This window comes from Pleurodeles waltl, chromosome 7 (genome assembly GCF_031143425.1).
Source record: "Pleurodeles waltl isolate 20211129_DDA chromosome 7, aPleWal1.hap1.20221129, whole genome shotgun sequence".
Lineage (NCBI taxonomy): Eukaryota > Metazoa > Chordata > Amphibia > Caudata > Salamandridae > Pleurodeles > Pleurodeles waltl.
Genome location: NC_090446.1, coordinates 1,429,601,005 through 1,429,669,192, shown reverse-complemented (window position 1 = coordinate 1,429,669,192; position 68,188 = coordinate 1,429,601,005). Strand labels below are relative to the sequence as shown.

The following is a 68,188-nucleotide window of genomic DNA, read 5'->3' as shown; positions in this document are numbered from 1 at the left end:
AAGTTCCCAAATGAAGTTCAGAAGTCAATCAAAGATTACCACAAAAATGGATGTAGGGAAAAATCCAAGCAAAATCAAAAATCACCAGACAGGCAGAATGTGGTCATGTAGTGGTCTGACTCAAAACAGTAGTGTACGCTTAATCACTGTATCTTAAGTACAAATACAAGTCCAATCTTAACCACTGATTACCAATGTTAGAAATGGGGTCTTTGGTTGCCAGTCAGGCTACCCCCTGTCCAAGAAAGGACCCACAAAGCACAGTCACAGGCAGGGCAGCTCTTCTTCCTCAGCTCTTCTCCAGGCAGAGGTTCCTCTCGGTTTCCAGAAGTGTTCTAAAGTCTGTGGTTTTGGGTGCCCTTTTTATACCCATTTTGCCATTTGAAGTAGGCTTACTTCAAAGGGAAGTCGCTCTTGATAGTGAAATCCTGCCTTGCCCAGGCCAGGCACCAGACACACACCAGGCAGCTGGAGACTGCATTATATGTGGGCAGGCACACCCTCCTCTCAGGCTGCACTTTGATGTGGCTGCCACGATCCCTACTAGACTCCTACCCTCCCTCCTAGGACAGATGGCTCAACTTGATATGCAGGCTACACCCCAGCTCCCTTTGTGTCAACAAAGCCCAACTGTCAAACTGACCCAGACAGGGAATCCACAAGGAGGCAGCGTCACAGAAATGGTTCAAGCAAGAAAATGCTCACTTTCTAAAAGGGGCATTTTCAAACACACAATCTTAAAATCAACTTTACTAAAACATGTATTTTTAAATTGTGAGCTCAGAGACCCCAAACTCCACATGTCTACCCACTCCCCAAAAGGGAATGTACACTTTAATCAGATTTAAAGGTAGCCCCCATGTTAACCTATGAGAGGGACAGAACTTGCAAAAGTGAAAAACAAATTTAGCAGTATTTCACTGTCAGGACATATAAAACACATTACTATATGTCCTACCTTAACCATACATTGCACCCTGCCCTTGGGGCTACCTAGGGCCTACCTTAGGGATGTCTTACAAGTAAGAACTGGGAAGGTTTAGGCCTGGCAAGTGGGTACACTTGCCAAGTCGAATTTACAGTTTAAAACTGCACACACAGACACTGCAGTGGCAGGTCTGAGACATGATTACAGAGTTACTTATGTGGGTGGCACAACCAGAGCAGCAGGCCCACTGGTAGCATTTGATTTACAGGTCCTGGGCACCTCTAGTGCACTATACTAGGGAATTACTAGTAGAACAAATATGGCAATCAAGGCTAAACCAATTACATACACATTTTGTGTAGGAGCACTTGCACTTTAGCACTGGTTAGCAGTGGTAAATTGCCCAGAGTAACAAAAACAGTAAAAACAGAGTCCAGCACACATCAGCAACCAAGGAAACAGAGGCAAAAAGTTAAGGGAGCCCATGCCACAGATTAAAAATCTAACAGACAGAGCATCAGAAGAAGGCCATTTGCAAAACCAAGAAGGGTGGCATTAGCCATTGTTAGCCTTTGGCTTTGTCAGTGCTTGTTTTGTCAGGTTTTTAGTAAAAACAGTGTTGTTGGTAGAGCTGCTGGGCTCTCACTAAGGTAGCGAAAAATATTGGCCAAAAGCAAATGGTTTTTGACACCGTATCCCACATGCCCTGTGCAACACTCTTTTTCAGTGTCACCGCCACCCCCATGACCTCCTTCTCCACGGATTCCCTCACTACCATCATCCAACAGTGCCCCTGATCTACCCATTTGTTTTATAGCACTATTTACATAGACAATGAACCATATATGTGTAAATCAGTCTACAGGAAATGTTTTATGTAAACAATGACGATTACAAGATGTAGGAATCATGTAATCCATAATAGTAGGCAGTATATGTTAAGAGTGCTCTGAAGAAGCACAGACTAGGCTGTTGGCTTTACAAATAAGAATGTATTTCTATCCAAACCAACTCTTTTTTTAAGCAACATTAGGGTAGTGAAAGACTTGGAAAAACATGACATTCTGACCTAAACTGTAAAGTTTGCATGCAGCTATTTGGCAGCTCACAGGTCATTGTGCTCTATTATGTAATTTAGGAACTGAAAGTAACAAAAGGATCTCTGCGACAAAAACAGTAACCCACTGAACTATCTACATAAATATAGTTCTGCAATCTGGATGGTACACCTTCTTTGCAGCAGGCATATTAACCTTCTGCGCTAATATTTGAGGAGTCATAACTGCCACTAGACAAGACTCTGATTTCTCTCCAGCAGGAACGTTGATCACCAGTTTTATGTTGACATGTTTATGGCTGCATGAAACATACTGGAGCACACCTTCTGATAAGCTATTTCTCATCACAGGACCCCACCCCAAACTCAGGCCCCTGAACTCAGTGTCAGGTACAGCTGTACTGGCCACACCGCCCTAAAGCGGGCCCTGGTAGTCCATAGGACTGACAGGAATCACTGTGTGTGCATATGTGCTCCTTATAAAAGAACAGAATACGGTCACTCAAAGTTAAGTAGGCCAGTAGCTGAAGTGGGCTGACCTGTTGTCCAATGCGGTTTACTGTAGTGGGTGGAAAATAAAAATGCATGTCACAACAACAGACTAATGGATCAAGAGAGCTGGAAGAAAGCACCTATAAGTAAATATAAACCAATTTAGCAAAATGTAAGGGCTTACACCAGATCTAAAAACATCACATACCTGAATGTATTAAGTTGTTGAAAGCTAAATAAAAATGCAAGATCTGTCATGGTTAATGCATTGTTATACAGGAGTATCAACGTGTGAAATGGCTTGGGCCTCTGAACAGTTGGCCAATTAGCAGATCACTGGCAGAAAGGCAGGTTGGTTTTAATTATTGGGCATCCACGAATAGTTATCTTGGAATGTGACTGGAGGGGAGTTAACACTAGCTGGGCACCATACAACACTGGCAGGAATTCTCAGAGTACCATGTTTATAGTACGCAGATCTCTGGTGTGAAGATTGCTTTTGAAAGATGCTACCCCTTTGGATGTCTTGGACCCAGAACTAAGCTGAGATGAGTAGCTAAGTAGGATAGAATAGGGAGTTTCCTCATTGTCAAAGGACAGGCTCTAACTTGGAAGACATTGAATTAAACAGTGCCCATGAAGACACCACTACTAGTGCATTAGAATATTTTTTACCCCGCATTATCAAAGGTGGCATAGGGCCTACTGTCAACACTTGTATTTGCATTGGAAATTGACCCTCCACCACCCATTTTTGAGCTAATGCTATTTCCACAGGGTCCCACCAACAACATCTCAGAACACTAGGTTTAAGATGAATAGAAGTAGAAAAACCTGCAGTCAGTGTATGCTTAAAAAATTGGCTAAGATCTTATGTCGCAATTCCCCTGTATCCAGGCTTTCAGGTGCTCCTCAAAGGTCAGCTCAACTTGCCTCTAGTGGCCCCAGGTGCATAAAAGACAGGAACGTTTTCTTTACAGAAGAACCAACGGACCAGTTGAAAACAGGACTTGTGCTACAGTTCTGGCTGTAGTCATTGACTGAATACACCTCCCACTGATATCTGTGGCCTGGTAACCTAAGAGTTGTCCCATTCTAATTAGGGAGATATAGGGTTGATCAAAAGTGACCATGGAGCAAATATTCAGCAACCTGAAAAGGTGGAAGCAGAGTTTATTTGTGAAGAGGGTGGTTAAGTCTGACTATCACTGGCATCTGTGCTTTCATACTCTAGCAGTTGTAACCTGCAGTCTGGGAACTTAAGGAATGACTATTAGGAAGATTAAAAATGTAGTGCCCAGGCTTTTTATTTAGGTCCCTGTAGTGTGTAGAGTCTGTTTCCCACTGGAGTTCGTGGCCTGGAACCCCAGACATATTTTGACAATGGAACCATTTGAAGATCTGAGTGTAACAGCGAACAGGGTAACTGCTCATACCCTTCTCGTCAGCATTGTGCGGGTAACTGTTTTTCATTTTTGGTATGAGAATGGTCGCGTAGACACTTTGGTGATTCACATACACTAACTAAACAACTTCAACAAAGCCACTGTTTGCTATGGATGCTTTGACCCTTTAAGCTGTAACAATTTGCAGCTCATGGTCAGTTTATTCAATTATGATCATTTTGTGTTATTTTTCTTATTACACTTTGACCTTTTTTATTAAATAGGTTTGACAATTTTGCTATTAAGACTCCGGACTATTTTTTTGGTGCAGCATAAATACTTTACATGCTTTCTTGAGGCTTGAACAACAGGCTACCAGATGTGACTCCAGGGCTCTCCTGGGAAGCCTGCTTTTACCTAACAAGACATTTAGGGGCAGATTTACGGAAAGTAGCGCTGCACCAAGTGCAGCGGCACTTTCCCTGCGCCCCTTAGCACCCCCATACCGCCACCATGCGTGCGCCGGATTTGAAATACGGTGCACCATGGCGCAGGGTAGGGGGCAATCGCGTGATTTTTCATGACACTATTGATGGACTCTGCAGGAGTAGCACCAAAATATTGGCAATACTCCAGCAGAATACATAGGGCCCCAATCTAAAGAATGGAAGGCCCCTTTTAACACGCCACCCTGTAAATAAGGTGCAGGGATTTCGGCCTTTCTGGGCCACATTAACGTCAAAAACAATGACATTAATGTGGCCCAAGGTGGCATTAGGGCACTATAAATATGGGTCTTCTCTCTCAAATGAATAATTATGTTCCATATAGATCTTCTCCATAAATAGTACATCGAGTGTTTCGTCTCCGTATATAGCTTTATCCTATTCCAGGATAAAGCCATCTGGTTACATACATAATCTTGTCAATGGGTAATCACTATTGAGGGCAATGTGACAACCCCCTCCCATTTTCCACCTGCAAGAGCCGATTTTTACCCTCTAATATCCTTGTCTTAAAAATGTAACTCTTCCCCCAATTGATTGGATCCTGTAGGAATTTTATGGTACTGTATTTTTATTTCTCTGCTTCCTACCTTCCTTACACCGTGTTTTTTTCCCTCTAGCGTCTAAAACAACTTTCCGGTTTCTGGCCTCTGATTTGTCTCTAGGTCTCACATCAAGAGTATATTTACCAGGAAATGAAATCTAACAAGCTGCACTTTCTGTAACAATCTCTAAGAGTGATGTAGCCACAGACTGCTAGATAGCACCAAGCACATCTAGGACAATTCAGATTGTCGGTGCTCACCCAGACTTAGCATTGCCTCTCTTGCATCACATATTTAATGTAGTCAAAGCAGGGTTTACCATCTCAACACCATTTATATACTGCTTTTTCATGTATTTCATGTATATCCCAAAAAAGCAAATGGTCAATCTCTACTGAAGGGTTGTCCAGTTTGGTGCACAGGAACCAGATTTTCAAGAAATCTATAAGTGATACAGTTCCATACAGTAAATCTAGACAAGAATCCCTTGCATAGCCTGTCATGGATCTGCCTCTCAAAAAACAATCTTTGACACCTAGGATCTGGCACATTCAGGACTAAATTACAGAAACATGCACCATCTGTGACTTTCCATGTACGTACCAAGATGGGGTTAGCATATACATTGTTAACTCTCTTTAATGGCTGACATTTTACAGAAAGATGCAACTTGTATGGTAGGTAAGATGCTCTACTGGACACGTCCAGCTTGCATTGGCTCTCTTGTAACACCTTATGAGCCGGAGCATTGGTTCTGCCATACAGAATTCTTAGCTCTAGAATGTGTTAGCTCCATTTATTTAAAAAAGAAACCCTGCTGTAAAAGCAAACTAAAGGTAATAATGCATACCAACTTTCAAAAACACAGTCCAATGCTGTGGTGGTTGTGTGCACCAGGATCACACTTGACCATAGAGATTCCTTACCTCTAGAACGCCTAAGCTCTATATGTTAAAAAATAAAAAAAAAAATAAAAAAAAAAAGACACCTTACCGTATAAGGAAACTAAAGGTAATAATGCATAACAAACTTTCAAAAACACAGAATCCATAGCCTTGGTCGTTGTGTGCCCAATGAACAAACTATGGCGGTTGTATGTCCTACAAAATCTCCTATCCTCTTGGATGCACACCCAACTGTAAAACCAGACCACAGCAATGGTGGTTGTGTGCCCTTGTTGTGCTATTGGTTGGACACAAGTCACCTGGGGGTGTAAAGCAAGTGTCTCCACCCCCCCCCCACCCAAACTTTCTGGTGGCCTTCCAACTCTTCGGAGAGGGCCCCCAATAAAAGACCTTGAATACATGATAGATATAGGACAGCAGTTCCCAGTCTGTGTGCCGGGGCACCTCAGTGCCCCACAACAACTTGCCAAGGGCGCCACAAACAGATGCACACAACAATTCACTTCAATCACGCTGTATCATAGAGTGAGGCTCCTTGCGTAGATGGTGTGCAGGGACAAGTGTTCTGCTAATCGGAAACGTGCGCTGGAAGTAGCTGTATCGCTCTCACATTTTCGTGTTGGACGGTGTGCTGAGCTCCCACAAATGCTGCAGCTTTGAAGTTGTCAGGTCTGTGCACTAGCTGAAACCTGGGGCCCTGAGGCAGTGCATGGACAGCAGCTGCTGGCAGAGATCTTGACGGTGCGCACATGCCATTCATGGGCGAGGATGATTCCAGGAAACAGATGAGGGACCTTACTGTGCAAAGGAGGCTAAGGCCTATGGCGGACTGGGGTCTGAGTGGCTGGTTCCCGTGCACCATTCTGTATTTTTGGCCACAAGCTGCCCTATCAGCCGGGCGCGATAAGTGTGGGGCGTAGGGCTTGGGAGAGTGAACTGGGAGATCACATAGAGGATGCTGAATGGACAATGGCGTTGTCGTTGGTGCGCAGGGTGTCATGCAACAATAGGTTTAAACTGTTACACTTTAATTTTGTACATAGGACAACCTTCACACCTAGTTGTCTCAATAAGATTAATCCTGGATGAGGGGGCGGGTGTCCCAGATGTGGCGCTTTCAATGCCTCCTTCCTACACTTAGCTTGGTCCTGCAGGACGGTGCACAATTTTTGGCAGGTGGTGGAGAGAGAGTAGAGGAGGTTAAGGGAGTGGGGCTGGTGGCAACACTATTGACATGCCTTCTAGGTGTAGTGCGGAGACCTCCGGGTAGGAGTATCTCATATAAGCTCACACAGCTGGCTTTGGTGTTGGCCAAGCGTTGGGTGGCTATTGACTGGAGGAGTACCCGGAACCCTTCTATCCCTTGCTGGATTTGAGATTTAATGGAATGGGGTGCAGCTGAGGAACAATATATGCAGATAACACGGAGGGAGGAGGGGGTGTTGACACGTGATTGCCTGGGAGCACTATTGAACGGTTCATGGGGTGGAGGACCAAAGTTCTGCAGGAAGTACAGATGATGAGGATTGAACAATTACAACTTGATAGGTGACAACCAACTGTAGTAGGCTAGGTTTCTGTTATTTAAAATATGTGTAATGACTGGTTCCTTGTGGATCCTTGAAGGTGTGGGGTGCAAGAGGGAAAATTTACATTGCAGTGGGTGCTGTCGACCCTTGCCTTGGATTTTGTCAACTTTGTCCTCCAGAAATAAAATGTATTAGGGGTGATACAGTTAAAAGCTCAATCACCTACAGGCATGGTCATATATAAAATAAGGTGAAGGTGGTGGTTAAGGTGGCTGTGTGTGTGTGTCTCACACTGGGGGCCCCTTACATGGGACCCCCTGCCTGGCACTGGGTATGTTGCACTTGTCCTGGGGACACTGGTCCCCTGTGGTGGGCATTGGGGTAGTGGTAATGACTCCTGTCCATGCTTAGACAGGAGTCATTTTTTGACCTCCTGTGCATCAAAAAATGACGCTAGGCTGATTAGCAGCAGATAATTTGCCACTAATCAGACTACTGTCATTTTTTTTATCCACTAGCGCCATTTCCCCAATGCCATCTGTCACCGGCTAGGGTCTTTTTTGGAGGCACTAGCCATTCTTTAGCACCATCGCGTGTCATTTTTTAAATATGGTGCACGGATGGTGTTAGGGAATGGCATTAGCTTGCTTTAAATTAAATAACGCACAACTGCGTTAGAGCAATTGTGCACCATTTTATATAATTATGGACTTAAGTTTTAACACCTTAGAATGTATAACTTCGATTTGGGAATAGCTGGACCCAAGACTTAAGGACTCAAATTAACAGGAATTAAAAATTCAATCTGATGGTGAAGTCAGGTTTTAAGTTACTACTTTGTAAATGCCACTTTTCTAAATATGGCATTTTCCAGTCTAATATGGCATTTTCCAGTCTAAATCTTCTAGCAATTTAGGAATCCTTAAAACCTTTAGAGCTCATCAAAGGATGTTAGAGCGGGACATCGTGGAAAGATAAATACCTATAAAAAAATATATATATATAGCGTGCTCCTGTGGAGGAGCAGGACTAGGAAAATCCTAGCCTAGTCAGACAGCAGTGCGCTGGTATTTACTCATTGCAAATTAAGGTGGGTTCCCCATTTATACGATTGAGCCAATATTATAAATGCCATCACAAACTTCTAAAGTGGGTTATACTTTTCCAAATCCTGCAACAATTCGAACCAAATTCAGCTACATTTGGAAAACACAGCGCTTGCTTGTCTAGGAGACTCACCAATACCTTCAGCAGCCTGTCTCCAGTGAGGAAATTATACCAACTATACAAAGGATGCCACGGCACTAGGCATTGACGGCTTGCCATGCAAGTTCTATAAAACGTTTGGTGATACACTAGTCCATAACTTGCTTGTTTTGTTTGACGAAGCACATGAAAAGTGAATTCTTCGACCTTCTAGAGCAGTGTTGTCCAACCTTTTTATCGCCGCGGACCGGTAAATGTTTGTTAATTTTTCCGTGGCCTGCTTGGGAGGGCGCAATGCTCTGCGCCTCGGCCGCCCGCCACAGTGAAATGAAGTTGAAGTTCCTCGGGCGGCCCAGTGCCGATTGATCTACGGACCGGCACCAGTCCGTGGCCCGGGGGTTGGGGAACACTGTTCTAGAGGCGCTCACTGCCCTGCCCAAATGAATGAAACCCTCGGGCCACTGCACGTTTTACAGAGCGCTTTAACTTATAAACACTGCACACCAAAATATTTGCCGAAATCATTGCTAACAGAACAATCTCTCTTCTCCCGTATATGGTCCATTAGGACGAATCATGCTTATCCCTTGGCAGGTCTGCTTTGCACAACTCAAGTACTCTGTTTCCAGTAATTTACCAGTTAGACCCATACACCGAATCAGCAGCAGTATTCCTGGATGCCACTAAAGCATTCGATTCCCTGGAATGGGAATTTCTGTACGTTGTAGGCTTTTATGCACTGGATCACACTGATCTACTCAACGCTAATCAGTGCGGCTGTGTGACAATGGATTTGTATCTACTCCAAAGGAAATATTCAGAGGCACTAGAAGGGTATCCCCCTTACCAGTTTTATGTGCAGTAGTGCTGGATACATTTGTCCAGTAAACTTGGGCAACTTTACTTGGATAGTGCCCTTTGGTTTACTTCACCTAAACTTGTCATTTCACTCTGTGCAGATGACATGATGGTGTTCGGGAGAGAGCCTCAAAGCAGTCTCCTTTCCAATTATATATGAATATATAAGATTCGCCTTCCTTTCAGGGCTTACTATAAATTGGAGTATTTTCTTAATATTCCTTCTCACTCCAACCACTACGAAACCTATACTCCTGTCCTTTAAAATTATGTGATGAATCAGTAAAATATTTTGGGGTATGGGTCACCCACGATATAGTCAATTTCATAATGGAAAATTATGGTACTACCATCTCCAAGACAAAAGACCAAGTAAAAAGATGGTCAACCCTCTCATTCAAATTAGTAAGTGGCATAGCTTTAATGAAGATAATAGTGCCAAAGCTACTTGATTTTTTCATTAGTATCACCACTTTTTCTCCTGACATTTCATTCAAACCATCACGTCTCTAATCTGCATGGGCAGGCCACCAGCCCTTATTCAAAGGGGAGAGTTTGACTCTTCCATATCAACAAGACAGCTTTGCAGCTCCATATTTCAAAACCTACTGTCTTGCTATTGGTACTTCCCCGCTGACATTTATCCATCATATTTAGATAGAAAGAAATATTTCATCTCCCACATTCCTCCAGTCTATAATGTCAGCGCGTCCCCCACAATACGCAAACTATTAACATCACTAAATACAATACACAGGCATAGGACAGATTGTGTGCTACAGCTAGTGTGCGTAATCTATACTCCCCTGCGCTCCCACTACTCAACCACCTGAAAAGCAAGTTACTCACCTTCGGCAATGCTCACACTATCGAACCATAGATTACTCACCTTTAGAATACTCTCGGACCGGATCAGGAAGATTCACACAGCATTGTTCCTACGAGCCAACATGTGGCGCCGTGCGGGTCTGCGTTGATTTTGTTCCACCTTGGAAGTAACGATTGAGCCGCATATCAGTGTCAGCCTTATGTGTTGATGTCAGTTCCTTTCTTTCCACCGTTTTTTATGGGGATTTGGAACTCATTCTCCGCGGTTACCTGGTCAGCTAAGTTTTTTTTCTGAAAATTCTACTCTTTTCCAGGCTGCAGGTGAACAATGTCCTCTCTGGTGATCCCGACTCTTGGTTATCACTGTATAATGGATGGGCGAAGCAAAAAATTTAAGAAAGAGTAAAAACAAAACAACTAGTAACACATGGTTCTATTGTGCAAGAAATATCTACAACATTATGTTTTTATTTTCCTTTACCAAACATTTGTTTTTCTGCTAAATGACACACCTACCAGCGTATAGGACCAATGATGTCTGGCGGAGGGGTGATTCTAAAGGTGAAGAATCTGTGGCCGGAAGTATCCATCATAAATTACCTTTAACAGTCGAGAAAAAGCATCCACCTAATTGTGGACGCTTGACCTAAACAATCTGGTTAATATATTTCAGGACGGGCACTTCACTGAAACCCAATCATTGAGAAACACTATCATACATTGTTTGACATTTTTTATTATGGACTACATGCAGCACGGAGTAGTGAATTTTTCACAAGACCGGCCGCTGGCCGCAGAGTGTACCAAGCGTAGAAGAACATCATTATGAAATTCAAAGCCAGAAGAAGCCCCAGTGTTTACAAAGGGATAGAGGCCAGCAGTGTGGGCCCACTACAAATGTTCTCTACACATGATGGGTTAACTCGCTAGGGAAGAGTAAATTATGCATTATCCGTGTAAAACATTGGCCAGAAGTTAATTTTGTTACTGCATTACCTTTGGAATGCTAAATCAGTCAGTGAGCCACATTTGTCCGGAATGTGCCAGAGGGCGCTCCAGAATTACAATCAGTTCGTATATACGTTTCCTGTGTACCCCTCTCTCAACTCAGAAAAGGTGTGGGTTAAACACTTCAGGTATGCGTAAGCCTTCCCCTATTCTTTTAGTTTCTGGGAGGCACTGCGCTGTGAGGAAATCTCTCGATTTTACCTGTGTTGCGCTATCGATTTGTACATAACCAGCCGGCCAGAAATTCCAATCCCACTAAATGATTCATTGGATAACGCACCTGCTTCACAAGTTAGTTTGTAAGCAGCAGATACAAATCTAGGCAAGAACGACGAAGCATTTGAATTTTTCAGAGGCTCATAAAATAAGCATTATCGAGTTAAGAAAAATATTTGAATGTCGGAAATAGTTAAAAATTCGATGTCTGACTACGTTCAGGCAGTGAGCAGAAAGAAAGCTACGATCACCCACAGCTGAGCTTTTTTTTATTTTTTTTTTTTAAACCAGGCTATCTGACTCTCCTAAGTTTTTAGTCTAGCTAATCGCTCCTGCTATTGTTTTGAAGCGATTTTAGCCTGAAAGATGTATCAACGCTTTTGAGGGCCTCCATCAGGACGGCCAAATTTTGTATGATATGTATACAATAAATAAAAAGTCTCCTTGTTCCAACAGCATTTTACCCAACGGCATTGCAGTAGAATCAGTTCTCTTGATCAAGGTCGCAAGAGGCCTGACCTGTTAGCCACTTGTCAATTTGGCTTAACATGTATATAAACTGCTTGTTTTTATCTCCATCTCAGACCATAAAGTTATCATTAGGTCTGCACTGTTCTTTTTGTAACATAACTGGTTGCACAGTCAACGTTTTAGGTCTGGTTCACATTATATAAAACTTCTAAGAAGTATCTATCAGGAAAAGTTGTTTGATGGTGCATTATGTGACTGATGTCAGAAGCTAAACTTGTGCAGCACGATGGCAACATTCAGTGTCTGGTTCAGGTTCAAGACTCAAGTAAAAAACAAAAAAACCTCCTCTCTCCACAGCAGAGATTGCCTGTGACCTAATAAAAAATAGTAAACAGAATGGTCCACTTAATTTTATTAAACTCTTCTTCATCGGTCCAAACAAAACAATTACATGAACGTTTCATTCACACATCAACCTAGAAAGGTGGGAGGGTGCGATGGAAGCCGCAGCTTGGCAAGGCTCCTGGTAGGACTGGTGTCAGGGCGAGTAGTGGGAACACAGCAGTCTCTATTTGTAGAACTCGTGCTCCTGCTCGTCTTTCTTGATGACTGTTTTATACGCCTTTTCAAAATCCTTGGACAATACGATGTAGCGGTTCTCGCGGACTGCCAGCATGCCGCCCTAGGGACACAGAAGGACACTTCAGTTTCATGGCTTTGAGAGACGGACATGCTAGGCATGTGCTGAACCACATCTAATCCAAAGAGTTTTACCTTCACAGCAGCAAGGAGTAAAAACATGTGCTAATCATGATAAGAGGATAAGAGAGAGAATGTGCTGCACAGACGTACTGAACCAAACTTGAGAAAGAAAAACTACCTGTAACTGAGATTGAAGAATATTATTATATCACGTTTAAATGCTTCACCACAATCAGTCGGGAAGAACTACAAAACACGTCTAACATGTCACGGTATTTATCTTATTTGTCTGACTATACGACCCAGAATGGACCCAAAAAGGTAGAAAGGGCTCCGAGCTGCACTCAGTAGTTCAGGACTTTAAAATACGTATTGAAAGGTTATGAAGCGCCTCGTGAAAGGGGATGCATGTAAATTAGAACATGCCAACCCTGTAGAATAATTAAGAATAATTGAGGGAAACACGACTTGTTGGTCGGTGGTGCCCTGACAAGCTTGACATCTGAGAGCTGCCTTCCTCTTGAGGCTGCCACTGAAAGCAGCTAGAGTCTGGCAGTGCAGCGATGTTTGCCAGGTACCTATGTTGCACATCTTCACCGCCAGACCACACTGGCAGTGTGGTGCTTGGCCGTTCATGGTTAGGGGTGTCACAAATCATTAGCCACGGGAGAAAGAAGAAATATTTGCACAGGTGACATGTTACGTGGGTCTGTGGGGCACAATTCCCTAAAAAGTATTTTTCTTATTTGGGCTTAAGTCTCAGACAGAGATTAAAGAGGTGCACGACCCAGGACATTGTTCATTTTCCCCTCCCCTACACAATTGATTAGATTATGACAGCAGCAGGAATAATACAACCATGGTAACTAAAAGGATAGCTAGCTATCTAATAATTAAAAAAAATTAAAAAAAACACTTTGTTAATGACATTACGGTTACTTGACGAGAACAGACAAATATAAACGAGGCACAATCAATACACGCAATTACAATAGATCTAAGAAAATAAAATCTCTCAAGTGTTGCCAAGACATTCAGCAAAAGAACTGCCATACATTTAAGGGGTAGCATCAATGTTGTACATTTTGTAAAGAATGACAACAGAGAAGTCAGATCCCACCAATACAAGCGAGCCTGCACTTATTAGTGCACAGTGTGTGTGCTGAGCTCCAAATACCGGAAGGGTTTAAAGACCTTGAAGTAGTCGGGTCATTGGCCACACGATTAACAGGTAGAGAGAGGAACATTACTCAACCCATAAACTTAAAAGTCAACTTCTTTTCAGATGGTAGTCTTTATTTAACACTTACCTCTTGGCAGATCGAGTTGATGTCGGCACCAGAGATCTTATCAGGCCTCGCAACATCTGGAGCAGCGAGTAAAGGAATATTTTAAAGCTGCATGCTGAATGGAAAACACTAGGAACATCCTATTTGGCAGCTGAGCACTGAAATGGAAATCAATCCCATCATCAGCTCTATACCACAGGCATTGAACTTTGAAACTTGAGCCAAGAACAATCTAGACGATTACTGCTGAAGGAAATTCTCAGAAAGTGACAAAATCGTCACAATCACATTCTGCAAAGTTATTGTGCAGCTGGCAGTGCAAGTTCTAATATCTTCAAAATACAACCAGGCCAAATCAGCAAAAGCTCTTTCAAAAGTGATGACTCGAAAAAAATATCTTTGCCTTCCAATATTCAAAAAGTAAATAAAACAGCACTAAACACATAACAGAGAAGAATCGGGACAAGATGAGATTTCCAGAGTACACATTTCAAATATTCACATAACAAACTTGAGTATTTTTTTGTGCTTCCCCCATTGTGATGCCCTAAAACGTTATCAGTTGTCTAACCCAGTACAGTACTGCTTAATTCTTTTGGGAGTACTACGTCCCTTAAATGGAGGACATACCTCCACAGATTTGTTTCAAATTAGTAGTCAGTGAACGAACTGTGCTGCCAACGTTTTTTTATTTTCTCTAATTTTCAACCATCACTCAAGAAGAATCACGTGCCAGAAGATGTAGTATGCAAGGGATTTCAGATTCAGAATGGACAAGAGCGCTCTTCTACCCACAATCCATCCTGAACATCAGACAGAACGAACCCTGTTAGCATCATGTGAACTGTGTAATTTGCATTGTACTGGAAGTTTCATAGGTGCAACATTGGTTTAAAATGCAGATAATTAGGTCCATGAAGCACTTCACTATTCACGGTCTACTTTCTAAGCGTTGCACATAACAGGTGTTACTCAAAAGGTACTTATGATTTCATGCAGCAATTTGGAAAGGACTTAAAAAAAATGACAACTACAACGATCAGTTATAGTTAGAAAATGAATTGGGGTCCATGTTACATATATTAACAAGTAAAGAGGAAGACCTAAGGAAGGAAAAAAATGTACCCACAAAGGCACACTGAAATCACTGCAGTAAGATGTCATCATCATAGTAGGAGACAGGGTCATCAAACTGTTTATGATCTAGGTTTCATTCAGACAGCATTGTCAAACAACATCATATAACTGTTACTATTTTTTATTTTCGAAGCCCCCTCCTCATGCTATCACGGTTTACCTACAGTTTCTCTGATGTTGCAAACATAGATTATAAGGAGAGAATACTATCCTCTTCAGCTTAGTTGAAGATACGTTACCTTCATTTGTAAAATGTACTATCATCTACATGGGTATTTTGGTGCTAAGCAGGTGTGTGCCCAACCCGCCCTATAGTAGGTTGGTTCACTGAAAAGAAAGAAAAAAAAAAAACAAACACAGGAATTCAGCTTCTTTTGGAATTCAAGAGACAAGGAGGCTCTAATGTGGAGTGGGAGGCGTTCCACACTTTAGGAGCGATGTAAGAGACACATCCTCCTGGTCTGGGTCTGCGTATGCATGAGATGTGTGTAAATAGGAGTCCTGTTAAGAGGCGGTGTCTGGATGGTTTGTAAAAAAAGGTGCTTTTGTAGGAGTAGGTGGGGCTTAAGTTGTATTGTGCCTTGAAAGTGTGGAAGAAGTTTGAAATGAGCATGTTTGCGTATTGAAGGCTACTGGAGCTCCTAGAGGTGTGGTGTGATGCGAATTCTGTGTGGGAGACTGAGAACTATTCTCGCTGCTGAGTTCTGGATGATTTGTAGTCTTCTAGTGAGTTGTTTGGTGATCACGATGTAGAGGGTGTTCCCATAATCTAACTTGCTAGTGACTAAATGTCAATGACAGTTTTTCTAGGGTTGCTTGGGATCCATTTGAAAAGCTTCCTCAGCATCATCAGATTCGGGAAGCAGGATGAAGTGACAGTGTTGAATTGTGCAGTGATGTCCATTCTGCTGTTGATTATTCCGACAATTCTGAAATGGGAGATGGGTGTCAGCCTGAGTTCGGATGGACACCAACTGAGAACCATTGTGGGGTCTTCTTGCCAAAGGGCGCTACTTCTGTATTGTTGGTTGTAGGAAGTTGGCTCTGTATGCACTATTTCAAAGTAAGGAATAGTATGCACAGAGTCCAAGGGTTCCCCTTAGAGGTAAGATAGTGGCAAAAAGAGATAATACTAATGCTCTATTTTGTGGTAGTGTGGTCGAGCAGTAGGCTTATCAAAGGAGTAGTGTTAAGCATTTGTTGTACATACACACAGGCAATACATGAGAAACACACACTCAGAGACAATTCCAGGCCAATAGGTTTTTGTATAGAAAAATATATTTTCTTAGTTTATTTTAAGAACCACAGGTTCAAATTCTACATGTAATATCTCATTTGAAAGGTATTGCAGGTAACTACTTTAGGAACTTTGAATAATCACAATAGCATATATACCTTTTACATAAAACACATTTAGCTGTTTTAAAAGTTGACACTGCAATTTTCACAGTTCCTGGGGGAGGTAAAGTAATGTTAGTTCTTGCAGGTAAGTAAACCACCTACGGGGTTCAGATTGGGGTCCAAGGTAGCCCACCGTTGGGGGTTCAGAGCAACCCCAAAGTCACCACACCAGCAGCTCAGGGCCGGTCAGGTGCAGAGGTCAAGGAGGTGCCCAAAACACATAGGCTTCAATGGAGAAGGGGGTGCCCCGGTTCCAGTCTGCCAGCAGGTAAGTACCCGCGTCTTCGGAGGGCAGACCAGGGGGGTTTTGTAGGGCACCGGGGGGGGGGGGAGGGGACACACAAGTCAGCACAAAAAGTACACCCTCAGCAGCGTGGGGGCGGCCGGGTGCAGGCAAGGGGAGGGGGGCTCCTCGGGGTAGCCACCACCTGGGCAAGGGAGAGGGCCTCCTGGGGGTCACTCCTGCACTGGAGTTCCGATCCTTCAGGTCCTGGGGGCAGGGTCTTTGACCAGGCGTCGGGATTTCAGAGCCAGGTAGTCGCGGTCAGGGGGAGCCTCGGGATTCCCTCTGCAGGCGTCGCTGTGGGGGCTGAGGGAGGACAACTTGGGTTACTCACAGTCTTGGAGTCGCCTGGGGGTCCTCCCTGTAGCGTTGATTCTCCACCAGTCGAGCCGGGGTCGCCGGGTGCAGTGTTGCAAGTCTCACGCTTCTTGCGGGGATTGCAGGGGTCTTTAAATCTGCTCCTCTGGAAACAAAGTTGCAGTCTTTGTTGAACAGGGCCGCTGTTCTCGGGAGTTTCATGGTCTCTTGGAAGCAGGGCAGTCCTCTGAAGATTCAGGGGTCGCTGGTCCTGGGGAAAGCGTCGCTGGAGCAGTTTTTCTTCTGAAGGCAGGAGACAGGCCAGTAGGACTGGGGCCAAAGCAGTTGGTGTCTTCTTTCTTCTTCTGCAGGGGTTTTTCAGCTCAGCAGTCCTCTTCTTCTGTAAGTTGCAGGAATCTCAATTCTTAGGTTCAGGGAAGCCCTTAAATACAAAATTTGAGGGCGTGTTTAGGTCTGGGGGGTTAGTAGCCAATGGCTACTAGCCCTGAGGGTGGGTACACCCTCTTTGTGCCTCCTCCCAAGGGGAGGGGGTCACATTCCTATCCCTATTGGGGGAATCCTCCATCTGCAAGATGGAGGATTTCTAAAAGTTAGAGTCACTTCAGCTCAGGACACCTTAGGGGCTGTCCTGACTGGCCAGTGACTCCTCCTTGTTATTCTCATTATTTCCTCCGGCCTTGCCGCCAAAAGTGGGGCCGTGGCCAGAGGGGGCGGGCAACTCCACTAGCTGGAGTGCCCTGTGGTGCTGGAACAAAGGGGGTGAGCCTTTGAGGCTCACCGCCAGGTGTTACAGCTCCTGCCTGGGGGAGGTGTTAGCATCTCCACCCAGTGCAGGCTTTGTTACTGACCTCAGAGTGACAAAGGCACTCTCCCCATGGGGCCAGCAACATGTCTCGAGTGTGGCAGGCTGCTAAAACCAGTCAGCCTACACAGGTAGTTGGTTAAGGTTTCAGGGGGCACCTCTAAGGTGCCCTCTGGGGTGTATTTTACAATAAAATGTACACTGTCATCGGTGTGTATGTATTGTGCTGAGAAGTTTGATACCAAACTTCCCAGTTTTCAGTGTAGCCATTATGGTGCTGTGGAGTTCGTGTTTGACAAACTCCCAGACCATATACTCTTATGGCTACCCTGCACTTACAATGTCTAAGGTTTGGCTTAGACACTGTAGGGGCACAGTGCTCATGCACTGGTGCCCTCACCTATGGTATAGTGCACTCTGCCTTAGGGCTGTAAGGCCTGCTAGAGGGGTGACTTATCTATACTGCATAGGCAGTGTGAGGTTGGCATGGCACCCTGAGGGGAGTGCCATGTCGACTTACTCGTTTTGTCCTCACCAGCACACACAAGCTGGCAAGCAGTGTGTCTGTGCTGAGTGAGGGGTCCCCAGGGTGGCATAAGATACGCTGCAGCCCTTAGAGACCTTCCCTGGCATCAGGGCCCTTGGTACCAGGGGTACCAGTTACAAGGGACTTACCTGGATGCCAGGGTGTGCCAATTGTGGATACAAAAGTACAGGTTAGGGAAAGAACACTGGTGCTGGGGCCTGGTTAGCAGGCCTCAGCACACTTTCAATTCAAAACATAGCATCAGCAAAGGCAAAAAGTCAGGGGGTAACCATGCCAAGGAGGCATTTCCTTACATTGGTGTTGAGTTAAGACAGTTGGCTTTCACCCAGTAAACAACTTCAGTCATGCAGGTGGTAAACTTGTTTCTTGGGTCTGTATCTTGTAGGAAGACGTATGAGCAGTGTGACATCAGTGTAGGACAGGATGTTGAGGTCACATGCACAGATAACGGAGGACAGAGGGATGATGTATGCACTGAAAAGAGAGGGGCTGAGCGATGAACCATAAGATACTGTGTAGATCAATTTGCAAGCTTCTGGAGTATAAGGTGTCAGGCTGTGTTCCATCAGCTGATAAGGAGCAACACCAGTGGAGAGGGTCCTTGAACACAAATCTCATGTATGCGCCTGATGAAGATGTGATGTGAGACTGCCAAAAGGTGCAGAGAGGTCCAGAAGAGTGAGTGGTACTGTGTTTCCCCTGTCAGGATCAAGTGAGACTGTCTGGGGCAGCGATATGTGTTGTTTCAGTACTGTGGGGAGCCTGAATTTGGACTGTGGCGTGGAGAAGCTGGTGGTAGCTGAGATGTTCAGTGACACATTGGTTGATTACCTTCTCTAAGACCTTTGTCAGGTATGGCAGGCGAGAGGTGGGTCTGCAGTTGAAAAGCATGGGTGGGTCAGTGGATTGTTTCCTGAGCAGGGGCATAACAATGGGATGTTTCCACGAGTCCGTGAATGTGACTGAGTCAATGAAGGCATTGAGGATGGGTGTTGGTACTTCGCTGATCAGTAGGTGTCCTTTGGTGAAGGTGTGGTGGGGCAAAGCTCAGATGGGGACGTCTTAATGGTAGCAGTGACTTCGACAGAGGTGACGGCGGGCCACGAGGTCAGGATTCATCCTTTGGTCATGATGGAAATTTGAGTTGAGATAAAGGTCGTAGCTGTTGTATATGGAAGTGATTTTGTTATAGAAGAATTCAGAGATCTTGTTGCAAAAGACTTGTGAAGGGGTGGTGGTACTAGAGGCAACAGGAGTGGAGGTGAAATCTTTGATGATGAAGATTTCCTTGCTTCTGTTAGTGCCGGCATCAATGCAATATGCATAAGCTGTGCGCTTGGTGTTCCACATCTTCTGGTGGTAGTGTTTTAGGGCTGATCTGAAGATTTTTTCTTGACTAATTTTCCATTTATGCTCCATTTGCTTGCAGTGGCGTTTTCTTAAAATGAGTTACTATGAGTACCAGCTGGCTTGTGGTCAGGTTCTTGCCACTGGGTTCGGTTTAAGAGGAGCCAGGGTGACAGCGCATGCAGTAGCTGAGGTTCTTGCTCCAGGGGTGCTCAGACCAGTGCACAGGCGGGGTCAAGCCCACTCTTCCGAGAGGCTTTTCCAGCTGCAGCAGGCATTTCCCATGGTGGTGTAGAATTGGTATACAGAACCTGACGAGGGTATGGTCTGTCCATGTCATGGTTGCTGGCTTGCTGACTGATGCGGATTGAGAAAGTTGGTCCCTGGTGGTCTGTATGCAAGGGTTCCCAGGTATAAGTTGGCTGTGATGCATATCTTGCACTTGAGGTGTTCCACTTAGCTGGTAGGGGTATATATGTAAGCAGCGCAGCTGCTGATATCTTTGAATAGGATGCCGACTCCCCCTATAGGCTTGTGGTGATGGTCTTGCCTTGTGATCTTGTAGCCTGCAGGGATGGTTGTAGCGATGTCCAGTAGAGGTTGAGTTTAGCCATGTTTCTGTTTTGCAGTAAGCCCCTGTTAGAAATCGTGTCTTTAGTTGGCAGAGGTATACACTCTTCTCCAAGTAGAGACCATAATCCCAGTCAGTGTAAATCACAACACAATCCAAATGATCCTGCGCTCAGCCTCTGGTAGCTTGGCACAGAGCAGGCAGGCTTAACTTAAAAGACAATGTGTAAAGTATTTGTGCAATAACTCCTACAGTAACAGTGAAAACACCACAAAAATTACTCCTCACCAGTCTAGAAAAATAGATTAATATTTATCTGAATAAAATAAGACCAAAACAACAAAAATCAAATATGCACAAGTCAAGATATCCCTTTTTAAAAGGTTTAAATGAGTCTCAATCCTTAGGAATCAGTGGTTGTATTCTTTAAGCACATAGAACCTGGGCTGCGTCAAATATAACAATGCACAGGGTCATGAAGGAGAAGTTGCTTCGAAAAATAAGGCGCTGTGTAAGATTATCCGGCGCGCACCGACGATGCACCATTTCTTTCCATGCTGCAAGGTGATGCATCGATTTACAGGAGCGCAGCCTTGGTTCCTAGGAGCTGTGTTGAAAAATAAGCTGCAGTGTCAGACTTTCTGGTGTGGCACAGACAATGTGCAGTTTCTTTCTATGCTGCAAGGGGGATGTGTCGATGTGCAGAGCGCAGTCTTGGCTCCTGGCTGCGATGAGGGGATATTTTGATACCCAGGGACAATGCCTTGAAAATCCTTGATGCGCTGGTAAGAAGGAGCAGGTGCTGCATCTATCTGGTTGGCGGTGAGATGCTTTTTCAGCCGCGAGGCAGGAGCTGCATCGATTTCTGCAGGTGTTGCATTGATTTTCTGACACACTGGGATTTTCTTCTCTTTGGTGAAGTCTTTGTGGCCCTGAGACTTCAGAACAGGAGGCAAGCTCAATCCAAGCCCTTGGAGAGCACTTGTGGGGAAGGCAGAGTTCTTACAGCAGAATCAGGGGCCAGCAAGGCAACAAGCAGGGCAGCAGTCCTCTTCAGCAAAGCAGTCCAGCTGTAGATCCAGAAGTATCTAATTTTGGTGGGCCACAGACAGTATAAATTCCCAAAAATGCCTTTGAATTGGGGGAAACTTCAAAGAGTGATTCTGAAGTGCACAAGTTCCCCTTTTAACCCAGCCCTGTCTGCCAGGTTATCAGTCCTTTTTGTGGGGTAAGGCCACTGGCCTTTAAAGTGTGTAAGCTACTCCACCCGTCCTGCCCAGGGAGACCAATTCAGTATGCAGATGTGACCAAGTGTCCTGTGTTTATGGCTGTCTGGGTGGAATAGGCAAGGGGAGTGGTCAACCAACATAGCCCAGATGTGGATATATAAGGGCAGTTCTAAGGCTGGCCTATGACAGAAGCAGGCCTCACAGTAACGAGAAACAAATCTGTGGGTTTTTCACTACCACAACATGTAAAATACACATGTACATGTCCTGTCTTTTACTTACATATCACCCTGCCCTATGAGTTACTCAGGGCCTACCTTAGGGGTGACCTATGTAGAAAAAGGGGGGTTAGGGCTTGGCAGTGAAACTGCCCACACAGGCCTTGCAATGGCAGGCCTCAGACATGGTTAAGGGACTACTTATGCGGGCGGCACTATCAGCGCTGCAGGCCCACTAGTAGCATTTAATGTACAGGCCCTGTGCACAAGTAGTGCACTTTACTAGGGACTTACAAGTAAATTAAATATGCCAATTGGGTACAAGCCAAGGCTACCATGTCTTAGGGAGATAACTAGTGCTAAAGTGCACGTGCTAACAGTGGTAAAGTGCCCAGAGTCCTAAAGCCAACACAAACGAGGTCAGAAAAAGAGGAGAAAGGCAAAACATTTGAAGTGACCCCCTCAGAGAGGATCATTTTCCAACAGTCCCATATTCCAGTAGAGTGTTTGGTGGGTGAGGCAGGGGGAACGGAGGCAGTGTTGAGAAGCATGCATGCCAGTGTAGTGTGTTGTGCGTGTGGTGTTTGGTCTGTCTGGGTGTGTGTAAGTAGCTGGTTTGTGTGAGTGGGTGCTGTTGGTGTAGGACTGGTGGTTTTATGTGAGGGAGAGTGCATGAGAACTTGCAGGAGGTGTATGTGAACACTCCTTCCATGTTGTGTGGTGCAGTATGGCAGAAGTGTGGCGAGCAGTAGCCAGGGTAGAGAGCACCCTGGGAATACTGTTTGGCTAAAAATGGGAACTAGGAAAATACTTATTTCTTAACAGAGATGGGAGATGAACGGAAATGTATGGAAGGGTAAAGTGAGAGATTAGGAGAGGTTTACTGAGGGACTTGCTAATACAAAGGAGCATCATTATTGCTGTTCACAAACTAAAACTACACTTCCAAAGTTTCTCCAACCCTAAAGGTCCCAAACAGTAGAAAATGTATTCCACAAGACACTTCCATAGACAGTATCAAGACCCAAGAGGAATTAATGTCAAATGTTTTAATTATGTTGACTAAACAAAATAAAAAATAATTAAAAAATATTACCAAAGTAATTTGTGAAATAGACTTAGCTTATTGTATTCAAAATTTATATTACTCGCAACTGAATTAGAACTTAATTACATTTACTAAAATAATTAAAAATAGAAATACTAGTAAGGGTGATTTTGTTTTATTTAAAACTTATTTATGAAGTAGTAGCTAAATTGTTTAAACCTTTCATTGTGAAGGGTTAACATGCTATAACATTTTATTTTCCTAGTTTAGAAGTTACAATAATTTTGGTTTATACTTACATTAAAACATTTTTTAAAAAATAAACGTTATTAATTTTCCCTATAATTTCCCAAACAGAGTTCTCTGCAAGATGCAGAGATATATATCTATGTCTGAAATGTTACTAGTAGTAACTTTACACTCTTAAATTCAGTCTTTGATGTCTCCACCCCTTGAACTGAGGGGTAAGGCTACACATGGGTGTAAATCTACACTTGGAAATGTTCAAAAGCAAAATACCATAGAATTAGATTTAGATTGCAAGATGTACACGAGTAAATCTACACACGCAAGTTTACTTTGTGAAAAGTGCCCCAAGTGTTATTAAGTGCTGATCTCAAATCTTGCACTTACAGGGAGTGGATTCTTAAATTTTACAGGAATGCCGGACATGTTTAGGAGAAGGAAGGTGAGCCAGTTATCACCTGAATTAACCTACTCATGAAAAAAATCTGAATACATACATAGCACTGGAAGAAAGACACTGGCAGAATAAGAGGCTTCCCTTCTCACACATCACCTTATCTAGAAGTTAATTGCTACAAATAAATTGTAGGAATGCAATAAGCAAGTTGCTCATGACTTAATTTAGAAGCTACTTAGTATAAAAGTACTGGGAAATGTGAGGCCAAGTGAAGGGATACTTGTAATCTACGTTGGTTAAGGGAGCTTTTTGTACTATATGTCAAGTAAAAGAATCCTACAGAGCTACACATACATTTCAGACATTAGAAAACTGCATATTAGCCAGTGCTACCACAAATTGACTGAATAAATTAATTGTGCTATACCACAGCAGTAATAATCTAAAGTAAAAATTGGGATAAGTTGGTATTTTCTTTTAAATTGCTTCTAAAAATTAAAGACAATATCAGTTACACAAAATAAATGGAAATCACATACCATACCTGCACTAATATAACATTACTCCATTTGGATGTTCAACAAGATACTAATTTATGTGAGGGTTTGAAAAGCAAACAGTAATGTGTAAATAATTCACCATGATTTGACAGAATTCTACACACCCTTATCGTCATTATAATAATTACAGTATACAAAGGATACAGTCCTCTAGGTCCACCTCCTCAGACAAGTTCATTTTGCTTGTGATGGTGGAGAAAATGAGACGCTTCTGTCGTCTGTCTGGGACTGGAAATTCTATCTTACGGTCAAGTCGGCCTGGCCTCAGCAGTGCGGGATCCAGAGTGTCAGCTCGGTTGGTTGCCATTATGACCTGGAAGGAATATGCAAGCATGGTTAAGAAACTAGTTGTCCAAGAACACAGGATCAATGGTAACTTCACCAAAGGTTAAGCATCAAACTAAATATTCCAGCATTTTTCCAAAACATATTTAAAAACGGCCATTTAAAACGCTAACTTACATAAGAGATACCAATATAAATGTCAGGTTTCATTAAGTGCTCATTATTAGAGGTTATTCTGTTCTATGTGATATTAACTGTGGTGAGTGTAAGTATATAAGCTTTTTCAGAGACAAGCTACTTTAGCTTGGGGCAAGGGGAGCATGGACCTCAACTCTGATCTTAAATGCATTTTAAAAGATATCTCATGATACATTTTGAAGTCTATAGGAGTCTTGTGGGAAATTTCTTCAGTATGGCTCAATCTGGCACCTACATTCTTAACACAACCTTTTTCACAAGAAACGTCCATTATGACATTCAAAGACATTAAGCTAAAGGTTTTAGCAAACTACTTCAGTACATACACATTAGACAATTCCTTCAACACTATAAAGGAAAAGCGTCCAAATGCCGATATTTAGAAAAATAGCAAGTCTGAAATATTTTAGTTCAGAACAAAAGAAGAAGAAAAACAGAGAAAGAAAAAAGAAAAGAAATTGGGAGATGTAATGAACTACCTTCTTAATATTTGACAAGCCCTTACCTTCACATTAACATTTTGATCAAAGCCATCCATCTGATTTAACAACTCTAGGAGGATCCGCTGAACCTCCCGGTCCGCTGGAGATGAGAAAACAGGCACGGTCACCATAAGTAAACCTGGCTTAATAGCAACAAAAGCATGTACCACAATGGAATCTAAAACCACTGTTAACCTAAGAACACGAAATACAATGACGTATTTTAAACTATGCTTAGACGAGATGCCTAAATCATTATTTATATGAACTGGTAATGCAGAAGAGGTGGGAATCGGGATTAAAATATGTTACATTCCTAAATTAAATTAAAAAAAAAAAAAAATGCATTTATAGAAGGAAACATACTTTATAATTTAAGATGAATAATAGGTATGTGCAAGCCACGAATAATGTTAATGTTAAAATTATAATGGAAAGTTTCTTCTACTGTGCTAATTCACAGAAATACGAAAGGATCGAACTCAAAACTAAAATCAACATCACAAGACATAAAAGACATACTTTTGATTGATGTTATATGCCATTAAGAATAACCATGTTTAAATGTATATGGCAAAAAGATGTTAAAATGCTAAAATACATCAGCCAAATCCAGGGGCTCAGAAGTTGGTGTATGACGACTCACTGATTATCATCTCTCCCAACCAGCCACATAATGGTTTATTTTTACAGTTGATGACTTTCGGCAGCTCTAATGAAAAGTGAAGTATCCTGGCTAACATTCTTAAACAAGCCAATTAGAGAGTTCACAGTGATTTCTGGGAACTGGTAGCATGCTTACCTCAGCTTTAGACCTTCATTTTTTATTTCTCTTCCTATCCCTTCTTTTAACATAGTTATCTCATGGGTTTTATAACATATACTTTTTCATAATTTTGGTCTCAACTAACCACAGTTCCATTAACACTGTTGTAGATTATCCTGGATATTCTGGAGAAAACTCTGGGACTAACTAATAACAACCATCTTCCCTTCAATTCTCAGTTTAGCTCCTCAAACATTTCCTATTGACTCAAATGTTTAGCCAAAATTCTACCATTTTTGCCCCAGGGGTATCACGTTCAAGTGGTCTCCGCATGTATTCTAGCGGAGGATACAGAACAATGCATTGAGGAAAGTGGCCTATTTTAGCAGGTCACATATGTCTTAAACCAAAATTAATCTTCACTGGCTTCTAATCAGACAAAGACTGAAGTTTGAGATACTCTGTACACAAGTTATACCACAACATAGAAAAATCATGCCAATTTAGCCGTTACTCATCAACAGAATCTTACACTATCTTCTCAGCGTTCTCTTAGTTACTTGTGTCTCCATCTGTGGAACAATATAGCCCTGCCCATCAGGGATATGCAGTACCACTGGCGATCATGAAAGCCATGAAAATTTTGTTTTAATTATTGTAGTAGTCTGCCCTTGATACAAGGTACAGTCTCATCTTTCCTTTCCCTTTCTACAGCTAACAATGTCCACGGATTCTAGCACCAAGTTGTCCTTGTGTCAACAAGCACTGAATAAATATTAAACTACTGAAGTTAACATGCCACTGACACAGTAGAGTTTAGGTAACACCATGCCAATCACAATTGATCTTTTAACGTGCATTTCCACAAAATTTGTGATATTGTGGAGGTGATTTGAAGCAAAACAAATATGAATCCCTGTTTTAAAATGATAGTGGTTGATAAAGGAGTTCTGTACTAATCATAGTGTAATTTATATAGGAATAGAGGGAGCTATATATTTTTTTTCATGCATTTACTAGATTCTATTTTCTACTTATGTCTCTTTAAATTGTTCAAGCAGACCGTTTGCGGAAGATAAATAATCACAGACTAGTGTGCATTAGTCAGAAACTTTTCAGCAATTTTATGAGGGATCTGCAGACCAGGGGATTACAATAAACAGCTGTATCGCTACCTGAAGGTCCTCTTGGGAGATAAAATTGCACATCCGCCTTAAAATGACTAAGGGTTGGATAAAATCAACAACAAAGTTATTAGTGGAGAGAAGCTTGCGCCCATCTTTGGGTCAAGATCCTTTAAGATCCAAACACAAACCAGTGTAAACTTCATGGCGGCATAAAGTGCAATCCAAATTCCTACATCTACACAGGTTAAAGCAAGCACAGATCAAAAGCACTGAAGAGACACGTGAAGACGTTGGACCAACAAAATGACTTGCACCCTTTGCACTATCAAACTGGCATCGAATATGCAGAATGATAGTTCTGGCGAGAGATTAGCGATCAGTAAAAACGATAAGCAATTGTTTGTTATTGTACCTTTAGATACTGAAAACATCTTAGAATACAGGCTCCTCTATAAACATCTACGGATGAATTAATAAAAATAGGGAACAAAATCAACTGGTATTTTTCATTAGAATGGTCACAATGGTCACAAACCTAGGAGTGACATAAGGAATGGGGTAGGGTATGCAACTGCCGTCATGCAAGCTCTTTTGATAGTTATCAAAGTGAATTGGGACTGGTTTTCTCCAGAAGCACACCAATAGGTGATCTTTGACAAAACAAGAAAACACTTGCAACATGATCCTACGTTATGACAAATTCACAAATGTTTTTAGTGCACCTATGGAGCAATGCGTAATGTTTAAAAACATACAAGTATAAGATGTGTGCAAGCTTCCAATGGTTTTGTACACCTACATACAACTATCATTTGGTGAAAGGCAAGTGTTGCTTTTGATTCTTGGAACTCTGCTCATACCAGGGTTTCACTCTAAAATTGTAATTTAGTTGTGCGTATGCCAGCCCTCTACTTTAAATTAGCATTTTTTAGATTGCATAAAATTGTCAGACACCAAATGGCCTAATGCTTTGGTACAACATGGGATGCGTTAATTTTCTAACGTAACATTTATTTTAAGAATACATCCGAAGGTGAAACTGGAAACATATATGGCTATATTTGGAAAACACTGCGTTCCTGCACGACCCATCCACTCACTTCTATTCCAAAACCCATTTCGAGCATTTATTTGTAACAGCTGCACCACACAATAGTCTTGTTGCTACAAAAATAGTACTGCAGCAACAAACAGTTCATTATTCCAACAATACCTCCAGTCTGTGCATCAAAGCGTTTTGTTGCAATGGCATCAATTTCATCAATGAAGATGATAGCAGGGGCATTCTCCTTAGCCAGTCGGAAAACGTCTCGCACCATGCGGGGTCCTTCGCCCAGGTACTTCTGTACAAACTCTGAGCCTACCACTCGGATGAAGGCAGCTAGAAGGAGGTATAGAATCATTAAAAGAACTGTGATGCATGTTGAGCTTGAACAAGAATGGAGAGGCTATGAATTGGAAATGGATAGAATGTGTCACAGTAAATTCTCTCACACTGGTTCTTTTAAATATTTCCTTGCAAGGCACAAAAATACGCTTTGCAGTTCCCCAACTAGTCTCAGTATGACTCTTTGGTGAAAATTAACTGTTTCAGTCTTGAATCGCTTATCCAATGACAGAGCCTAACAAATCACCATTCACAACTTAATTTGAAGCTGTGTGTGGCACAAACACCAACATTTAAATGCCTTGGCAAGAATCTGTCTCACCTGCGTGTCTTCCTTCCAAAGACACTATACTCACCTGTGGTATGATGAGCTACTGCTTTGGCTAGCATAGTTTTCCCACATCCAGGAGGACCATACATAAGAACCCCACGGGGAGGATCAATGCCAATCTGAATGAAATGGGAGGGAGGTGGTAAAAGGACATCAATTAGTTATTTAGCTACCAAGATTCTACTATGAAATGCCTCTAATTATCAAGGATTCAGCTAACTGTGTACAATTAATGAAATGCTGATCAACTTCAGGTCTGCAGCTACCTGGACTGATTGTACAATGACTTGGAGCTCTACCCTTGCACTTCAAGCAAGAGGTTACCAATAAGTGGTAAAAATACAGAGAAAACTGAGGCCCAGAAAATACATTAAAGCTAACAAGTGGAGGCAAACAGTGCGCAGATAAGTAGACAAAAAAACTGCCCGTTTTGTAGCAAGAGTAACTCAAGAATGCTGCTACGGCACAAATTATCTGGCAGACCTTAAGAATCTAGGAAAATAATTAACCTGCTGCAATAAATATATCTGAAGATTGGTAACCCAAGGAACATACCAAAACACATTTTAATCAATGTCTGTGCCTCATAATTGCTAGATATGAAAAATATACCACAGGCTCTTTTGGACCTATATTTATGTACGCTAAAGGCAAAGATGAAGCCCATAACACAATTTCCCTGAGGTAAAACCTTTGGAAGGGGTGAGTTATGCCATCACAGGAGATAAGTGGTGTGCCACAAGATTGAACTAGATTAATTGGATCCTTAGTTTCAGTTTGACACCAATGAGGATGTCTGCTTCTGCAGATGCAGGGCGAGTGTTCCATGGTCGAGTTCCTACATACAAAAAGGGAAACACTGCAAGGTTCACTGTTGTAATCCACCCCAGGGACCTAGTCTTTGGATTAACCCTAACTTCATTCTCAGGTTGTTATGGAGGATTGTCCATTAAGGCACAAAGTCTAAATTTAAGACTGAAGGTAAACAATAACAGTGTGGCATGAATCACCCTTCTGCCTCACTTGAATGTCAGTCGAGTTCCTATCTTTTGACCTCTGATAATGGATGTGCTACTTAAATCTATTGTCCGTTCGCAATGACTTTTTGGGGGGGCAGGGAAGAGACAACAAGACAGCCCACTTGTAATTTCTGGAGTATCCAGAAATATCAATGACTTCGGTTTCTATTGTAATAATTATATTTACAATTATATTTCAAGATACACGCACAATGGGTTCATCTACACAGAATACTCAAGCATGACAATATCTAAGCAACGAAATAACAAAAATGAATGTCAGTCATCAGAATGCATCTAATTACATTACGCTAACTATATGGCGGTTACTTTTACATCGCAATGTTTTACTTTGTGGTACCTTCACATTGCAACACAAATGCTATTATTTCTAAATAGGTGTGTGAAGTGCGTTATAAACGCTCCTTACTATCTACACTTTGAAGAAAAGGTGTCTAATATTTATTTTACAATTTTGCGCTGATGAGCCTACCATATATATGTATTATGGGTTAACTCCTATTCATACGGGTGTGTGTGTAGCTACATATATAAAATCTACACCCAAACCCACATATATATATATATATATATGTATATTCACTCTAAAAACCAAAGGTTACAGGGGTGTTATAGTTAGGCTCAGGTAACTAACTCGTGCCATAAAGTCCTGCCATGCACAGTTTTTTCGTATTTTTTTATACTCAAATATTAAATTGATATTATCAATGCTGTTATTAAAGATGTCATGAGTGCCGTAATTTTTGGGATAATTAGCAGTAATTACACCACGTCATTGATGAGATCTTGTATGCGATCTTTGATATCACTGTAACGTTTGTAATAACATTATTGATAAGAAAACTGTGCATGGGAAGGGTGCGAGATATAGTACCTGAAAGAACCCCAACAATAACTGTTGAATTTCTTTGCTCTGGTATGAGTAAATTCAGACCCAAACTATACCGTCCCTGTAACCTTTGTTTTTTTTTCCCCTCTGATATATAGATAGATGCATATCTTTTTTACTGAAAAAGCCAAAATTTACAAGGACATTATAGTTAGGAAATAGAATTGAAAAAACCCTTAGAAATCCACTAATAAAAAAACAAAGGATACAGAGATGCTATAGTTAGCTTCAGGTTTTACACACATAAAACCATAGAAATTCAGAAGTTATAGTTAGCTCAAAAAACTGTAACTCGTACCCTAAGGTAACTGGAACTCGCGCCCCTGACATGCACAGTTTTGTCATAAATAATTTGATGGCAAATGATGCAGTGATATTGTCAAAGATTTCATAACTCATCTAATATGTAGGGTAGAGGGTAATTAGCAGTTCATGGCGAGGAAGCGTATTAGAGTTACCTTAGTGCCCTGATGGATCCGCGGATTCTCACGCACCCAAAAAAAAAAACAAAAAAAAAACCTTTTCTTGCTCATGAGGTGTCCCTCCACGGACTCCCTCTTTCAGTCTACTCTAAGTCAAACACAGCTATTACTACTCTTGAGGAGCACCATACAATTGTTCTTGCCCTCAAAAAGTTAGAGATGTTAATGTGCTAGGCCGATGTTCACACTGTGTAGTTTTAAAGTTTTCAAACCCTTTTTTGTTCTATTACTTTGTACTTAAAGTTGTAGAACCTCAAATGTTAATGCAGGAGAAGCATACATGGAATCTCTGCTCAGTGGGGTAAAGACAGATTTTCAAATCTCTGCAGAATAATCAAGTTATGTTGGCCAAAGAACAAAATGTCACTAACTCATTTGCCCAGCACTTGCTGCTCTGTGACTCTTAACATGAAGGCCATCTATCATGTGTAAGAATATGGACAACATTAAAGAAACACAGGTTAAAAATAAGTACTCCCATAGCCAAAGAGTTTACGAAACGCAGCACATGCTCACCTGTTTATACAACTCAAAGTGCGTCAGTGGAAGCTCCACTGCCTCCCTAACTTCCTGCTTCTGAATGTCCATTCCTCCAATATCTGAATACAGAACGTCTGGCTTTTGATCTGTAAGCAGAAACAACACACACACAGGCCACATTAGCATAAGTCCCCCGCATGGTTAAAATATGTTCATGAAAATCAAGGAACAGTGAAATTACAAACTGGAAAGACTGACAAACTTCAAAATGGGTGGTCTCTATTAACTGGTAGATGTAATCAAAAATAGTTCAAATTAAGTTTGATGGCGTGCTTCGGTCTCAGAGCTCTCAGGCAGAGCAACTCATTTGCATGTAATTTTATCTTCTGAATTTTTCAGGCGGGATTCCCTTCAGGAATACTACTGAAGCTATGTCCCTATGCCTATATGGCAAGCTGAACATTAGAGTGGATAGTCTGAGCTCAACACTTAGTATTTCTGAAAACATTTTAGTATCCTTGTGCATTAAATACTTCACCATCAATGTAGGGTGTAAAGAAATGGCTCCCTGTTGCAGTTACCCCCCACTTTTTGCCTGATACTGATGCTGACTTGACTGAGAAGTGTGCTGGGACCCTGCTAACCAGGCCCCAGCACCAGTGTTCTTTCACCTAAAATGTACCATTGTTTCCACAATTGGCACAACCCTGGCACCTAGGTAAGTCCCTTGTAACTGGTACCCCTGGTACCAAGGACCCTGATGCCAGGGAAGGTCTCTAAGGGCTGCAGCATGTCTTATGCTACCCTAGGGACCCCTCACTCAACACAGACACACTGCTTGCCAGCTTGTGTGTGCTGGTGGGGAGAAAATGACTAAGTCGACATGGCACTCCCCTCAGGGTGCCATGCCAACCTCACACTGCCTGTGGCATAGGTGAGTCACCCCTCTAGCAGGCCTTACAGCCTTAAGGCAGGGTGCACTATACCACAGGTGAGGGCATAGGTGCATGAGCACTATGCCCCTACAGTGTCTAAGCAAAACCTTAGACATTGTAAGTGCAGGGTAGCCATAAGAATATATGGTCTGGGAGTCTGTCAAAAACGAACTCCACAGCTCCATAATGGCTACACTGAATACTGGGAAGTTTAGTATCAAACTTCTCAGAATAATAAACCCACACTGATGCCAGTGTTGGATTTATTAAAAAATGCACACAGAGGGCATCTTAGAGATGCCCCCTGTATTTTACCCAATTGTTCAGTGCAGGACTGACTGGTCCGTGCCAGCCTGCTGCTGAGAGACGAGTTTCTGACCCCATGCGGTGAGAGCCTTTGTGCTCTCTGAGGAAAGAAACAAAGCCTGCTCTGGGTGGAGGTGCTTCACACCTCCCCCCTGCAAGAACTGTAACACCTAGCAGTGAGCTTCAAAGGCTCAAGCTTCGTGTTACAATGCCCCAGGGCACTCCAGCTAGTGGAGATGCCCGCCCCCCTGGACACAGCCCCCACTTTTGGCGGCAAGTCCAGGAGAGATAATGAGAAAAACCAAGGAGGAGTCACTGGCCAGTCAGGACAGCCCCTAAGGTGTCCTGAGCTGAGGTGACTCTGACTTTTAGAAATCCTCCATCTTGCAGATGGAGGATTCCCCCAATAGGGATAGGAATGTGACCCCCTTCCCTTGGGAGGAGGCACAAAGAGGGTGTACCCACCCTCAGGGCTAGTAGCCATTGGCTACTAACCCCCCAGACCAAAACACGCCCTTTAATTTAGTATTTAAGGGCTCCCCTGAACCTAAGAATTTAGATTCCTGCAACTACAAGAAGAAGAGGACTGCTGAGCTGAAAGACCCCTGCAGAAGAAGAAAGAAGACACCAACTGCTTTGGCCCCAGTCCTACCGGCCTGTCTCCTGCCTTCTAAAGAAACCTGCTCCAGCAACGCTTTCCCCAGGACCAGCGACCTCTGAATCCTCAGAGGACTGCCCTGCTTCAAGAGGAACAAGAAGCTCCGAGGACAGCGGCCCTGTTCCAAAAAGACTGCAACTTTGTTACAGAGGAGCAGATTTAAAGACCCCTGCAAATCCCCGCAAGAGGCGTGAGACTATCAACACTGCACCCAGCGACCCCGACTCGACTGGTGGTGAACCAACACCTCAGGGAGGACCCTCCGGCGACTCCGAGACCGTGAGTAACCAAAGTTGTCCCCCCTGAGCCCCCACAGCGACGCCTGCAGAGGGAATCCCGAGGCTCCCCCTGACCGCGACTGCCTGACTCTAAAATCCAGACGGCTGGAAAAGACCCTGCACCCGCAGCCCCCAGCACCTGAAGGAACGGAACTTCAGTGCAGGAGTGACCCCCAGGAGGCCCTCTCCCTTGCCCAGGTGGTGGCTACCCCGAGGAGCCCCCCCCCTTGCCTGCCTGCACCGCTGAAGAGACCCCTTGGTCTCCCATTGACTCCCATTGGAAACCCGACGCTTGTTTGCACACTGAACCCGGCCGCCCCCGCGCTGCTGAGGGTGTACTTTTTGTGTGGACTTGTGTCCCCCCCGGTGCCCTACAAAACCCCCCTGGTCTGCCCTCCGAAGACGCGGGTACTTACCTGCTGGCAGACTGGAATCGGGGCACCCCCTTCTCTCCATTGAAGCCTATGTGTTTTGGGCACCTCTTTGACCTCTGCACCTGACCGGCCCTGAGCTGCTGGTGTAGTAACTTTAGGGTTGCTCTGAACCCCCAACGGTGGGCTACCTTGGACCCAAAACTGAACCCTGTAGGTGGGTCACTTACCTGCAAAAACTAACAATACTTTACCTCCCCCAGGAACTGTGAAAATTGCACTGTGTCCACTTTTAAAACAGCTATTTGTGTTTTATGTGAAAAGTGTATATGCTACTGTAATTATTCAAAGTTCCTAAAGTACTTACCTGCAATACCTTTCAAATGAGATATTACATGTTCAATTTGAACCTGTGGTTCTTAAAATAAACTAAGAAAATATATTTTTCTATACAAAAACCTATTGGCTGGAATTGTCTGAGTGTGCGTTCCTCATTTATTGCCTGTGTGTATGTACAACAAATGCTTAACACTACTCCTTTGATAAGCCTACTGCTCGACCACACTACCACAAAATAGAGCATTAGTATGATCTCTTTTTGCCACTATCTTTCCTCTAAGGGGAACCCTTGGACTCTGTGCATGCTATTCCTTACTTTGAAATAGCACATACAGAGCCAACTTCCTACATAGGGTATTCAGACCTTCAAAGGACCTGAAAGAATTTGTTAAAAGGTCGCCATTTAATCAACTGTGGCTTTCCTTGTGGGAACCATACTGCTTCTTTTTAACATAATTGGCTTACATGAGCTATACTGCTCTAAGGATTTGCGCCACTTCATTATACACCACTTTAAACACGCTACTTTGAAACATGCCCTTTTCTGTCACCCGAATATCTGATTCCTATGATTAGATGCTCTAAAATAGAAACTCAGTTTTTTTGTTGTAATATGATGTTCTCTTTAGGCTCTAAGTTGCGTAAAAGATTTTTTAATCAACAGCAAACTTTTCATCATCAATGCAACTTCCACAACCTTGGTCACAACTTAAGATCTGGGTGAACACATCTGTTGTCAAGTGAAGACAAAGAGCACAAAAGGTTCTACTTCATAGCAACCGTTAAACATAATTTCTCAAGAATGCCTAATATAGCCTTAGAACCCGCCGTAGCGGGCTCTACTGGCTATTAAAGGCCCGCTCCCGCGTTAAAGGCCCGAGCTGAAGGCGCGGGCCTTTAACAAGGGAGAGGGCCTTTAATAGCCAGTAGAGCCCGCTACGGCGGGTTCTAAGGCTATTATAACATTCTGCCACTCAGAGCAGAATGTTCTATTAAATAGAACAAATTCCTCACGGAGCCTGAGGGGATTAAGATCTCCTCGGGCTTCGTGAGGCTTTGTTCACAGCTGTTACTGTGAACAAAGCGAACATTGGAATGTTGGCGCGGTGGGCTTTTACCTGCCAGTAAAAGCCCACTGCACTCCATTGTTTTCAATGGAGTTGTCAACGTTCCAATGTTCTAATATACATTAGCCACAATGCCATTTCATCTTTCCCTTTATACTCAACAAAAAGTAATCAAATACGTTACATTCTTCTTTCATCTATCATCTATCATATTCTAGTTCATATTACAACTAAAATGCATTAACTGGACAATTCTCTGTTCACCACCTCAATAGGCCCAAACATTGTCACTCTTGTATGCTGTGTTCATGATCTCTTTATCTGTATCTGGAATCTGCTGTCCTGGACTCATCTATCATAGGAAAAGTAGTTTTAAAAGCTTGAGTGACATTTCTAAAAATCCACCGCTTCAATCTTACCTTTTAGCCTCCAAGACACTGCTTACCCAAGATAATTTTTACGTTTTGTACTCCTGGCAAAAATAGAAGCAGCTCCTCCAAAATTATATTACATAGGTGCAAAACCCCACCAAATAGGTAAGGTTAAAGCAAAAAGAAATCAAACGAAAATAGCCATATCTGTGCCCAGATCGTAGTTGGAAGGGTAAACAAATAAGAAGAGTTCAATCCATATCAAACACTCCTCTCCAAGTAAAGGATCCAATAAACTCTGCATGGGATAACAGTATACAACAGGTCAGCCACAGCCGTGCTGCGAGTGAGGTTTGAAAAAGTACTATTAAGGCACTTAACTCAAAGCAAGAAAAATCGCAATAAGGTGTGTCAAAAAACACACAGTAGACCCTTACCTGAACTAAGCATCATAATGCTGCTGTCAGCCTCAGGAGGCAGCACGTCCACAAGGGCATTGCTGTGTTTGTGAAGAGCAACTGAGGCATTGGGCTTCAGTAGCTCCCGGTCGATGGTGCTAAGGATCCTCACGTAGTAGTTGGAACCTGAAAGAAGAGATCAGGATGTAAGTTAGATCTGACAAACACATTAGGTATTAAGCCAACGCAGAATTAGTTGATCACCTGTAGTAGACCCAACAATAGCAGTGTTCTGATCCACAGCCTCAAGGAATTGGCCAATGACCAGTGGAATACTCTGGATCCGCTTCACCTCTTCCTGAGCATGGAGGAATTCCTTCTTCAGGTTTTTCTGCTCATCCTTGATGTATTCCTCCTGCACCTCCAGAAACTCTAGCTCCTGCTGTAATTTCTGTAACAGACAGACAGATCTAAAGGACTAGTGCCTCTCTGTAAACAGTATTAACATTGACATAAAGATTTATATTCATGATCTTTGATCTTAATATAAGCATGATAATATAAGCACAACTAAGATGTAATTTCTCTATAAAATCCAAGATACATTTTTTCAGACCTTAAGTAACTGAAAAATGCACTTTCAACTGCACATATACACCATCAGAGTATTAGAGTCTCAGAGTAACAATTATCTTCCATTACACTTGAATCAAAATGTACAACACAGGCCTATAAACCATCACTTTGTTGTGTCTCATGTAAAGAACAATATCCTAATCCTCTCGCTACTATACGTGTAATCGAAATAATCAAAAAATACATATCGCTGAACAGAAGAAGCACGTAAGTGCTGTACCCATCCAATCCCTTCATAGTTGTCACATAACCAATGCTGCCAAGCATACCTCAGTTTGTTTTCAACAAGAGTGACCAACTACCTTTGATATGTAACCTTCTCAATCGGGCAACAAAGCAGACTGACGTCAAGTTCAATTACGGAAAATGCAAAACAAATAACCAAAGACTATCGTAAAAATACATGTAATCCCGCATCTGCGTTCAGACCCCATGGTACCTCTGTACCCATGAGGATGATCCATCTTGATTCTGATTTACTCAGTGCAAGTTCTCGGTCTCCACCCCTTGGTGCTCCAATAATACGATGAATCCTGTAATAGCATGAACCTAATTTATCTCCTCCATGATCCTCCCATTTGTGTTTTGCCATTGCATAGGTTAGTTCACGATGCTGAACTGCCCGAAGATGTTGCAGGATCTGCAGCTTTAAGTTATTGACAGTTCTCCCAATACAAGTTCTTCTTCTACTCCACGATCAAAATGAGCATGCATGTCATGCAAATAGAAAGGCCTTACACTTTTGACAGAGCCAGAATCCTTTCTAGCAATTTAACCAGCTACATTTGTCATTTGGTATATCTCACATGAAGCTGCCTGTTAAATAGTCTACTAGTGACATTGTTTTAATATAGGTCATCACAGGACGATCCAGGAGTATTTGTTTCAATGTCACATCCAGCTTCAGCAGTTGCCAATTCCTCTGTGATAACTTTTTAACCTGATTCATCGTATTTCATTATGTATCAAATTATTAGTTCCTCCTTTGCTCTTCTTGAGAAAGGCTGTCTGGAAAAAGTGTGCTTCCTTCTTCTGTGTCCATGCCTTTTTTAGTGCATAATCCAATACACTCTTTCGGGATCCTCTTGCTGAAAACCTTTGACATTTCTTCAGCGTCCTAAGCAAATTCTCTATCCTCTGATTAGTTCCTTAGTTTGCTGAGGGGTTCTACGAATGGGATGCTCTATCTTCGAGCTTTTGGGTGTCCATTGTTGGCATGGAGCAGGTTATTACAACTTGTGGATTTTCTGTGAATGCAGGCACTGATCTTCTCCTCCTCAATATAGACTGTGATATCCAGATATGTTATCCTAGTGCCATTGATTTCATAGATGAATTTAGGTTTTTGGGAATTATAATTCCTCGATTTGATGAAGTTTATCAGTTCTTGTTCACTTCCATCCCAGATAAGAAATTAATCATCTATGAATCGTACCCACAGTACGACCTGTTCTAAGATTTACTTATTTTCATAAATCCAGATTGTCTCAGCCTCTCAGTAGCCCATCGCAAGGTTGGCATATGTGGGTGCAAATTATGTTCCCATTGCCGCCCCACAAGTCTGTAGTCTGTGATCCTAGATTGCAGGCATTCATTCCATCTACATGTTCTGTAGATGTATACAGTGAAAAAACATCAAGTGTTGCCATGACATACACTTTCGTCTAAGGAGTAGCATTTATCCAGTTAAGAAAGTCTATAGAATCCCTGATATGAGGAGGTAATGTGGGCATATATGGGAAGAGGAAAATATCTATAAATCTGGAGGTGTTTTCTAGCAGCGATCCTATAGCACTCACTGTAGGCCTGCCAGGAGAATTACTGATATCTTTGTGTACTTTAGGCAGGAAGAATAGGATGGGTCTCACTGGATGGTCATTTCTCATTCATATTCTTTATCGTCCAAATGAAAATCATGCCATTCTCTTACCTTAGATGATAAATGTAGGCATGCTCTTCCATAGATTCAAATCCAACAATCTATAATTCCTGATCACCAATTTGCCTCATTGCCTCTTTTATGTATTTTTTTCTCGGTCCATCGCCACAACATTTCTCCCTTTGTCTGAAGACTTTATTATAATCAGATAAACCCTGCAGTTCTCCGAGGGCAACCCAATCATTCATGGTCATTTTGGATTAATTTATCTGATTCCGATGCCCATGTTATTTGCTCACATAAATTCTATATAATTCCTCCATCATTATTATCTCTTGGAATATGTCAACTTTGTTACCAGCTGGAAATTTAGACTTTGATTTACACCCACTCGTCAAAGCAGCATCAGTAGATATTCCCACGGATTTACAGAACTCCTTATCCGGCAGATCATCCTTCTCTGGTGTTCCTAATACCCCAGCTGACTCATCTTCCAAACTTGACAGTGTCCTTAGATCACTTATATGAACTGTCATGATGGGTGAAATACTAGATTTTATGGTGGATGTATGTCTTTCATTTCTAGTTGCAAAATGTTTCTACAGTTTGAGCTTGCGACTAAATTTATATATGTTTATCCTTGCATTTGGAAGATCCATGTGAGACACGGGGACAAACGCTAAGCCCTTATTCAATAAATCCAGGCGACGCTTTTCTAATTTCATAGAGAATAAATTTATGACAAGACTTTTGTCCATCATTGCTACTTCTTGTTGTTTCTTCTCCTGCCTCTTCATTTTGGACCTTCTTGTTAATTTTAATTTGTGGCAGCTTTGTTGTGTTCTCCTCTGCCCAGTCTCCTTATTTGCATCTGGAACAGTCAAATTTCACCTGAAAAGTCTACCTTTGACGCTCCCAAAGTTGGGTTCTCGTCCCCGGACTCGCAACTGAACTTTCCAGGCTGGACAGCGTTGAATCTTTTTCTAAGACTTTATCCATTTCATGTTTCTTATGTAAGGCATCAAATCTCTTTGTGAAGGTATAAACTCTTCCAGTCTCAAAATCAACTTTATCCCGAGTAAATCTATGTGCTGGTCTGTACTTCTTTTTCATATTTTTTCTACATCCAGCTCCATTTTACTCAGTGCTTTAATGACTTCCTCCTTAGGATTTAACAGATTCTCTGGCTTCCTCAATCTCTAATTCGTTGCGCAAGCTTTTCCAGCTTCCGTTCTGCATAAATGATTAAGGTATTCATAAGCTTCAAGGAGCCCTCCACAGTGTTCATGTTGCTACTGTTTATGTAAATCAGGATCCATGTCACTCAAGATGGGTACCACAAAAATTCTGAGTCCTCCGATCCGTGCTAACATAATATATTTTTCAGAGTGGCCATTTCCCACCACTTTTTACTTCTTTGATCCGTGTTCATTCTAGAACTTTAATAATTTTGCTTGGTGTGTGGTATTCCACTGGGTAGGGGCAGTTCTAGTTAGTTTGTTTTGCTAATAGTTTTAGCACTGTTTGATGCATCTCCACAAAACTTTCCAAAAAATACTACTTTTTGACCAGTTTGTACATGAAAAGTTTGGGGGTGATCCAGGAAGTGGAGGCCAAGGAAAAAAAAAAAAAAAATAGGGAGGTCCTGAATCACATTTTCCCCATTCATTTCTTCATAGAAACTTTAGACACAGCTACAACCAGAACTGCAGAACGGATTTATACCAAATTTGGCAATAAGCTATATCCTAGTCCAAAAAGAGTGCTTTTTGTGGTTTGGTCAGTTCAATATTTTTTGAGCAATTAATGCTTATGTTTTTATCTAGGGATGCAGAGCCTCCGTGGATCCGACAGATCTCCTGTTGAGATCTTATTGGCTGTTACCACCTCAACCAGAATGTGGTGTCAGTCATCTAAGGACTCTGGACTCAGTCCTGAGTCCTCAAACAAAGTAATACAAAAAGACATAACAGGACAGGATAGGGTATCCTGATTCCTAGGCCTGGTGGTGGGAAGGGTCCAAAAAGTTTTTATTTTACCATAAATCCTGAGGCAAATCCGCAGCAAACTTAATTAAAAAAAAAAAAAAAATACAACAACATTTGACTCCAATGCTGGTTTGTAATACCTCTTCCTCCACAGAGGGCCAGGGCCCATGGGGACGCGGTGTTTATAGGAAGGGCTTAGCAGCCAGGTTTGGCTAAGTACATTGGCAGTGTTGAGAAGTATAAAACTATTTTAAAACGCTATAGTAAAAAACAATCAGGAAAGGGACTGTTTAATGTTCAACCCACCTTATACCGACTGTACAGGTCCTCCAAATCTTCTGGCTCTGGGCCCAGGAATGAAAGTCCTGTCTGGGGTCTTGATACAGATAAAATAGGAGTCTCATCCTGACAAAAAGAGTAAAAAACAAATCCATGCAAACATGTCTTAGTAAAGTATCTGCAGACTACAGAACATCCAACAACATGTGGCCTCTAACTTAGTTTGCAATAATATAAGCAATGCAGCAGATCACGTACACGGCTAGCATGCAGGGGCAAATAGCAAGACAATCTTATTTTTTTGACTAAGGCAAACTGGTTTAAGACAAATTTGAAAATTGGAATGTTGGCAGCTCCATTGAAAACAATGGAGTGCTCCAGGCTTTTACTGGCCGGTAAAAGCCCGCATCGCCAACATTCCAATCTTCTTTGTTCACAGCAGCAGCTGTGAACAAAACCTCACGGAGCCTGAAGGGATTTTAATCCCCTCTGGTTCCGTGAAGCCTTTGTTTTATTTAGGAGAACATTCTGCCCTCTAATGGCAGAATGTTTTAAAAGCCTTAGAACCCGCCGTAGCAGGCTCTACCGGCTATTAAAGGCCCTCCCCTTCGGCTCGGGCCTTTAACGCGGGAGCGGGCCTTTAATAGCCGGTAGAGCCCGCTACGGCAGGTTCTAAGGCTATATAGATTATAATAGAAAGCACATTTTAACGTCTCCCACCCACAATACTTTTTTTCTTTAAAAAGGGCAGACTCCTTCAATTTAATGGATGAAGTAAACAACCTTACTTTCATGCAGGTTTATGATCTACATTTTGCTCCCCTGCGTGCAACCACCTATGTCACCTTACATTTGTTCTTTGGAAAGGCACTGCTGCAATGAGAACGTGCTTCAGAAAATAACCAATAATTCTCACCATAGTAAACATAATCATTTAAACTTCCCAATCCTATTTCATCTACTTGGCCTCTAAGATACCTTATGTTGACTCAATATTCTTACAAAAAGTATTTCAAAAAAGTTTTTAAAAAAATAAAAGCTCTATAATTACATTAACAAATCACAGGCATATTCTTCTCATTACGGGACACTCAAACAACTTTATATAAAACATTTCAATTGAAATATTAAAAATCATGTTCTAAGCTTCTTATTCTCTTATAAATTCATCAGTTATGTTTCTCTCATCATATATTCAGTAGTCTTATTTCTCTGGCAAATTTCACATTCTATTCCCAACAGGTACAATACCTGTATGTATTAACCCTAATAAAAGGGTACATACAAAAACATCTGTTCTGCAAGACTGTTTTAAATAGCAGCAGTGATGCAGTAACCTGGTAAGAGCTCAATACACTTAGATTACAATTCTTTAAAAAACCGTCGGCAGTGGCAAAAATACCACACATGAGGACAGTTGCACTACCACTAGAAAGAAGCACTGATTCAGAGAAGGAGTGGACAGGTGGAGAAAGTTAGGCTTGAAGACTAAAAACACAGGTTTGGCTCATTACAGGTAGCAGGCGATGTAATTAGGTCTCATTCTATGTCTCAATACCACTGGAAAACAATTCAGGTGTATTTTGTTTGAAGCTATGCACAGCATTCTATCTGTCTGGAGAATGGTGAGAACACTGACATTCAGGGACATACATATAAAGACAGAACTCCTTTTAAATGAAAGGCATTAAGACTACCGCTAGGCCGAGAACTTCAGTCATAATGGAAGAGAGTCAACACATTCAGGGCGTGGTTCAAGGTTAGACGGCACCTACCCACTTTTTTCACCGGGTGAACTCTGTTAAAACTTGTCCCGGTGTAATATGTAGACACCGGGACACATTCAGCAGAGCCTGCACATTGTCTGCTTTTGTTTCAAGCCGCGATGTGCAGACAGGGAAGGGGCATGTCATATTCCAGCTGGGCCCAGAGCAAAGGCCAAAGTTAAGGTACCATCAGGCCTCCTTTTGTTGGAGTATCCTCGCTGGGAGCTATTGGTAGTCTCACACCTAAAAGCAATGGAGAGGAACCAAAGGCACACAACTTATCTCTTCACAGGTATTTCAGAGGGATGTGTTTGGCTTTGTTTAGTCCCTGTATATAAGAGACAAGCATGCACTGTAAGAACATCAGATGTGTTGGTCTGTCCCAGTATTTACACAAATAAAGATTTGAAAACACCTATTATATATATATATATATTTTTTTTTTTTTTTTATCCCTTTAGTGCCAGACATCCCAATGCAGGATGTAAAAGCGCTTTACATCACACGCACATATTGCACATTGACAATAAGTCATGTATGCAAATCAATTTACGGGATGTGTCACATAAGACAGTGAGGGTTACAAGGTGAAGGGGTGACATGTCCTTCAAAGCTCACTGTGACTTACAATTTATGAACTGCAATTACCAAAAGGACTTCTGTTAAAAGCAATAACTCACTTATCCAGTTATATAATATAAAAATATGTTATCTGTGTGTTACATAATGTGCTTTGCAGGAGATATATTAACCCACTATACTGCTCTGATTCACAACTTGGACTAGACAAATCACAGATCCATCCAAACACGTTATACTTTATAGTTATATTGTCATTCTTATTATTCCCTGAGATTTAGTTGGCACACAAAGATCTCTGGTGCAGGTACCCCAGCTTCATTAGATATTTTAAAATGCACACTTTGCAACCAATTAAGCAGAACATATTTACTGCCACATCCCCCCTCGTTTCCAATTTCTTTGTGGCAGAGTTTCAAAAAATAAATGTAAAAGTTGAGGCATAGATTTTGCGTTGGGGTCATCTCACTTTTTTCTGGCACAACCCCGGCGCAAAATCTCATTTGTTAAATATTCTAATGTGCTAAAATGTACTCATGGTAGACCTGCTAACCATGTGTGTGAAGTCTTAAGACCTGATATCACTTCTAGTGATCCGAGATCCTGAGATGTCATGGGTTGTAACGCCACTCCCTGTGATTCCATGTGCAATGTCACATGCTATGATGTCATGCGCCCTAGTGCCACTTGTCTTACCACCTAACTCGGTTAGTCCCCACAATTCTTTTTTTTAGGACTTGTGCCATGAACACATCCCTCACACAATAACAACAAGAGCCTGTGACTTCCAACTGGTCCTTTGTGACTGTAGAAAGAGACCAGTCACTCGGGCATGTCTCAATGTGTATTGCTTCCTAAGAAGCCAATGGCCATAATCTGCTTTTTAAGGGGAGGTTCTCCTTGCAGTTAGAGCATAGTAAGTGTAGTGGTTTGTTGTCACCATGTTCCAAATTTGTCATGAGATTCCATGGATTCTTATGACAGGCAGTTGGTCGTCAAGCGCAAGAGGGCACGGGAGACTTACTGTCAAGCTGGTGCTTCATGTCGTTGGTTCATCTACTCCGAGAAATAAAAAACACAGTCTTTTACTTTTTTACTGTCTGCTTTGTATCTCACTTTCATCATTGCTACAGTAAGCACTCTTCAAGAGGATTCTAGTGATATTGATAAAGGGAGCCCAGCAATTCAGCGAGCACTCTTCTCACACCAAGAACAAAGTTCCAGGTCTACAGAAAGAGATAAGAGAAAGGTGAAGAATATGTCAACCAAGGACAGCGGACTAACATTATCCAGCTAGCCAAATATTCTCTGGAAAATTCTAGGTCACAGTCCGATTTTTCACAGGCCTCCTGTCAGTGAGGAAAAAGTTCTGGAACTCGAAGAGGTATTCACACTCGTCACAACATTCCAAGACAGCACTTCTATCCTGTCATTCAAAGCAACTACATTTTCATCCAGAATTTGCCTTAACGGTTTTGCGGTTATTTTATTATGCCAACATATAAACCCCTTCCACAGTCACCATGGTAACTGTAAAGTGGTAATATTGCACTCTTTGGTGTAGTTCTTAATAATAATTACTTGATGCAATATTACAATGAGATTACAAATAATGCCATATGCCCCCATTAGAAATGAGATTAACAAATGGAAATCTGTATTATCACACACTTTTTAGCCCCAAGATATTGTTGTATTACAGGCCCTTTTTTTCAGTAACTAATTCCAAATAGTTTGATTAGGGCAAATTGTCCCAAACGTCACCTAAGGTAACACCGCATGCCTCAGACTACTAAAATTCTTCTATCAAGCCGCCTGGGACTAATTTTACTGCAAGTAGTTTCTATGCACGGTTATGAATCTATTCCTACAATAACACAATTTTATAAAGTGGCTCATCGGTTAAAAGGGCAAAATCCCTCGAAAACGAGTAGTCAATGTTTATAAAGAACACCATCTCAAGCAGGCCAAGTCAAGCGGAGACTTAGTGCAAACAAAATCGTGCTAATGTAATTATGTTTGGTGTTTAGTGACAAGTACCATAAAGGTACAGAATGGAAGACATGAATATGTTACACACTGGGTAGGCAGAGTATGCAGCCAACAAAAGACAGCTGTGACAGAATGCAGCACAAGTATATTTATGACAAATATGTTCAAAGAGACCAGTTTCAAGAGTGCTTTATATGCATAGTGTGGAAGATAACGACCAAACCATTAATACTAGTAACATAAAATTCTAGCAATGAAGCCACTCTCCTTTTAAAGTGCCAAACTAAGTTGAAGGCAACGGGTACAGAGTGCTTATTTGTTGGGAAAAGAGCCACAAAGCACAAGCAGTTAAACCACCAGGCTATATGAATGTGAGAGAACAGAAGCCTTCACCGGTTCCGGAAAACTGAAGTAATGGAAAAGGGAGACGGGGACGATGTTAACAGTTAAACTACGCATTACAATGGAAAACACAAAAGGAATAAGCAACAGGAAGAAAGAAGCAATTAGGGGGACGAGAAAAGTTACTCGTTAACCATTTGAGAAATGAAGCACAAAGGACACAGTCAGCAATAATCTAGTGAGCAGGAACTTAATGGCGTCACAACAAAGATGCGCTGGATTGTGATAAAATGACTTTAAAAAAGTCAGTTTCTAAAAGGATGGGGTGGGGTGCCAAGATGCCACTTGCTTGATTCCCCCACAAACCTTACACCGATCACATGGAGATAATTCCCTTCGGACGGCTGCTATTTGGGTACAGCCGTAGGAAGGACGAGTACAGACAAGACTTGGTGAAAGGCAAGACCACAGGAAGCCATATACTTCAAGTAACCCTTGATAGGGGTAATTTGGTGAGGTAGGGTTGACAGGAGGAGGAATGATATGGCGAGAAAAGGATAAGGAAGTGAGGACGAACAACTATTTAAATTTAGCCACGTATTACAGATAAAAGATTAAGAATTGCTGCAAGAAGTCAGCTTAAAAGAGGAAATGGAATGGTGAAGGTTAAACAGTGGAATGCAATCACAGTCGCATAGTTGTCAGTCTTAAAGTAATTCAAGCTTTAATCCATGATGATAGATATGTTAATATAATTAAGTATGGAAAGTGTAATTATGTTACTTAAGAGATGGAATGAAGATATAACGAAGACTGAAAAAAACACGCTCAAAGTCTGTTTTAAGAGGATGACGCTCAAAGTCTGTTTTAAGAGGATGACGTTGGGAATCTCTAACACTCAAAACGTACTTCTATTGGGGGAGATTATTATTTTTTTCTTCTATGGGATTTTGTTTATGGTACTGCATCCTAACACCGTTTCAAATGGAGTATTATTCTGATTAAAACGATGGTCTTTAATGTCGCTACGGAGCAGTAGTCCGGAAAATCAAGTGACTTTTTTTTTTAGAAAGAATAAGGTGTAAAAAATGTTTCTATACATGGGACGCAGCAGAACCGGTGTTCCTCTATGCAGGCTTATCCCGGTTTGGCCTGTGAGTAGCTCTGAGCATCCTAACGTCAGGGCCAGTAGCCTGCCCTAAATTAACTTCAGTCAACAGACCTGCATTAAACGACGCACACCAGAGCCTGCACGGCTTCCGTCTCAAAACCCCAAATACCTGCACTTTTTCGGCCACAGCAATTCCTAACTCCTCCATGACTCGGGATTTCTTTCTCTCTCTCTGCCGGTCGGCACCGCAGCAGACTGAAGACGTCACTTCCGCACACTAGTGCGCATGGTACGACGGGAACTGTGGTCCTGTATGAACCACCACAGCAACTACTTGGCACGCCTGTCTGCGTGCGCTTGCAGGCGCGTCACTTAAGAGCCTCCGAACCTTGAACTATACATATGTCTCCGCCCTTAAGCGACTTCTGTCAACTGGCTTATGGACAGCTACGGGCTGTTTGCTACGTACCCAGTTGCTTAAACCTTAGCTTCTTATATCCCGAATTGTAAAAGTGTGCAGAGGCGTAATAAACCGACAAATTGTAGTCAAATTACAACACATCGTACTTATTCCGTTTACAAAGTCCTGGTAGCATCCCAGCGGGGTGTCAGTACTAAGATGGCATTCTAGTGTAGAACTAGAATGCGAACTTAGTGACTTCTGCAAGATGAGTTACACTTATACAACCGCCTGAAAGAGTGTTATTAAACAGTGGCTGGTTTGTGCAGCAATTAATTTGATACCTTGGAATAATAACTTTGGTGGTCCCAAATGAAATTTAGCACAGTGTGGTGTCTACTTAAACTCCATGTTTGCCAGGTCAACCACCAACCTTGCTAAAATGAAAAGAGCAATTTGGTGTTTTCACTTTCAGGGCATGTGGAACTCATAAGGAGCATGCCCTTTTTAGGGTCCAGCGCTCAAGGTGCTCTGTCCCTGGTTTAATCTCTCTATGGATTTTTAACCCCTTCGCTGCCAGGCCTTTTACCCTCCTGTGCCGAGCCTTTTTTTGGCTATTTGGGGCAGTTCTCGCTTAGGCCCTGATAACGTTTTGTTCACATGAGCTACCCACGCCAAATTTGCGTCCTTTTTCCCCAAACATCATAGGGATTCTAGAGGTACCCAGACTTTGTGGGTTCCCCTGAAGGAGAAGAAGAAATTAGCCAAAATACAGCGAAAATTTTGTTTAAAAAAAAAAAAAAATGGGAAAAAAGGGTTGCAGAAGGCGGCTCGTGTTTTTTTCCCCTGAAAATGGCATCAACAAAGGGTTTATGGTGGTAAGATCACCATCTTCCCAGCTTTCAGGAACAGGCAGACAAATTAGAAAACCCAATTTTTCAACACAATTTTGACATTTTACTAGGACATACCCCATTTTTTGTGCTTTTAGCCTCCTTCCAGTTAGTGACCGAAATGGGTGACAAACCAATACTGGATCCCAGAAAGCTAAACATTTCTGAAAAGTAGACAAAATTCTGGATTCAGCAAGGGGTCATTTGTGTAGATCCTACAAGTGGTTCCTACAGAAAATAACAGCTGAAATAAAAAAATCTTGAAATTGAGGTGAAAAAAACAGCAATTTTTATCCACGTTTTACTCTGTAACTTTTGCCTGCGATGTCAGATATTTGAAAGCAATATACCGCTGCGTCAGCTGGACTCTTCTGGTTGCGGGGATATATAGGGCTTGTAGGTTCATCAAGAACCCTAGGTACCCAGAGCCAATAAATGAGCTGCACCTTGCAATGGGTTTTCATTCTATACCGGGTATACAGCAATTCATTTGCTGAAATATAAAAAGTGAAAAATAGGTATCAAGAAAACCTTTGTATTTCCAAAATGGCCACAAGATAAGGTGTTGAGAAGCAGTGGTGATTTGCACATCTCTGAATTTCGGGGTGCCCATACTAGCATGTGAATTACAGGGCATTTCTCAAATAGACGTCTTTTTTACACACTGTCTTACATTTGGAAGGAAAAAATGTGGAGAAAGACAAGGGGCAATAACACTTTTTTTGCTATTCTGTGTTCCCCCATGTCTCCTGATAAAAATGGTACCGCACTTGCGTGGATAGGACTAGCGCCCGCGACAGGAACTGCCCCAAAACACAACGTGGACACATCACATTTTCACAAAGAAAACAGAGCTGTTTTTTGCAAAGTGCCTAGCTGTGGATTTTGGTCGGTAGCTCAGCCGGCACCTAGGGAAACCTAGCAAACCTGCGCATTTTTGAAAACTAGACACCTAGGGGAATCAAAGATGGGGTGACTTGTGGGGCTTTGACTAGGTTCTGTTACCCAGAATCCTTTGTAAACCTCAAAATGTGGCCAAAAAAAACACTTTTTCCTCTCATTTCAGTGACAGAAAATTCTGGAATCTGAGAGGAGCCACAAATTTCCTTCCACTCAGCGTTCCCCCAAGTCTCCCGATAAAAATGGTACCTCACTTTTGTAGGAAGGCCTACTGCCCGCGAAAGGAAATGCCCCAAAAACACTATCTGGACACATCAAAATTATCAAAAACAAAACTACCTGTTTTTGCAGGGGGGCATCTGCATTTTTGGTCCTGGGCTCAGCAGCCATCTAGGGAAACCTACCAAACCCAGAAGTTTCTGAAAACTAGACACCCGAGGGAGTCCAGGTAGGTTTGACTTGCGTGGATCCCCCAATGTTTTCTTACCCAGAATCCTCAGCAAACCTCAAATTTAGTGGGATTACCACACTGGGACCAATTTCATACCACTCAACGTTCCCCTCAGTCTCCTGGCAAAAATGATACCTCATTTGTGTAGGTGGGCCAAGTGCTTGTGAAAGGGAAGAGCCAAAAACATGTCGATACTGAGGGGGAACCAAAGAGGGTCCAAACAGGCAGTTTGCAAAAAAACATTTTTAGGCTGACAAGTGCAGCAGAATTTTTATCGGTATAGATGAGACAATGCTGGGTGGTAGGTATTTTGTGAATTCCTGCAGATTCTGGAAGATTCCATCACAAAAACGTGGGAAAAATGTGTGATTTCCAGCCAAGTTGGAGGTTTGCAGGGCATTGTGGGTACGAAAATGGTGCGGGTGCATGTGAAACACACCACCCTGGAATCACCCAGATGTTTGACAGATATGCCCAGATGTTTAGTTTTCAAATGTGTCTAGGTCTTGTGGATTTTTCTACATGGCAGTGTCCCAAAGTCAATAAAGTGCAGCCCTCACCATTCCAAGTGGGACGATTTAGAGAGTTAACCAAGCTCACATGGGCCAAATGTAAAACCAAAACCCAAAATAATCAAATGTCTTCTTGCTTGCTGTGGGATAAGATGTTTTAGAGTGCGGGGACAGCTGAAAGACTGTTACCCGCTTCAGTTGGGGTGGGGGCATTACCAGGCCATACTGGTTGGCAGCCACCACCCCAATATATATATATATATATATATTTTTTTTAATTCCCTGGCACCTAGTAGACTTTCTGCCCCCCGGGGGTGTGGATCAGGGGTAATTGCCCCATCTTCCCACTGGTGGGTAGAACAACTTTGGTCCCATTTATTTGGGGTGGGGGTATGGCCATACCCCCACCCTCTTATTTTGGAAAAAGCTTCCCTGGTCTCTGGTGGGCTTTCTACCCCCCCTTGGGGGCAGATGGGCCTTCCAAAAATAGGTCCACAGTAATGTGCCCCCATGGGGAACGACCCTTACCCAAGGGGCTGCTCCCCTAAAGAAAACACATGCATACACACACACCAATCCCTGGCAGAAATAGCCTAAAATAACTTTGCCCCCCCCATTCCCCTTTCCCCTGGGGAGTGACCCTTGCCTAAAGGGTCGCTCCTCTTGCGTGAAATTGGCACAAAAAAAAGATCCCCGGTACCCAGTGGTTTCTGCCCCCCTTGGGAGCAGATTGGCTTAACAAAAATCGGCCGGTCACTGGGGGGGGTCAGGGGTCGGTCGGGAGGTGAAGGGCTTCCCCTTCCATCCCTGCCTTGGGGGGGTGTGAGGGAAGCCCAAAGAGGGAGCACTAGCGCTCCCTCTGAGCTCAGTGCCGAGGACGTAATGGTTACGTCCTCGGCACATGAGCACTGTGCCGTAGGACGTAACCATTACGTCCGCAGCACAGAAGCGGTTAACCACGGCCATCAGTTTGGTTGTTTTTTTGTGCTTGCTTTTTAAAATTTGCTTGATTTCATTAGTAAAAGGCATGCATTCGGCATGCCATTTCCTGTGTTTAGCCTGCCTCGAGTGCACTGACCAACTATTGAAAACATACGAGGCTCCATGTTTTCTGCATGGTATCTGGACTACTTGTTCTTTTTATTTCGTAGACAGCGCGATCTCGCTGGGCAGTTATTGAGCGCTTTGCATGACATCAACCCTGTTTCACGGATGATTGCACTTTTGCTGGTTAGATGGATAATTGCACTTTTGCTGATATGTTTCACTGTGAGAGAACTTCTGTTTCCTTTTGTGTGTCTCCGTGCTCATGGCGACCATCGACTCGCATATGTAAAACTGTTTTACTTTTCAGTTTATGGGGCAAGAAGAGTCCGGTTAGGACTTTAAACACTATTAGCTCTAACTCGAGCAAACGCGAGACCCATTGCATTGCAAATGCTTGTTATTACATCATGTCTGGTGGGCTACCAAGCCCTTCCCTAGAGGTGACTTATTAATCTTAAAAAGGAAGGATTTGATGTTGCAAAAGGGCCTATTTTGCCCTGTTTACTTGGCAGCTTTAAAGCTGTCTGGTTAGACTATATTTTCACCTTGTCACTTCAGTGGTGGCACATTTAAATGCTACTGGGGATGTACCATATTCTAGGGGCTTATAGGTAAGTTAAATGCACCAATCAGGTATTAGTAAATTGTGCACATACTTTGGGGATCAGAGCACATACACTGGGGCCTAGACAGCAGGGCCGAGTGCAATGTGGAGTAGAAAAACCAGCAACATCATTTCAAAAGTTTGAGGGAGGGGGTAGACAGACCATTCAAAAATCGGCCTTTTCCTGCATGCCCCCCACTCCAGATGACAGGTAATAAGCAACTAACACATATTTTGTTAGTTCTCATCATCTATATGGAATAACCTGGAACAGCCATCTGCACTGGGATGGTCAAGCTTTGGTCTGTGTTCCACTGTAAAGTCCATTCCATATAAGGAAATGATGGACTACCTCAATGGTTTGGGGGTCTCTCCTCTCAACTGCATAAGCCACCGGAGAAGGCTGATGTCAGCTTGAACTTTGAAGTGATTCCCAAAGAGGTAGGGTCTCAACTTCTTCAGGGACCAAAAAAACAGCAAAGGCTTCCCTTTCAATGGCACGGCAACACTGCTTTCTGTGGAGGAGTCAACAACTAATAAAGGCAACTAGTTTTTCCTGTCCCTCATTACTTACCTGTGACAACGATGTCCCAATCCAATGCCCTGAAGCATCTCTCTGGACAATGAATCCTCTTCTGTAATCAGGTGCTTGTAGGACAGGTGCAGTGTAGATTGCCTCCTCCAGGTGTCAAAGGCCTTCTGACATTCTGCTGACCAAATTAATTCCCTTGGAAGTTTCTTAGAGCTAAATTCTTTTGGGGTAACAATAGTGCTGTACCCCTTCACAAATCCCCTGTAATACCCAGTCAGGCTTAAAAAAGGGTCTGATCTGGGTTTGACTCTTTGAAGGCTCACAAGCCAGGACTTTTGTATTTTGGGCTAGCAGGACTGCACATGTCCTCCACCTACAAGGTGGCCTAGGTACCTAATAGATCCTTGTCCTATTTGGCATTTACTTGCCTTTATAGAATGGCCTGCCTCCAGGACCTGAAGCACTTTTTTTCAAGTGGGACAGGTGTGTTTCCCAGGTGGAGTTGAATACAGCAATAACATCTGGATACACTGCGCTGAAAGGTTCCAACCAAGACATTACCCTGTCCCCCAACCTTTGGAAGAAGACAGATGCATTTTGCAGGCCAAGGGCGATCACTTTAAACTGAAAGTGGCCCTCTGGAATTGAAAAAGCAGAACTCTTCTTGAATCCCTTGGTGAAGTCTAACTGCCAGTAATCTGAAGTCATATCAAAGGTGCTTAGGTGTTATAGCAGCCCCTACCTGTCAAGGAGCTCATCAGGCCTTGAAGTGGGGTGGTCACTAGTCTTAATAACTGCATTAAGTCACCTGTATTCTATACAGAATCTCATCTTGAGGACTAGCAGCACTGGACCTGCCCAAGGACTGACGTGGGGCTCGATCACCCCCAACTTTAGCATCTTTGCAACCTCAGCTTTGATGCTAGCCTTTACTTGGTCAAACAACCGGTTGATTTTACTTTGATTAGGTAAATTGTTATTGGTGTCCATATCATGGATATGCCACTGGGCATGAACTGGTGTTAGCAAAAACAGTCTGGCAAACTGTTCCAGCAACTGGTAACAGCCCCTCTGCTGATGTTCAGTCAGGGAGGAGGAGAGCACAACTCCTTTTGCTGAGCCATTTTTGGAATTGCTTGGCAGAATGTTTGACAGAGGTTCACTTTCTTCTTCCTCCCCCCCATCTTTCACACTAAAATACTGCCAAATTAGTCTTTCACTGTGCACGGCCTATCTTTCTAATAGGTTAACACCGGGGCTGCCTTTAAATATTATTAAAGTTTAGATTCCCTTTGGGAGCAGATAGAAATTTGGAGTTTGTGGTCTCGGAATTCACAATTTAAAAATACATCTTTTGGTGAAGGTTGTTTTTGGATTGTGTGTTTAAAAATGGCACTTTTAGAAAGTAGGCATTTTCTTGCTTAAGTCATTCTGTGACTCTGCCTGCTTGTGGATTCCCTGTCTGGGTCAGTTTGACAGTTCTGTTGTTTGCACCTGTCCTCTAGACAGTGACACAAAGGGAGCTGGAGTGTAGCCTGCATTTCCTGATGAGCCATCTGTGCTGGGAGGGGGAAAGTAGTAACTCACACCTGAAAGGGCTGTGCCTGCCCTCACACAGTGCATTCTCCAATCCCAGGTATGTGTCTGGGGCCTGGCCTGGGCAAGGCAGGATCTTACAAACACGAGAGACTTTCCTTTGACGTTGGCCTACTTCAAAGGGGGAATGGGGTATAAGTATTGGACCCAAAACCCGTGAAAATTAGATCACTTCTGGAATCAAGAGGAATCTCTGCCAAGGAGAAGAGCTGAGGAGAAGTGCTGCCCCTGCCTGTGACTGTGCTTTGTTGGGCTATCCTGCCTGTGAAAGGGGACAAAGACCGGACATTGTTGTGCATTCCTTCATGAGAAAAATCTCCAAGAGCTTGAACTGAGCTTTCCTCCTGTTTTGAAGTCTCAGGGCCATCAAAGACTTCCTCTGCTAACATCTGGACTCTCTGCTGGTATTCCTGCCCTGCCAAGTGGTGTTCTACCTAGTCCCTGGGCACTTGAAAGGTGAAGTTGTCAGACTAAAGTTGAAAATCCACACACAGAACGCCAAACAGGGAAAGTTTCGACACACCTTCCGCAACGCAGCTGATAAACGATGCACCACCGGCTTCGTGGCTGAAATAGACTCTCCACCTGCATCGCGGCTAGGAGATCGATGCATCACAGCTGGAGAAATGACGCACAACACCTGCTTACAAAGGCTGATAATAACGCAAACCCCACGCGTTGCGGTTTTCTGATACCTTGTAACCGGATTTTCCATGCATCGTCCGTGGGCATCCAAGTCAACCTGAGTCTGCACAGGTCCGAGGTGCCCCATCTGGAAATCGATGATTCGCTCACTTGCGAAGGTAAAAAACAATACATCTACAACCTGACTGGAGAAGGAAACGATGCACGGCCTCAATTGTGTGTAAGGTATCAATGCACCGCTACCCTTTTCCAATGCACGCTCACCTGTGCGGCTTTACTTTTGGCGTTAACCAAGCACTTTGTGTATGAACAGCATTCTCACTGTTTGCTAAGGACTATTCTTTTGAAAATTCATATCTCGACTTGTGTATGTCAGATTTCTGTCATTTTGGTCTTGTTTGATTTAAATAAATATTTCCTATTTTTCTAAACTGGTGTGGTGTCTATTTTGTAGTGTTTCACTGTATTACTGTGTGTGTTGGTGCAAATACTTTACACATTGCTTCTGAAGTTCAGCCTGCCTGCTCGTGCCAAGCTACCAAGATGGTGAGGGGGGATTAACTGAGTGTGATTCTTCTTCACCCTGACTAGAGGACCCTCACTCTAGTCAGAGTAAAAGAGAATCACCCTCAGCTAACCCCTGTTTACCCTCTTGGTAGCTTGGCACGAGCTGTAGGCTTAACTTCAGAGTGCTAGGTGTAAAGTATTTGTACCAACACACACAGTAACGTAATGAAAACACTAGAAAATGACACAACACAGGTTTAAAAAAATAAAGAATATTTATCTAAATAAAACAAGACCAAAACGAACACTGTTAGCGTGAAAATGTACCTTGGGTGCATCAAAAATAACCCAGCATAGGCGAGTGTGCATCAAAAAGGGCTTGCAATGCATCGATTTCACTCACGAGCAAGACCTTGAATCATTTCTCCTTTTGTTGGGTCAGGGCGCATCGTTTCTTCTCTCCACAGGAGAGCGATGCGTCGATCCAGTCAGCACTCTTGGGTCCAGGCAGGCCTTGTGTTGTTTTTACGCGCTCATCAGTGTTTGCATCGGAAATCCAGCTGCACGATGATCCAAAAACCACGCAGCGCGGATTGCGATCTCACCAGGCTCTGTCAGCATGTGTGGTTTTTCCAGCCCTGGGTGTTGATCTTCGGGTTGCGTTGCAGGCGAGCGTCGATTTTCAGCCTCGAAGCTGGCAGCGCGTCGATTTTTCAGCCGCAGTTTGATGTTGTGTCAATGTTTTCCCCGCACGGTGTTCTGTGCGTGGATTTCTTCCTCTTAGGCTGCCAGCTTCTCCTTTCAGGGTCCCAAGAACTGGATGGGCACCACTTGGCAGAGTAAGAGTCTCTCCAGAGACTCCAGGTGCTGGCAGAGAGAAGCCTTTGCTGTCCTTGAGACTTCAAACAACAGAAGGCAAGCTCTAAATCAAGCCCTTGGAGATCTTCACAAGAGGGAAGGCACACAAAGTCCAGTCTTTGCCCTCTTACTCTGGCAGAAGCAGCAACTGCAGGATAGCTCCACAAAGCACAGTCACAGGCAGGGCAGCTCTTCTTCCTCAGCTCTTCATCTCTTCTCCAGGCAGAGGTTCCTCTTGGTTTCCAAAAGTGTTTTAAAGTCTGTTGTTTTGGGTTCCCTCCTTTTACCCAATTTCTCCTTTGACGTAGGCCTACTTCAAAACAAATTCTCTCTTGAATGTAAAATCCTGCCTTGCCCATGCCAGGCCCCAGACACTCACCAGGGGGTTGGAGACTGCATTGTGTGAGGGCAGGCATAGCCCTTTCAGGTGTAAGTGACCACTCCTCCCCTTCCTTGTAGCACAGATGGCTTATCAGGAAATGCAGAATACACCCTAGCTCCCTTTGTGTCACTGTCTAGTGTGAGGTGCAACCAGCCCAACTGTCAAACTGACCCAGACATGGAATCCACATACAGGCAGAGTCACAGAAATGGTATAAGCAAGAAAATGCTCACTTTCTAAAAGTGGCATTTTCAAACACACAATCTTAAAATCAACTTTACTAAAAGATGTATTTTTAAATTGTGAGCGCCTAACTGATGAAGGATTATACCCTGAAACCGGTGCCAGGATGCTTGTTTCCGGTCCAAGGAGGACCTGGCCTGGCAGTTCAAACTGGACTGCTGTCATGGGGGTACATGGTTGTTAGACATGGGGTCCATGGTTGGTAGTCAAGTTACCCCCTATCCAAGCAAGGACCCTCACTCTAGTCAGGGTAAAAGAGAATCACCCTCAGTTAACCCCTGCTTACCCTCTTGGTAGCTTGGCACGAGCAGTAGGCTTAACTTCGGAGTGCTAGGTGTAAAGTATTTGTACCAACACACACAGTAACTTAATGAAAACACTAGAAAATGACACAACACAGGTTTAGAAAAATAGAGAATATTTATCTAAATAAAACAAGACCAATACGAACCCTGTTAGCGTGAAAATGTATCTTGGGTGCATCAAAATTAACCCAGCACGGGCGAGTGTGCATCAAAAAGGGCTTGCGATGCGTCGATTTCACTCATGAGCGAGACCTTGAATCGTTTCTCCTTTTGTCAGGTCAGGGCGTCATTTCTTCTATCCACAGGAGAGCGATGCGTCGATCCAGTCAGCACTCTCGGGTCCAGGCAGGCCTCGTGTTGTTTTTACGCGCTCAGTGGTGTTTGCATCGGAAATCCAGCTGCACGATGATCCGAAAACCACGCAGCGCGGGTTGCGATCTTAGCACGCTGGGCGTAGTTTTTCCAGCCCTGGGCGTTGATCTTCGGGTTGCGTTGCAGGCGAGCGTCGATTTTCAACCACGAAGCCGGCAGCTCGTCGATTTTTCAGCCGCAGTTTGATGTTGTGTCAATGTTTTCCCCGCACTGTGTTCTGTGCGTGGATTCCTTCCTCTTAGGCTGCCAGCTTCTCCTTTCAGGGTCCCAAAATCTGGATGGGCACCACTTGACAGAGTAAGGGTATCTCCAGAGATTCCAGGTGCTGGCAGCAAGAAGCCTTTGCTGACCCTGAGACTTCAAACAGCAGGAGGCAAGCTCTAAATCAAGCCCTTGGAGATCTTCACAAGATGGAAGGCACACAAAGTCCAGTCTTTGCCCTCTTACTCTGGTAGAAGCAGCAACTGCAGGATAGCTCCACAAATCACAGTCACAGGCAGGGCAGCTCTTCTTCCTCAGCTCTTAAGCTCTTCTCCAGGCAGAGGTTCCTCTTGGTTTCCAGAAGTGTTCTAAAGTCTGTGATTTTGGGTGCCCTCCTTATACCCAATTTCTTCTTTGACGTAGGCCTACTTCAAAGCAAATTCTCTCTTGAATGTAAAATCCTGCCTTGCCCATGCCAGGCCCCAGATACTCACCAGGGGGTTGGAGACTGCATTGTGTGAGGACAGGCACAGCCCTTTCAGGTGTAAGTGACCACTCCTCCCCATCCTTGTAGCACATATGGCTCATCAGGAAATGCAGAATACACCCTAGCTCCCTTTGTGTCACTGTCTAGTGTGAAGTGCAACCAGCCCAACTGTCAAACTGACCCAGACAGGGAATCCTCAAACAGGCAGAGTCACAGAAATGGTATAAGCAAGAAAATGCTCACTTTCTAAAAGTGGCATTTTCAAATACACAATCTTAAAATCAACTTTACTAAAAGATGTATTTTTAAATTGTGAGCTCAGAGACCCCAGACTCCACATGTCCATCCTCTCCCAAAGGGAATCTACACTTTAATCAGATTTAAAGTGAGCCCCCATGTTAACCTATGAGAGGGACAGGCCTTGCAACAGTGAAAAACGAATTTAGCAATATTTCACTGTCAGGACATATAAAAACATTACTATATGTCCTACCTTTACCATACACTGCACCCTGTCCTTGGGGCTACCTAGGGCCTACCTCAGGGGTGCCTTGCATGTAAGAAAAGGGAAGGTTTAGACTTGGCAAGAGGGTACACCTGCCAAGTCGAATTTACAGTTAAAACTGCATACACAGACACTGCAGTGGCAGGTCCGAGACATGATTACAGAACTACTTATGTGGGTGGCACAACCAGTGCTGCAGGCCCACTAGTAGCATTTGATTAACAGGCCCTGGGCAACTCTAGTGCACTGTACTAGGGACTTACTAATGAAGCAAATATGCAATCATGGACATGCCAATTACATACACATTTTGTAAAGGAGCACTTGCACTTTAGCACTGGTTAGCAGTGGTAAAGCACTTCCACTTTAGTACTGGTTAGCAGTGGTAAAGTGCCCAGAGTAACAAAAGCAACATCAACAACCCGGGGGACAGAGGCAAAAAGTTAAGGGAGACCACGCCAAGGATGAAAAGTCTTACAAGGGTCAAGACTGGTTTACATATGGCTGGGTCCAAACTGGGGTGGGGGCCTGGTGAGCAAAAGAACGATGGGTTAAACCCAAATCTGTGACTTGGTGTGAGTGTTTGAAAAGGTCCGGCACTCCAGCCATCATCCTTTTGTGTTGCTGATCCCATTCACTTTGACCTGGTAGAAGAAATGACTCCCAGTCTCAGAAATCACTAGCTCACCCTCTGATTCTGCCTCCCAACTACAGGAGACTAGGGCAGGTTCTAAAACCTACCCTGGGGGACTACTTACCCCTTATGCCACATTGGCCGCCCTTCTAGGGGTCTTACCAGTGGGTGGTTTCTTAGGACAGACTGAGGTGGTCATTCTGACCTCGGCGGTAAAAGGCGCCTACCGCCGGTCAGAAATCCTCCATAATCCCGCCGCGGTCGCGGAAACCCGCCACGGTCATTCTGACCCGCAGAAGGCAAACCTCCGAAAATCCGACCGCCACAACAGACCGCCAGACCAGCGGTCGGCGGAAAAGTGGAGGTGACAAAACCTCCACCGTCACGCCAACAGAAATACGCCCATGCCATTACGACCCACGAATCCACGCGGCGGTCATTCAAACGCGGTATTCCATTGGCGGGACACACCGCCGCGGTCAGAATACACACAAACGAACAAAACTCAGCCACATTGGACGATTTGAATCCCACACACCTGATACACATACACACACCACTCCCACACACACAATACAATATAAAACACCCACCCACATCACCCACAAACCCCTACGCTAAAAAATTCTGAAAGAAGGCCAGAGCGAGACACCAGCATCCACAAACTAACAGCCACAGCCACTCAACACCATCACCCACACACTATCCACACACAAAACAACACACACCACCACACTCAACTCACTTCAATACACATACTCCACCCCACACATCATACACACCACCCCATGGCACCCCAAAGACAACCCCGCTTCACAGACGAAGAACTCAGGGTCATGGTGGAGGAAATCGTTCGGGTAGAGCCCCAGCTGTTCGGCACACAGATACAATACACCAGCATTGCCCGGAGGACGGAGCTATGGCAGAGGATTGTCGACAGGGTCAACGCAGTGGGACAGCACCCCAGAAATCGGGAAGACATCAGGAAGCGATGGAACGACCTACGGGGGAAGGTGCGTTCCATGGTATCCAGGCACAACATCGCCGTGCAGAAGACTGGCGGAGGACCCCCACCTCAACCCCCACAATTCACATCATGGGAGGAGGAAGTCTTGAACATCCTGCATCCTGACGGCCTCGCAGGAGTCGGCGGAGGAATGGATACTGGTAAGTTGAAGCTTCAATACTGCTTCCCCCCCACCTGCATGCCAAATCATACCCCAACCCTCACCCCCATCCTCGAACCCCACCCTCACCCCCACCCCCATCCTCACCCCCACCCTCACCCCCACCACCATCCTCACCCCCACCACCATCCTCACCCCCACCCCCAGCACACCTATTCCCCGCCAATGTCTCACCATCACAACCCACACATCCCAAAACCTAGGCCTGCATGCGTCCACTAAGCATGGACACCCATCACCAAAGCATGCCCAATGCATATACACATCCCCCCCACAAGCCACCCTCACCAAAGCCCCCACACACGAATGCCAGCACTTGGGGACACGAGAACCCATAGATACACCCATATGCCACACATTGAAACTATAACCATACCTCTATACCCCTGCAGGACCCGACCGTCAACACACCGCGGCGGAGGGGCCAGAATTCTCCACACCCCCCACCCAAGAGGCCGTCAGCGATGACAGCAGCTCTGTCGACCTGGACACCGATGACCAGCCCGGACCATCGGGGACCTCTGGACAGTCGGTTCCCCTCACACAGGCACAGGCCACTACAGACCCAAACCCCTCTGGGAACACCAGCACAGCTCCCACCCAGCGGGCCCATGCCTCTGTCTCCAGGGCGCGTCAATCTGCGGTGTGTCTACCACTACAGGGCACCCAGGATAACCCACCACCCCAACAACAACAGGGACCTGGGGGCAGTGGTAGTGGGCACACCGGCCAGGGGGCAGAGGCCCAGGGAAACAGGGCAACTCGGAGGGCAGCTGTGCGACAGGGGGGGGAGGAGAGGCCCAGGGAACCCACTCTCCACGAGGTCCTCACCACCATCATGGGAGCATACAACCGCTCCCAGGAGACGATGGCGACGGTACTGGCCCGGTTCCAGGAGATCCAGGTACTGCAGGAGGAACACTATCGGGGGTACAGGGAGGACATCAGAGCCATCAACACCACCCTGGTTACCATGGTAGGGCTGCTGCAGGACCTCGTCAACACCAGGGCGGACACTCAACAACTCCCAAGGGCCCCTGCCACTAGCCTGGACCAAGAACAGCCAACCACCTCCGCCGGCGCTAGTGGACAGGAGGCCCCCGCACAGCAGCAGCCCACCAGACCCCCACCTCCTGCAGGAGAAGAACCACCCCGCAAGAGGGCCCTGAGATCTCGCAAGAAGACAGAGTAGGATGTCAAGACCCCCGCCAGCAATGGATACCACCTGATGTCATCCCACTGTCCCACATTGTCACCCTGTCCATCCTTGAACTGCCCATGCTCCATCTCTCCACAGGCCTCTGGACAATGCACCTGTGTGACTGTTACTCTGGACTCTGCCATGGACATTCCTTCACCATAGCCCCCACCCACTTGAAACCACCCATCCCATTTTGAGCACTTTAATAAACACCTATTTTGCACCAAAATATCTGGAGTCTGGCTGTGATTTCAATATATTGTAATTGACATGACAGTGCAAATATGTCCTTGTACATGGTGAAGTCAACAAACAGCTGCCACAAAGCTGTAGTCCATGGGGAAACGAAGCACAGGACTCGTAGTGGGGACCCCAGATCTGAAATAGGGAGGGAAAAGCCAAAACTCAGTCATCATACACTGGGGCAAATAGACAGGCAGCAGAGATGCAGGAGAGTAGTTAACATTTACTAAATTATCTTTGAAATGTTACCTGTGTCCTATTGGAAGTACTGTTCAATGATTCTGTCCCTGTTGTCTGTTTCAGCCCCGTCGTCTTCCTCCTCGTCACTCTCCTCAGGTTCCACCGCTGCCACAACACCACCGTCTCGACCATCCTCCTGCAGGAAAGGCACCTGGCGGCGCAAAGCCAGGTTGTGAAGCATGCAGCAGGCCACGATGATGTGACACACCTTCTTAGGTGAGTACATTAGGGATCCACCTGTCATATGCAGGCACCTAAACCTGGCCTTTAGGAGGCCAAAGGTGCGTTCGATCACCCTCCTAGTACGCCCATGGGCCTCATTGTACCGTTCCTCTGCCCTGGTCCGGGGATTCCTTACTGGGGTCAGTAGCCACGACAGGTTGGGGTACCCAGAGTCCCCCACTAGCCATACACGGTGTCTCTGTAGCTGTTCCATCATGTAAGGGATGCTGCTATTCCTGAGGATGTAGGCGTCATGCACTGACCCTGGGAATTTGGCATTTACATGCGAGATGTACTGGTCAGCCAAACACACCACCTGGATGTTCATTGAATGGTAATTTTTTCTGTTCCTGTACACCTGCTCCCTGTCTCTTGGGGGAACCAAAGCCACATGGGTCCCATCAATGGCACCAATTACGTTGGGAATATGTCCAAGGGCGTAGAAATCACCCTTCACTGTAGCCAATTCGCCCACCTCAGGGAAAATGATGTAGCTCCTCACGGATTTCATCAGGGCAGACAACACTCTGGATAACACCTTCGAAAACATGGGCTGAGACATCCCAGAAGCAATTCCCACTGTTGTCTGAAATGACCCACTTGCCAAGAAATGGAGTACTGACATGACCTGCACCAGAGGGGGAATCCCTGTGGGTTGGCGGATGGGGGACATCAGGTCGGGCTCCAGCTGGGCACACAGTTCATGGATAGTGGCACGGTTAAGACGGTAGGTCAGGATAATGTGGCGTTCTTCCATTGTCGACAGGTCCACCAGCGGTCGGTACATGGGAGGATTCATCCGTCTCCTCGCCCAACCCAGCGGACGGTGCCTAGGAAGGACAACATGGAGCACACAGTCAAGCAACCCACAGGTACGTACTCACAGCTAGCACAGTAAACGATTCTCTATGCAGTGAATGGCGTGTCTGAGTGGCTATGCAAGGCCTAGGCCTGTGTGACGCAGTTGAAATTGAGCCATGTGGGCCCTGGAAATGGCGGCTGCCTGACCTGTGAAGTGTGACAATGGGATGTGAGGTCAATGCGCTGGCGTGGCACACCGCGGCGGGCGGCGGGCGAAGACCGCGGCGCCAAGCCGCATTGGTTAACATTGAAGCCTATGGGTTTCAGGAGCCAATGGCGAAGGGCGCCGGCGGTGGCGGGACGCACCGCCGCGGTACGCACCGCCGCGGACGTGACCGCCATTTTCTATCTACTTATCCACTTGCGACTTGAACTTTCACAGGAGAGGACCTATACTGCAAGTGTTGCTGTGACCTCAGTCTGGAAGGGACAATGGCTGCTGCACCTGGGGAAAGGGCCCCTGCCTTCACTGGAGAGGAGTTGGAGAAACTTGTGGATGGGGTCCTCCCCCAGTATGCGCTACTCTACGGTCCTCCAGACCAACAAGTGAGTTTAATTCAATCTGGATTTGGGGCCACTGGCTGGCTTGGGGGCCTGGCGGGGGGCCTGGCGGGGATGGGGGGCATGTTGGGCCTGGCGGGGGGCATGGCGGGGGGCATGGCGGGGATGGGGGGCATGTTGGGCATGGCGGGGGGCATGGCGGGGATGGGGGGCATGTTGGGCCTGGCGGGGGGCATGGCGGGGGGCCTGGCGGGGATGGGGGGCATGTTGGGCATGGCGGGGGGCCTGGCGGGGATGGGGGGCATGTTGGGCCTGGCGGGGGGCATGGCGGGGGGCCTGGCGGGGATGGGGGGCGTTGGGCCACTGGCAAGGAAAATGCTGACAAACTTGAACGTGGTATTTCTCCCTCCCTGTACGTGTCACATAGGTCCGCGCCCATGAGAAGATCGGGATTTGGCGTGCCATCGCCAAGGAAGTCCGGACCCTGGGGGTCCACCATCGACGGGGCACCCACTGCCGCAAGAGGTGGGAGGACATCCGCCGCGGGACCAAGAAGACCGCCGAGTCTCTGCTGGGGATGGCCTCCCAACGTAGGCGGGGTGCCTGCCGTCACTGAGCCCCCTGATGTTCCGGATCCTGGCGGTGGCCTACCCTGATTTGGATGGGCGCGTGAGGGCAGCACAGCAGACACAAGGGGGTGAGTCCAAGCATTATCTACTCTGTTGTCGCGCAGTGGAGGTGTCTGGGTGGGGGAGGAGGGCTGTGGGTCCCCCTAGGCCAGGGCGATATCTGTAGGCTGGGCACCCCCGTAAGCCCCTGTGTCCCCAGCCACCACCCTCAGTAGTTTGTCAGTACAGCCATCCCTGGGCCGTGTCATCCATGGGTGCAGTTGTCAACTCTAGGCGTGTAGGGCATGTTCCACGGAATGCGTAGCGGACCCCAAGTGCGCAACTTAGTGCAGGGGGCATCTGTGTCTGTCATGTCCGCTAACTCTACCGGAGATCCATGTACTCAATATCCCTTTATTTCTCTCTCCCCCCCCCTTTTTGTTTGTCTTTCTGTGCTTGTGTGCATCAGCGTCATCAGGCGGAGGAGAAGTGGCATCGGGGCAGGAGGGAGCTGCATCTCACATGGCCCAGGAGGGCCATGCCACAGAGTCAGACTGGACCAGTGAGACGGAGGGCGAGGGGAGCTCCACGACGGGGACGACTGGACCCTGCAGCGACACGGACACGTCCTCGGAAGGGGGCTCCCTTGCGGGGGTGGCACCATCCGTGCCCCCTGCCATTACAGGTACAGCCGCCACCCAGCGCACCATCTCCGCCCTCCCAGCAGCCCCTCAGCGTTCGCCCCGTGCCCGCTCTGCCAGGAAGCCGGGCATCTCCTTCGCCCCAGGCACCTCAGGCCCTGCCCCTGTTACCCACGCTGCCCTCAGTGAGGAGGTCATTGACCTCCTCCGAACGCTCATTGTTGGGCAGACTACCCTTTTGAATGCCATCCAGGGGGTGGAGAGGGAGGTTCATCGCAGCAATGCGTACCTGGAGGGCATTCATTCGGGTCAGGCTGCCCATCAGCGATCGTTCCAGGCTCTGGCCTCAGCACTGACGGCAGCCATTGTCCCTGTCTCCTGCCTGCCTCTACTAACTCCCTCCTCCCAGTCTCCTGTTCCTCTGCCTGTCCCGCCCACACCATCAGACCAGCCTGCACACACCTCAACACCCAAGAGAAGCTCATCCAAACATAAGCACCACAGATCACGCAGACATTCACACACGCAACATTCCGATGCAGACATGCCAACAGTCACTACCACCTCTGTGACCCCCACCTCCTCGTCTCCCTCCTCCCTCCCTGTGACGTCTACACTCACACCTCCATTCACCTCACCATCAGCCAGTGTTTCCATCACCAGCACACCCTCCACTCCAGTCCGCACACGTGCAGTCACCACCCCCACTGCCATTTACACGTCCCCTGTGTCCTCTCCCACTGTGTCTGTCACCCCCTCTTCCACACCACACAAACGCAGCCACCCACCCACCCAACAGCCATCCACCTCACGACAGGCTATCCCTCCTGCACCTGCACCCAAAGACAGCAAACGTGACTCACCTACAACCACATCCTCTCCCTCCACTCCCATTCCCACTGTACCTACCACTCTCCATTGTCCCAAGAAGCTCTTCCTCGCCACTACTAACTTCTTTCCTGACCCTGAGCCCCCCCCTCCTTCTCGTCGGGGTAAGAAGAGCACCTCAGCCACCACCAGCCCTGCAGCCCCCTTGACAAGGGTGCAGGGGTATTGGAGCCCGCCAGCCCGCATGTCTGGATCTTCGCCCAGCAGCAAGGGGACAGCCAGCCCACCCCCTGGGAAGAGGAGCAGAAGGCGGAAGGGGCGCCGCAGGAGCCCGCCTTCTACATCCCCCCCGGACACCACCCAGAGACAGTCACCAGCCACAGCTCCAAAGGGAGGAAAGGGCCACAGGCCCACGACTAAGGAGGGCAAGGGCAGCAAGTCGGAGAGGTCAGGCAGCAGGCCTGCTGCCCAGGAGGAGCCCACAACCCCCATAGCCGCTGCCCCGGGAGGAACCGGCACAGCTGCCCCGGGAGAGCCCACCACCCCCATAGCCGCTGCCCAGGGAGGACCCAGCCCAGCTGGCCAGGAGGGCCCCACCACCCACAGCCCAGGTGGGCATTGAAGGAGCACCATCCCCGCTGCCCAGGAGGGCACCACCAGGCAATTAGCAGTTGGCCATAGACCGGCCGCCGTCTCCAGAACCGCTGAACTGGGCCCCGCCGTCTCAAGAACCGCTCCGCTGGGCCCCGCCGTCTCAAGAACCGCTGAACTGGGCCCCGCCGTCTCAAGAACCGCTCCGCTGGGCCCCGCCGTCTCAAGAACCGCTGAACTGGGCCCCGCCGTCTCAAGAACCGCTGAACTGGGCCCCGCCGTCTCAAGAACCGCTCCGCTGGGCCCCGCCGTCTCAAGAACCGCTGAACTGGGCCCCGCCGTCTCAAGAACCGCTGAACTGGGCCCCGCCGTCTCAAGAACCGCTCCGCTGGGCCCCGCCGTCTCAAGAACCGCTGAACTGGGCCCCGCCGTCTCAAGAACCGCTGAACTGGGCCCCGCCGTCTCAAGAACCGCTCCGCTGGGCCCCGCCGTCTCAAGAACCGCTGAACTGGGCCCCGCCGTCTCAAGAACCGCTCCGCTGGGCCCCGCCGTCTCAAGAACCGCTGAACTGGGCCCCGCCGTCTCATGAACCGCTGAACTGGGCCCCGCCGTCTCAAGAACCGCTCCGCTGGGCCCCGCCGTCTCAAGAACCGCTGAACTGTGCCCCGCCGTCTCAAGAACCGCTGAACTGGGCCCCGCCGTCTCAAGAACCGCTCCGCTGGGCCCCGCCGTCTCAAGAACCGCTGAACTGGGCCCCGCCGTCTCAAGAACCGCTGAACTGGGCCCCGCCGTCTCAAGAACCGCTCCGCTGGGCCCTGCCGTCTCAAGAACCGCTGAACTGGGCCCTTCAAGGCAAGGAGCGCTGAACTGGGCCCCGCCGTCTCCAGAACCGCTGAACTGGGCCCGCCGTCTCAAGAACCGCAGAACTGGGCCCCGCCGTCTCAAGAACCGCTCCGCTGGGCCCCGCCGTCTCGAGAACCGCTGAACTGGGCCCTTCAAGGCAAGGAGCGCTGAACTGGGCCCTTCAAGGCAAGAACCGCTGGCCCTTTGGCAGACGTGGCAGGGCAGGATCTATCTCGGGCAGGGCTGCAGGATGTCCTCTGGCCAACTTGCCTCCTCCAGTGGCAGTGGGGTCTGTTATGGACTGTATGGACTGTGGCTTTGCTCTCCCCAGGATGGCCCAGTGGGCAGGCCACCCACTGTATGGACTGTATGGACTGTGGCTTTGCTCTCCCCAGGATGGGCCAGTGGGCAGGCCACCCACTGTATGGACTGTTTGGACTGTGGCTTTGCTCTCCCCAGGATGGCCCAGTGGGCAGGCCACCCACTGTATGGACTGTTTGGACTGTGGCTTTGCTCTCCCCAGGATGGCCCAGTGGGCAGGCCACCCACTGTATGGACTGTTTGGACTGTGGCTTTGCTCTCCCCAGGATGGCCCAGTGGGCAGGCCACCCACTGTATGGACTGTATGGACTGTGGCTTTGCTCTCCCCAGGATGGGCCAGTGGGCAGGCCACCCACTGTATGGACTGTTTGGACTGTGGCTTTGCTCTCCCCAGGATGGCCCAGTGGGCAGGCCACCCACTGTATGGACTATTTGGACTGTGGCTTTGCTCTCCCCAGGATGGGCCAGTGGGCAGGCCACCCACTGTATGGACTGTTTGGACTGTGGCTTTGCTCTCCCCAGGATGGCCCAGTGGGCAGGCCACCCACTGTATGGACTGTTTGGACTGTGGCTTTGCTCTCCCCAGGATGGGCCAGTGGTCATGGAGTCCCCTCGTGGATCTGGCGTCGTGTACTCAAGTGGCTGAGGTGCCCCCCCTTCCCTTCCCCCTGAGGTGCCTGTCCTATTTTCTTTCTGATGCCCCTGCAGTGTTCTCTCCGTGGAGTTCTTGTCGTGGGACTGGGCCTTGCCCCTTTGCACAGGACCCCTGTGATCCACGGACAGTGGTTGGACTACATTTAGTAGCTGTATATATTTTGTACATAGTTTATTTATTTATTGGGATTACTGGTGTACATATCTCAATATATCTGCCCGTTTATGATCTCTTCTTTTGGTCTTTGCATTATTTCGGAGGGGGGTGGTTTGTGGGTTGTGACAGTGATCTGTGGGAATGCATTGATGTGTGTGTTGTAGTGGGTGTGGGTGGGTGGGTGTGTGCCGGTAATCTTTTCCCTCCCCTGTGTCGTAGGTG

General features: G+C 45.2%; 1 protein-coding gene across 1 annotated transcript; it reads right to left on the bottom strand.

Moving 5' to 3' along the window:
* Positions 1–12,329: 12,329 nt before the first annotated feature.
* PSMC4 (proteasome 26S subunit, ATPase 4) lies at positions 12,330–47,124 on the bottom strand. Its single transcript, XM_069201059.1, has 11 exons — positions 46,964–47,124; positions 41,032–41,130; positions 36,487–36,673; positions 36,262–36,408; positions 31,536–31,645; positions 28,634–28,727; positions 28,104–28,271; positions 25,021–25,097; positions 24,177–24,345; positions 13,947–14,002; positions 12,330–12,616 (listed from the first exon to the last, which is right to left on the bottom strand). The coding sequence occupies exons 1-11, from the start codon at positions 47,000–47,002 to the stop codon at positions 12,503–12,505; spliced, it is 1,260 nt and encodes a 419-aa protein (XP_069057160.1). The 5' UTR covers positions 47,003–47,124; the 3' UTR covers positions 12,330–12,502.
* Between the last annotated feature and the right edge of the window lie 21,064 nt (positions 47,125–68,188).

What these genes read in the sequence shown, in the direction of transcription:
- PSMC4 (XM_069201059.1), bottom strand. Translation starts at nt 47,002, where the DNA reads ATGGAGGAGTTAGGAATTGCTGTGGCCGAAAAAGTGCAG. An exon ending in ACCTGTACAGTCGGTATAAG is followed by an intron (nt 36,674 to 41,031) that starts GTGGGTTGAACA and finishes TGTCTGTTACAG; the next exon opens with AAATTACAGCAGGAGCTAGA. An exon ending in GGAGGTGGACCTAGAGGACT is followed by an intron (nt 14,003 to 24,176) that starts GTATCCTTTGTA and finishes TCGCTGCTCCAG; the next exon opens with ATGTTGCGAGGCCTGATAAG.